Raw genomic sequence first — 72,089 nt, 5'->3', positions numbered from 1 at the left:
CTGTTACAAATGTGCACCATGTGCTACAAGCAATTGACCTGAAATATTTTGGGGCTTTTGCACTGCTTAACAGTCCCAGAAATACTCAGGAATCTACCTTGTCCCATTGCAGCACAAAAATCATAGAACAGCCCAAGCTGGAAGGTATCCAACAAGGATCAGAGAGCTTAGCTCCTGCCCAGGACATCCCCAAGAATCACACCGTGTGACTGAGAGCACTGTCCAAACACTTCTTGAACTTGAATGATGCCTTTCTTGACACAAGATAACCTTAGACTGCCAGTAATGAAAACACTGCAAGACAAATCGCGAGCACACGCAACACAGCAGCCAGCTAATTATCACGGCATCGGCTCTCCAGTATGATCCGGAAAGCACAGTCTTACGCTAGGAGGTATTGGGCAAACGGGTAATCAGAACCCAAGTGAGGTCCACGGACCTATTCGAGCCTCAAATTACAGCTCACATACTTCATGTTTAAATGTGAGCCTGAGTGCGACTCAGCCCCCTTTGTAGGTTTCCATCTGTTGTACACGCTCTTTCCTTTGCAGCCACCCCAGTCCCCCGGGGCGCGGTTCCGACCCGAGCCCGGTGCGGGGCGGGACAGGACAGGACAGGACGGGACATCCCGCACTGTCCCCGCTCCGCGGCCACCGCTCCAAACCGCTCCGCCCGGAAGGCAACAGGTTCCTCACAGATTCCCGAGCATCGCCCGGCTCCGTGCCCTCCGCAGCGAGGGGAGCGGGCGAGGGATGCTCATCGCACCCCATTTCGTGAGCTTTGGGGCACCACCGAGGCGCTTCCCTCGGCGGGAAAGAGGAGCCGGCGGCACCGCCGCTGCCGCACGCCCCCGCAGCCGCTCACCTCCGTCTCCATGGGCTCCACCTCTATCCCCTTCCATAGCTCCAGCAAGTGGGCGATCGGCATGCTGGGCGATTCCTGCCTGAGGACGGGATGAAGCAGAAGGAGCGCGCGTCGGCCGCCGGCCGAGAGAGGAGAAAGGAAGGCGTCGGAGGGGGACGGGACACGGAGCGGGACCCTCCACCCACCCGCTCGGCAAAATGGCTCCGCGCTGCCCCGGGGGAGCCGCGGGAGGGGGCGCGGGCGCTCCGCAGCCGCGGGGGCACGACAAGGCAGCGGCCGCCGCTCCGCAGCCGCCGACGGACCCCGGCCGCCCGTCCCGTCCCGTCCCTCTGGGCCGCCGCGACCGCCTCGGCTCCGCTTTTAATCCGGGGGGAAAGTTGCTGCGGAGGATTGCTGCGGCGGCGGCGGGCGCTGCTATGGCAACGGCAGCGCGGCCCCCCCGCAGCGCCCCGGGACCCGCGGGGCCCGGCCGGGCCGGAGAGGCGACGGGAAAATAATCCGCTTGGAGCCACTACGGGTAGGCTGGAATCGTGACGAGCGCAGCTCACAGAAGGAGGTCTAAGGTTTACAAAGCCCAACATTATTCCAGTCTTAAAAAGAATTAACTATCACTTCCTTTACTATTCTATCTCTGTACTACGAAGCCTGTAGTCTGTTTATTCACATGCTCTTTCCCTCATCTTCACATCTCAAAAGCTATTACAACCTTACTATAGCAAGCATGACAACACACACCGTGTGCCCATCTGCCAGAGACCATGGTTTATGCAGATATTGATTTTGAATCTCCTCTAATTAGGACAAAACTGCATTTTAACTGTTTGAGCAATTTCATTAGATGTCAAAAAGTTTAGTGTTAAATAAATCACTCCTTTTCAAAGAACCATTTTGGAAAAAAGAGGTAATATGCCAGAGTGCATTTTGCTTCTGTTCCATGCTCAAAATGCCATAGTTTGATTCCCATATAAGCAGAGCTGCACAAATTCAGCACAAGTTTTCTGTTAACAAGAAAATTCTGCCAGTCTACAAAGGAACATTTGAGAAATGTTCCTCCTCCAGTCCCATCTCAGCTTCCCCAAACTCTATTTAACATGAATAAGCTCCCCTGTGAGTCCAATGCTAAACACATTAGGAAAAATCAAGTTCAATAACCATAATAAAGAAAAAAAAAATTAGAACTCACCAGAGCCACAAACAGAGCCATGTATTCAGATACTGCTGCAAGAACTCGGTCTTTTAATTGTGTTAGAATGCAAACACTTTTCTTGACATCTATGACAACACTTAAGTAACAACTTGTAACACCAATTATGCGGCTTCATCTGCTTTACAGATTGAGCAATTAAATATCTAGATTACTGCCTTTACTCACTGCTCACCAAAGAAGTGTAGTGGGAGGGATGTTAACCACATAACAGGCAATGGAACTGAGGTCAGGAGCTGCAGCACCTGGCTGTAACACACTCCCTGGCTCTGGTGTCCTGTCCCTAGCAACACAGGAGGGATGGAGTTCCTATCTATGAGCTGGCACACAGGCACTCCTAAACAGCCTCACAGCACAATGACTGTGAGGCCAAGCCAGGACCAAACACAACAAATTCAGAGCACAAATCACTCTTGTTATAAAAACCCAGGGACCTTTATCAACCAGACATATATCCTGAGAAGACTGTACATGATTATATCAGATGCCATCTTGATTTTTAAAAATTGTTTAGCTCTAATTTACAGGATTGTATTTTAGCCTTTGAGATAAAAATCTTGGATGGTACAGGCCTAAGAGCAAAGGGTCTGTGACAACGGGGAACTGGGGAGGTCCAGATAATCCCAGGGAAGGCAAATCCAAGGCTTGGGGTCATGTGCACTGTAGTCAAGTTACACATATGTCCATGCTGATCTAATGTTTTTATACTTTTCCGTGAACTTCACTTCATTCTTGAGACATATAGTTACATGCTTCCTTAAGTATTATTCTGTTATCAAATTGGAGCATCAAAACTCAGAAGTTTATTCCAGACCACTTTGGTCAGTCTAAACATACATAAAATAAAAGCAGGGAAAAACAAGTGATAAGATCTTGTTATTGCTTTGACATATATACTTCTGTTATAAGCATGATACATGTACTGTGCAGTAGACTGTCTACATTCTTTCAGCACCAAGATGACTTGGACCCAAATTACACATTCAAAATAACTGGACTAACTTTCCATACTCCATTTCTTATCCCTACCTAACAAAGTGCAGAAATCTTTAACCTCAGCTCAAATGAAACATGGGTTTGTGTAATTTTCCCCCTGCCCTTTTATTTGCAGCATCACAAAATCAGAAGTAGTTCACTCCCAAAAATCCCCTCTTTAGGAGCACAATAAAGAATAGAAGGGAAGAGGGGGATGGACCATAGAGGCAACAAAAAAACCACACAAAAGAGCAGACAGAAATTCAAATAAATTGGTCTCTGAGGACACACAAGAAATCTGGTCAGAGCAAGAGGTAGTTACAGATTTTTTCCTAAGAAAAAAATATTAGTTAACTACACTTGGAATTTAGCAGAAGTAATATTTGCAGATATGACTAGCTAGGCTGAGAATTGCAGATTAGTTCATCTTGCATCAAGAGAATAAAAGCATTTTTATGGTCCTGTGTAAAGAAGCACTGGGACTACTCTCATGGGGATTTTTCATCTATTTTTACCTGTCCCCTGAGTGGTAGCAAATAGTTGCTGCCAGATGCAGAGTGGAGGATTAGACACAGCAATATCCTGCTGGGTTATGGTAACTCCTACACTAGTAGGAGATACACTAGTGCAGAAGAAAATTTCTTAAGAGCATTGTGTACAGATCACATTAAGATACTTCAATAAACTTACATGTCTGCTGCTTCCCCATTTGATGCACAAAAGGAAAGAAGCACAGAGAAATATTATTCTCTGCCACTAGTTCACCACCCTTCCAAGTTCACAACTTCAGTGTTTCAGCTGAATGGAATAATTCTCATGCCAAAACACATGCATTCATCCTGCATGCAGCTTGAGCTCAAAGCTCATCGAGTTAACTTTCTGCCTGTCCAACAACCAAACTGCTCTGGCTGACCATAAAATGCAGCCTTATGGCAGGGAAGTAGAAGCATGGTGTTTGAGGCTCATATGGGACTTTTGCTACACCATCCCAAGTGTGAACAAAACATGCTGTGCATGACCGGTTTCCTATGATCTGTACAGTCAAGCTCGTGTGGATGGAATCTGTGGCAAATGGGTTAAGTGTTAAATGCTAGAATAACTAGCAAAAGTAGGACAGGTTTAAACAGGATCTATGCATCATTCTTTGATGGAGGGACAGTCTAAATTGCCTATACTTTTTTGGTTTTATACTGAAGTTACCAAAAGCTACTCTTCCTGGTTGAAAGCAAATAGACAAAATCCCTTGCACTACTTTTCCTCCATGAGAGCAGGTGTTGAAATGCTTTAAGTTCATTCCTAACAAGATGAATACATTTCTCTTCAGCTTATTTGTTCAGCGTCTCAGCATTAGTACTTCAAGCTCAGCACCGGATAGCCTACCGAGGTGCAGAACCTGAGAGAAGCACAAAACAGTATCTACACGCTGCTAATTGTGGCCAGACAAGGGGGAAATAGAGTTCACTACAATAGGAGAGGCATCCCTCGTGTTGCTAAAGGCAATGTACTATTGTTGAAATACATGCCACGAAACACAAGAGGAAACAATTGGCAAGATAAGGCATTCAGTATCAGTGTGCATCTGCCCCCTGCAAAGCTCATAACTTAACCTTGTCAAATTAAAATCATGTCTGCTGAGTCCTCTGAAATAAGAGATGCTCAAACTGCAGAGAAAGTCAGCTTAATCCTAACCTTTGCAATGGTCTGGCTTCACCATTTGTATTTAATGAGAAGGTCTAGACTGAACATTAAAATCAATATGCTTAGAGAGCAACAAGAGTAAATAGACTCCTTGAGTTTAAAGGGGGCAACAGACAGCTATTACAAGCCAGCCTGGTGCCTCTGCAAAACAGGGATGAGGGCTATTAGCAGCTGCAGAAAAACAAACACTTTTCACATCTGTTTGTTATCTGCATTAAGACTGCAGCTACTTAGCCTACATTTATCAGTCCTTAATATTACTGAATAGTTAAATACTGGAAGAATTAACTGGGAAAATAGAAAACCTAGTTCAGATATCTGCAGTAGACCAGCTTCCTCCAGTACAGACATGGCTTTGCTGATGTCCCCAGTAGAGATAATTGGCTAGGACGGCAGAGACCCCACTCTGTTCCTGCACTGAACCATCAGTTTAGTTGAGGTACAATGCTGGGTCTGGCTTCGATAGCCTGAGTGCCTTGGAGCTGGCGAGCCAGTGCAGAATACTGGAAGCAGCACCAAGTGGCATCAGATGGCATCAGCCAAGCTCCACAATCCACCCAGTGCCACCTACACTAAACCAGGTAGGTGGTGACTGCTTTTTCCACAAGCCATTTGGGTACCTGTATGCTTGTACTGCAAGCCTGCACATCAAGAAAGCCTGAGCTGATTTGCTGACAGCTTGCCCAAAATCTAAAGCCTGTTAGTCCCCTTACCCTCAAGGCATTAACCACTCTCAGAGATGAGCTACCAAACACAAGGTAGCCTGCCAAACACAAGGTAACCTGCTACATCCTGTACCTAATAATAAAAATTTGAAAGGACTCCTGTGACAAAGATGCTGACCCTCAGAAACATTTATTCAAGGCATCTCCTACACAGCAATTCCCTATGAAAACTTCTGGGATATTCTTCATTAAAGCTGTAATTCCCCCATAACACACTGGTAAACACCAGTTAAAGATGTTCAACAAAAAAGCTGTAGCAAAAGCTTTCCTGCTACACAATATAACACTAAGTTTTGTGACTTCATGTTTTCATCTTACAAGCACAGAAGAGACTGCTTTCCCCAAAATGCACTGTGTATAGCTCTTCAAGGAGCAGCTCACAATGCCCTACAGCAGATTTCCAAGGACACATTCCCATCTCTGCCTGCTCCTACTGTAGCAGCAGTACCTTGGCTGAACAAAGAGGATTCCACTTGCCTGCTGCACACAGCCTTTTCTGTCAGAGGTTGGAGAACTGAGCACAAACAGCTCCAGTCAGGCTGGATCAAGGCTTCTCAGCAGCTGCAGCACAGCTTGAACACTTACTGCAGCCAAAATTAGGGGATGGGAAGCAAAAAGGACAGTCACACTGCCTTCAACTCAGGGCTAGAAAAACTGATTTGGAGGCAAAAAAAAGCAGTTCAGGATGATGGGAGAGAATGTTTGACACTTCACTTACTCTATCTGCCACGCTCACTGCATCCAGAGATAATACCACCCCAATGTACCCTCCCTCCCCAAAAACAAAGGGAAAAACTTCCCTGTCACCTCAATGCCATTGGAGTTGGGCACACAGCAAAAGGATGGTGGCTGCAACCTAGTCTCTCCAACTGCTTAAACACTTCCTCACTAAAAGGAGCAAGAACAGCGTTGGTACCTCAGTTGGACTATGCAGAAGCAGCAGAAACACAAGCAGGAAAGTGTAACAGGGCTGCACTGCTACTAGAATCTCACTGGGGTGGATGTGGCTGCACTGAACAGGGTAAGAGCATGTGTCCTACTCCAGCCTACACAGGGGGAATTGTCCTCAAGAAATAAATCTAAGTTGTCTTTAACTTTCATTGACAAAACCAGACTACTTTCATACAGGTCACTGTTTCTGTCAATATTTATATTTAGAAGCCCAAGCAAATTGTCAACTTACATATATAACGACATCATCATTTTAGATGTACAACAACGTTCTGGTGACAGAATGCTCGCGAACTTTTTTTTTTTGTATAAACTTTCTGAATTAGGACCTACAGTCTAGAGGCTAATAAAATCTACTTAAAATAAACAGCACAAATCCTCCATTATTACAGGAGCTTTGCAACATCAAGTGTCTTTAGTATCAGGGAATTATTACCTCTCAAATGGTACAATCAAATGAATAAAGGTCTCAGAAAGCATACACACAAGTTAAAACAAAAATCAAGAATTTCTAATCCAAAACCAAAGAGTCAGTACAATTTCTTCCCCTTCAACCACGCTGCATTTGTCTTTTTAAAGATGACTTTAGCTTGAAGAGGAGAAAGAAAAGCAGAGTTATTAAACTCTGCATGTGCTTTATATCCAATCCTAATAAAAAAACCAAAACATACCCCAAACTGAGTTAATTTCTCCAGTGTTTTGAATTTTAAGCAGACAGAAGTAACAGTGCTTTAGGTTTGCTATTTTAAGCATGTGACATGTTGTATTTTCATTGCTTTTTCCAAATGAATACCACAGGAGCGCCTTATTTTTATAGACAAGTATGAGATAACTGAGATTCAGACTTGAATATCTGAGCTCAAGAAATGAAGTATATTACGGGTGATGATTAAAGGTTTTTTGGTTGTTGCCCAGACAGCATCTATCAACTGCGCAATTCCAGGAAGAATTCCCCTTCATCATGGTAGTTGCCATTAGCAAAGTCAAGGACAGAGGGGAGAGCTGGGGGCAGAAAGCAATAGACCAGAGATAAAATCCTCAAATGCTGTGAGACTGAACAGAGAGCCAGGCTAGACAGCACAGCTGTATACCACCCCCACATAACTCACATTTCCTATCACTTTGGCAAAGACTTTTAAAAAGCCAAAAGAAGAAGTTTGATGGGCAAGTTAAAATCATGCTGCACAAGGAACTAAATAATTTAACACTTCCAGTGCCCACTGTCTTTCTAGCAGAGAGACACCAGCTGTAACATAGCAACTCTTTCCAAAACAGACATTAGAGGTGAAGCAAGTGCTTTTCACAGCAACACCACTGAGATGAGTTACATACACAAACCAGAATTCCTACCTACTGGTGGGGTAGAAACCCACAAGACTGGGATGGGATGTCCAGAGGTGAGCCTGTTATGCCACATGGCCAGGCACTCACGGCACAAGGGGCAGCAGGAGGGCCCAGACAGAAACAACAAGCCTACCTGTACATTTTCTATGCCATTTACCACTTTTAGAGATGAATAAGTCAGAAAAATACGTGCTAGCAGCCTATCTCTAGGTGCCCTCATTCCCCCTCCTGAGAAACAAAAAGGAAATGGTGCTACTTGAAGCCACTTTCCCACCTCCATAGGTCAAGGTGCAGCAATACCACAGCCCCAGGAGTCCATGAGGATGGTGTACTTCCAATACTCACCATCCAGGTAATGTTGCTTCCCTGAAGTACTGCAATAGCAGCACAGACACCACAGCCACAAAGGCAGAGAAGGCTTCTGCCTCCCCAGCCTGCAGTAATTCAAAGCCCCTCCTTCCTGTAACAAGGATCATCTGGGCAAGGGCCACCTGGAGGAGAGCCGCCTGCTCCTGGGCTCCAGAGGGAAAGAACAGCACTCCTGGTGCTAAGTGCTGGGGGCACTTTCCTGGAAGGGCTTTTGGCAAGAAGGGAACAGTCGCTGGTTTTGGTCTCTTGTTGTGGGCTGGACAGGCATCCTGCCCTGAGCAAGGGCAGAGAGTGTTTGTAGAGGAGGAAATGCAGAGAGCTGTGCTGTCTCACATCTGACCCATGGGGCTGTCAGTCAGATGAGCACTGGCTGATTGATATTTTGATTCAGATGCGTATTAAATTGTAGTAGCTTATTTACAGTGAGGTTTTTGTTGCAAGCAAGAATGATTGAGGAAAGAGGGTACAACAAAATTAATCCCAGCTAGTCAAAACCCCTGATGTTTTAACATATGGATTTCCTGGGTCTTCTTTTATCATCCATTTGCTATCTTTCCATCAAGAGAGTTTGAAAAGCTCCAGAACACATATATAGTATATAATTTTTTCCAAAATCAATGTTTTTCTTGTCTGTAAATAAAATTAAGCCTGCAGTGGTATTTTACATTTCATTTATATTTGATGTTCACTTATGTTATTTTCTGTGTTCACCTTCAAGAACCATTACATCCCCTAACTCGCTTCTGTATTTCTCAAAACAATTTAATGTCTAATTTGTGAAGCAAAGCATGAAAAGCAAAAGCTTGGCAAACTTGGTGTATGAGTACTGATCAATAAAGGCTTACTTGTATTAGAAAGGAAATGCAGTTGTTCTGCAAGAATAGCAGAATTTATTATCATGAGTTACTTCTAAAGCAGCTTCAGAAGAAGTTTCAAGGCCTCACACACAGGTGGCCAAATGACCCTGACCACCAGCTGGCCAGAGACTTAAAAAGTGACAAAAATCAGACCAGGTTGCAGCTGTTCCACAGCAGTACTCCACCAGAGAATGCAGGCCAATGGTGACCAGAGGCAAATCGGTCTTAGCTTGTGCAAATGAAGCACAATTTTGCTTGGAAAGAGAATTATGCAAGAGCATCATGCTGCTAGATTTCAAAACAAAGTTCCCCTGGCCTCATTAGAGCCTTTCAAACAGGCTCCCAGCTCCTGTTACCATCTGCAATTTGCTTTTCAAATTTTAGGAGATTTGTATAAAACTGAGGTAATGGCAGAAAGAATAATAGAAATACGTTCAAGTTTAGCTGGATTGAACAGTCTCTTAAGACAATTCAAACCTGGAACAGGGTGGTAAAAGTCCCTCACAAGCCTTTTCATCCATACTCAATAAGCAATAAACAAATGGAAGGGATAATTCCTCCCTCATTTCCCAACTTCACTTGACATATCCATACTCTTGTTCATTCTCTCAGAGGTCTAGTATTTCTCCACTCTCTAGCTTCATTATGCCTATCTGGGTCTTCAGGGTTCAATTAACTACACAGAAGGATTGCCTTCAGCTGATTTACAGAGGCTGGAGTTGGGAATTAATCCTAAATGTTCATCTGTTCAGCTAACCTGGACCATCTCATGAGTGTCACTGGTAAGCACCTTTAGAGCCTTTATAATGTTGACAAAAGTTCTGTCCCCTTCCTTGCAGGAACTCCATGTTCAATCAACTCTTCTCCACAGGGAATATCCCCTTGCCTTCTCCAATAGCTGACTGAGCTGATCTCTTTGGGATACAGCCTTTGACTGGAGTGAGCTCCGACTTTCCACCTCTAAGGTCTGTGCACATTGAACTGGCACCTCAAAGGATACTACATCAACCTGCTGTCACCCTCCTGCTTCCCAGGTGGCTGCCAGGTGTGGGCAGGTCTGAGACCTCGTGTGACAAGTGCACAGTGCCCAGGCCATGCAGCCCACTGCTATGGAAGTTTCAATAAATGCACTGAATTTCTTCCCATCCTCTCAACTAGAAAGCATTTAAAGTTTTTTCTGGAGGCAATTATCGAGGTCAATGAAGAGGAACTGGATTCTAAATTATTTGCATTGCAGAATGACATCCCTTGTAAGATTAAAAAAACCAAAACAACCAACAAGCACACAGGAAGATACAAAACTCGTGTTCACCTATAACGAAATAATTACAAATGATAAGCATCCAGATTAATTGACATGTACTTCTTACTGTATCTACAGAGCTTACCCCCAGTACTTTTTTACCCCATACTGCATTTATATTAAAATGTTTTCTAGAAGTAAACAGACAAGTGCATTGCAGAAATAGCATTTCCTTTTCAGTGCTGAAAATTCACTGCTACCTTTTTGCCCTAGAGACACTTCAACTCATACTTTCTACTCTCCACACCACGTGTCCTTAATTGTTATTTTCTGGATGGAGAATTACCTCAGTCTTGCTGAAAAGCTGCCTAGCCTTTTGTGAAACATCTGAAATTTCACCAAGACGAAGAGAAGAGGCAATTAATGACTGTGTTTAGTGTCTTAAAAGTTCAGCAGATGGATAGGAGTCCCTAGACCAGTCTTGTCAGCAGAACACTGATTTGTGCTAAGGGGAAGAGCTACAAACAGTTGAGGCAAACCAAACCAGACTCTTCTGCCACGTTAGGGACTTTCAAGCGTAGTGGGAAATGTGAATCCTCTTGGGCAAAAAATGGAGCTAAATAAAGGATCCCTACATTCCATGTCAATGTTTAACCCATTAGGTAAAACAAAGTGTCATCTCAAAGGGGATTTTCTAGTATTTGTGTTGCTTTTTTTTTTTTCACAGTTGCCTTATATTCAACTTTGTAAGGGTATGTGTACTTTTTTTAAGCCAGTGGGATCCTATGCTTTCACTCAGCATCAGCTGGAGTATTTTTCCATCTCTCTGCAAAGGTGTTACTCTGTCTCACTTTTTCAGACTTCTTACCAAAGTTGTCACAATTTGTCCGTTTAACATCCCTAAATAATCTGACAGAACACAGTATTCCATAACAGTAAATGCTGGTTTAGATCCCATCTATCTTGGCTTTGAAATGAGCTTTAAGTCCAAGAAGATCATTAGGATCAGAGTATATTACAACTAGGAGGTTGTAAAATGAAGTTAACTACCAGAAGCAAGCAGGAATTTCTGTCAAGTAAAGAAGGACTCTTCAATCTACTGTTCAATCCCATCAAGTGAAACTGCTATGTAAATCATCTTAATCCAGCCTGAAATTGGTGTCCAGTTAGGATTGGGACTGGTTTTACACAAGCTCAACCTTTCCTAGGCTTTCCTAATATCATAAAGATACAACAAAGGAAATTATGCTTATGGATCCTCAAAAGTTTTAAGCTATAATTACTTGCCAGAGGATTCCACAAACACGATTGAAACTGAGGGTCAGAAATACCTTTGTCACATGATCTAGATTTTCAGTGTCAAATAAAGCAATGAAAATGCATTTTAATGATTTGCATGACTTCATACAGACACACTGCAATCAGAAATCTTTATATTTTCTTTTCTTCGTAGATGAGTCTACATTATGCAAAGATTTCCTCAAATGCTGCAATATATTAGCATAAATCAGATTTGTTAAAAAGATCTTTTTACACTCCCGAAGTTATCAAATCAGGAATAGAGACTTATGTATGTGCTGGAGAGTGTTCTGATGTATGAATCACTGCTTCTAGAAATCCATCTAGGTACAGATTCATAATGTCTTAATGATCTTTCTTGAAAAAGAAGCTCTGCTAATGCAATGAGAAGCTCATGTTCTACTCCCTTCCTGTGGTACCTGATACCCTGTGCCAACCATTATAAAAACAGGAAACCTTTGTTCTTGGTGAGATGATTCAAGGATTACTTTTGCCAAGATAATCATTAGCCCTTTGTGGTAACCTCCTGCATACAGTGGACTCATGAAGTGACCTCAGGAATTGCTTGTACAACCTGAGCTGGTTTCACTCCTCACATTTAGGAGTGGAAAAAATTTTAGAAGTCAAAGCTCGCTAGTAAACAAGTCCTGTATGTAAAGATTTGTAGCTTTGCTTGAGCAGGGCTGGTCAAACAACCTTCAAATATTTCAGCAGTTCACTTCTATGAAACCAAATCTGAAATAACATTGATAAAAAATTCTGCTAGCAACCAGTATCTGTCACATATACCATTTCTAGCCCATAAACCTGAAGAGAAGACAGTTTCACAGGGACCAAAATTACATTGCCTATGCATAGACCCAATTATGAAATTCCTGGATACATTTTGTTCTGCTTAGTTTAGTTAATTGCATTGATACACTGAAGAATGAAATCCAGCCCTTTTACTTTTCTAATAAGGGCACAACCAGTTTTTCAGAAATTGAGTTTATCTTATTTCCCCAGTCATTAAAAAGTATTTCACTTAATGCTTTTGTTGAGGGTTTTTGCTTGAGGTTTTTTTTTCATGACAGTTAGCTATCTATGTGCATGTCATTTTGCAATGTTTTCCACAATTATTATGCAATGCTTAGTATTAGGATACATGTTCTTAGGCACTTTGTTCAATAAAGTAGACACACATAGAGTTATTAAGTATCTCTATTTATTCGTTGATTTTAATATCATAATGATTGTTGATCTGTGTGTTGTGTAATGTGGATGAATAATATTTGCTGTAGCTACCTTAATTGTGAATTTGCATTATCTCAGCTTTTAAATTGTTAAAAATTAGTTTTATCTTAAAATTTTGCTGTTTTCAAAATCCCTAAGTTCTATCTCATATTTAAAACCTGTTGTTTTAAATATTTCCTTTTACTGCTTCTACTGGAAATAATTATAAATATGTTTCTACTGCTTAAGTATTTGATGGCTCAAATGTTCTAGAAAAAAAAATAATACATTTATCATTTCTATAGGTCACCAATAATCCTGTACACAGCTCTGAATCATCATTCAGTTCAGCTAATTGGGGTTTGAGAAATGTTATTTTCTCATGTCAGGATATTCTGACCTGAGCAATTACTGGTACAATTCTACTCTAATATCACAAACCCCATTATGAGCAATAATACAGCTCCACAGTATACTGCTGAAGAAAAATATTATTCGTGTTGAGCAGTATATGAGATAGTATTATTTTCAAACAGTCTTAGTCACCTGTTACCACTGGAGAGGCAAAGGCTTATTTGAATAATTATGATTTCTCAGTATCATTAAAACCAGAAAATGTTGTTCATGACATCCTGAGTAATTTGCATAACATTCTTTCAAGCTTTGCTGCAATTTGCCTTGAGACATTACTGTGACACGGTTGACTAGAAGTTTTCCTACATAAAGCAATTTAAACTACTTCTGTGAGTGTATTATTTTGCCATATAATGTGACCAAGCAGTTAAGTCAATGGCTAAAAACAATCCCCAGCAAACAGCTGCCCTGACTTAGATGTATATCCAATTACTAGACCTCTCAGACAGCACTCTCCAAACAGCTTTAACAGAGACAATTTTCCTCCTTTGTCTCCTGTTCTGCTTGGTTCCAGCCAGAGAATTCTGTTCCTGACCAATAGATACAAATTCTACCATAGATCACCAGTGGAATCAATTAACTACTTTATGTTTGGCCCAGCCTATTCATTGCAGTCATGCCTATTTCACAAAATAAGCAAATCGCTATTAAAAATTTCTACAGTTTGTCTACTTCTTTCTCTCCCTTTCTCTCCAGATGTTATTGACTGGATAAATCCCTGTGAGTCTGCCCCCTGTTTTCAAGTCTCTGACCCAGAGACCTGGAATTAGGAGTAAAACATCCACCAAGAAGAACAGTCCCTCCAAGTCTCAAAGTACTGCCTCACAGTAGCTCTCAAACTGCAGAATTTATTTCGAAGAAAGTCTCGCACCTCTAACAAAGCTTTAGGGGAAAAGGCCCACACGTGCATCAGGCTTTGCAGACAGAGGCTGCAGGGAGGATCTTAGTCTCTGGGAGAACTTAATAAAAAAAGATTATTTTGCGTGCTGAGTAGGAAAACCTGTGAAGTAGGGAAGTTTTCTAAGGGGCCAGTTGTCCTTAGTTGGTGGGTACTTCACAGAAAGAAGCCCTTTGGGATAACAGGCAGCACCGCTTTCCACCAGCTCCAGCGTACAAGGTTTTTGAGGACAGCAATGATTCATTTCCACATGGGCAAGGCAAGTTGTCTGGGGGAATTGGAAGTCTTTTAAGAAGGGTTTCAAAATGCATGCTGACTTGCCTTGTTATAAATAATACATTTTGAAAGCAGATGCATGACATTATTTTCAGACTCTGTTTCTCCTGCAGTCATTTTATTTGTGAAACAGCACCTGTAGGAACAAAACATTGTTATTTATAATTCTGCTCTCTGTCACATAAACAATCCTCTGCCAAATGCCTCACAATACCGTGCAACAAACAGAAAAAATAATGCTGCAAATCTAATTTAAGCTAATACAGGCAGGCCCTAAATGAGGTTCTGGTCATGGCTGATTTTACTTCTCGGTAATCTGCAGCGAGTCACTTGGTCCTTTGGTTTCTCTCCCTCTTCTGTAAATCCAGAATAGGAAGGCTAATGTAAACAAGGTATAAATTCAGATTAGAAATACAAGCACTCTCAGAATTTCAGAACTGAATTGTCTGAAATGCTAATGTTTTGATCCAGCTACAACAGAACAAAGCACAGCTCTGCACTGTGATATCTTGGACATGCCAATATATTGGCGCATTAGGAATATTTTCTGGTGGTTGCTGAAGTCTAGAAACAGGCTCACTGGGAATAAAATTCAGACCTGTAGAAAATGGTTGGCTTGAAAAGTTGTTCTCCCAGGACAGAAATCCAGCCAATGACCACAGTGTGGACGACTGAGATTCAGAATGTTCAGGATTGGATCCTGGAAAAACTCAGCTTGTTGGCCAGCCTGGACACATCCAGTATGTCAGCGGATTAATAGTCATCTCTTCTAACCAAATCCCACTTTTCACTTCACAAACTGGAGAAGATTCTCAAAGTAAAATTTCCCAAAAGTCACAACTAGCAGAATCTGGAACTGTTTATTGTCTCATATAAATAACACCAACTGTACAATTTTCTCTTTTTTATAAACTTTTTTATAAACCTGAATACTTCTGAGAGCAGTCACAGGGTAGCTAATTCCAGAAAAATAAAAAGTCTGGAATAAAATTTGGTAATAAACTGTCTGGTTCAGGTCAGGCTGCATCATGACATGCTGTCTATCTCAGAGTCTTTACATCTAATTCTCTGTGTGGAATAATAAAAATAAAGACAAAACTTCTTATGGAAACATAATTACTTTCCTAAGGCAAAACTACTTCATTAAGATGGTTTTCTTGGCAAACCTTTCTGCTCTGTTACTTGAATGGAAATTCCATTTGTCTTGTAATATCAATGTCCTTTAATGAAACTGAAGTTGACTGTGACATTTCAAGAAATGTTCATGTAAATTATATCTTCACAAAGAGTGGACTACAAAACACAACCCTTCAGCCTAAACTTGAATAATGTCAAATAACCTAGAAGAGAAATACGCTGCTACTGAAAGCAGGGATACAAAACAGGAGCTTTATGTCACTCATTTTTAATGATGCAAAGGCAAGGGACAAACAGTCTTTCTCTGATTTGTTCAACTGATAATAAAAATTTGCCTTAATGCAATAGGATCCCCCAAGTGCTATAGGTGAGCCAATAGCATTGGCTCCTGTGTTGTAAAGAAATTGAGGGGGGGAAAAGATGTTAAGCAAGTTTCTGAAAAACAGCCTCAGCCTGGTTTCTTTCTCTGAACCTAGTCACAATGCTACTTAATATTTAATCTCAAATCCTTGGATAAATGGAAATAACTTTATTCCAGTTCCTCTGCTACAAGTATTAGTATTACCCCAATATTGGTAATTGGCTTTTGGCAGCTTTATTACAGCTTAGTCTATCTTGTAAAAAGATAAATATAGTACAAAGCTTACAAAGATGGGTGGCATTAAAATCATTAGAAGTTTCAATATAAATAATTAAATATCTGTATTGTGTATTTAACTAAGTGGCCTTTGAATTACTTACGTTACTGAGCTCTAAATACTGGAAAATTCCCAACATTTTCTAACTTAAGCAAACATGATGAACTAAGCATATAAAATCTCACTATTTTTTTTTCTGAGTTGTTGTTGTTTTGTTTATTTGGTTGTTTGGTTTTGTTCGTCCAGTGTACTGGAAGTCACTGGCTTCTGAATCAGTTCCTATTGCACTATCTAAAGTAAAGCTTTGTCTCCTTCTAGCCATCACAATTGCAAAATCTTAAAATAAATTGCTAAGAAATTGCCAGTGTGATATACTTGTCATGCTCACTTTCTAATTTCATAATGACCTATGATGACATGGTGCAGTCAGATTACCAGAAAATGTTAGGCTTGGAACAGGAGCTCATTAGAAGCTCTTGATAAAGCAGGCAGTACTTTTACAGAATAACAAAGCAACAGCTTTTTCTTTCAAAATAGCTAATAAAATTTTCTTCTGAGAAACTGTGATAAATATCTGCAATTTAAGTTTGTGTAATTCTCCCTGATTGACTGTAATGAGTCTCAATTTGTCTTGTAAACCGAATACTTAATTGCTGTGTTCAAAATGACATCAGGTTATTACAGTGTTCAGTACGTCTAAACCAAAAAGTTATTAACTGCCTGATTTGCAAGCCTAAAGGGACTTCAGCATCTCTATTAGATAATACATTATTTATAATTTAGGGTTATGGAATTAGCTCTGTCTGGCTCCCTGTGGCTTATAAAATAAGCTGCCAGTAATTAAAATTTCCACCACTGACCACTAGCGGCTTCCAGCAAAATTCAGCTGGAGAAAGGAAAATGCACAGAACACTGCTAAGCAAATTTCAAGAGATGGATGAGAAAAAGCACGTCTGCTTCTTGTGAAATCTGCAGGAATTTAGGAATGAAAAGCATAAAATCTCATTTTATGAAACTCTGCTTCACCTGGCACCTTGTTCTGCGTGTCTTGTTCTGACATTCCCTGCACACTTGGATATGTGCTGCTAAGGCTCATCCATCTGGGTGAGGAGGAGTTTCAGTACCCAATGCACTCCTTCATCACCATGTACGTTATTCCTTCACTATCAGTTTTTGGGGCAGCTTCCTGAGAGTCCATGTCACTTGTCCCAACATGATAAAATTCCATGCAAAAGACATCACCCATTGTGTCTAACCTACAGCTGAAAGTGCTGGAGCTGTTTGCAGGAGCCAGCAAGTGAAGCAGTGAGAGGAAGTCCCTTGCACTCTCCCTCTGGTAGGGTCAAACAGGGACAAGGACTTCTTTCTCCCCTCTGAGCATCCAAACCATCAGACTGAGGGCTTTTTTTCTGCACAGGCCTCCTCCAAGTCTCTCCTTGTGAAGCTGTGATGAAAACTAGCTAGGTTGCCTGAAGTGGGGAGAAGCCCTTGGTTCTCATCTCTGCTACAAAACCTGCTTCTGCAATTTCTGCAGAGGCCTTGTGTACCAGCAGAAACCTCTCTGGGGTGACTGGAAGAGTGTGACTGTGCTACATGACTAAGCAGTGCTTATTTACACTAACCAGTGCTGTCTGCTCTCCTGCCAGGAAGGCCATACCTGTTTTATCTCAAAAGGCTTAGGAAGGGCTGCATCAGAACAGCAAGACATTCCTCCCTGCCACCATGGGAAGAAGCTGGATTTAAGACTCAGTCCAACTATTGCATGAAGCATCTCTCTGCAATGCCACTTATTTCATGTAAGCAGAAGGAGCTCAGCTGCTTAAACCAGGGGTTTGACCACTGTAGGGACCACATGTTCTATTACCTCCAAAAGCCATGATATTTTTAAGCATTAAGACTTCAATTACTTATCCAGAGCTAGGGAGGATGAAATGGTCCTCCTCTGCACACAGCAAATACATGGAAGTCTTATTTAATTTGTGAGACTTAAAACTGTCATCACATTTCAAGCTGAGTTTCACTTGCACGGGGGATAGTGGCAGAGCCAAGTAAGAAAACATACCCCAATTTCCCTTTTCTCCCATCTGCCCAGACAGACCAGGCTAGTCATGCCATATTTCTGTTTAAGTAAGTGTGGAGGCCCCAGACTGTTAGCTCATTTAATAAATATCCATTTCCCCCACCTTTTTAAATTAGTTTTTGAGATATTGTTCTTGGGCAGTTGTAAGTGTGACAGCAAGTCTGTTAATCAGCCAGGCTGGCCAAAAACCGGATGTCAAACACAATAAATGAAGGATTAAAAGCTACCCATCAATACATCTACCTTCTTTCAGACCTGCAGGGTTCCTTGCAGTCAGAATCCTTCACAGTCATAGAGAGGGAAAAATGGGGAGAAAAACCGTGTGTTTGAGACTGTTTCGTCCATAAGATTTAAGGGATTTTTCTCTCCTACAATATCTGTGCCTTCAGTTACTTTGAGAGATCAAAAGCATGGTCCATTCATCCCTAAAGTCACTGGAGATAATGAAGGGAATCAAAATGAAAACAACACCAGAGCTATTTTATTACAGTGATTATCCTGCAGTAGGCTTCAGAAATGACAAGCTGCTCACTAAATCCCACAGAAACCATGAGCCTGAAATCTCTGAAGGTATCTAGGGGCTGAAGGATAAGAAATAAGTCAGGGCCAGCTGTTACGTATAAAACAACAGCATCAGTAGGATACAAGTATTCTAAGCCTCAAACATCTCGGAGTCTGGGAGACAGGGAAGTGGTTCCCACTTCACACATCAGTCAACCAGCCTCCTGGCTAATAAACCTAGACAAATGCATACCCCAGCAATTTAGAAAATATCTGCAAATTAGGGTTCGGGAAGAGGGGCAGTCCCTTCCCAATGTTCTTTGGAACACAAACCCACAACAGCTGGCACTGGGAATTGTCAGCACAAGTCATCTGAGCATGTGCAGCCTTCATAACCTAACCTACGAAATCTCAGTAAGGGAGATGGATCTGAGGAAGGCTGATGGGCTAAAATCACAGCAGTCAGTTGACATGACAGCTCTTTCAACCTCCGCTAGAATTACACACAGCTTCTCCACCCTCAGCCGAGCACTTTGGATAGAGAGAAGTCCCTCCAAGTCTGACAGCAGCAAGTTTTATTCAATATTAAGCAGCAGTAAGGGATGTAATGGCAGGTACCTGCTGGGATGCATCGTGCTTGTTTACAGAGATTGTAATTGTTACAAGGTAACTGCTGTGCTTTTAATTCTTGCTAATTTTGTTTTGGCTCATCTCTCCTGATTTGCATGCAGAGCACAGGTCTCTAACACGAACAATTGTGTGAGTTAAAGAAAAAAACGCTAAGCAAACAGCCTCTTTTCTGGTAAATGAGCTGTATTCAGAAAAGTATTTCCTCCAAAACAGCACTATGATATTCTCCAGCTTGCTTAAGAATTTTATAACACCTTAGAATTCTTATCAAATATGGTCATTTTTACTTCCTTTGTTTTACAAAAGATTACTGAAATATCAGTCCTTTAGAATGAGCATTGCAAATGAATATCCGCGCTCTGATTTTCATGCTGAATTAACTGATGTACTGATTTACACCACCAATCTGTGGGCATGGCTGGGTTTGGCTGCCCCTGAGGTCTATTAAATTCTCCTTTGGTCTGTGATGTTCCAGTGTACTTTGAGGTAAGGAATAATGAAGATCACAGCACAAACAGTAAATAATCTGCCTATCTCCCACATCAGGTCTCACTTAGCCTGTATACAAAACCTCTTTTTCTTCAAAGCATGAGACATTTAACCCTTTCTAAAATTAATTATTTGCATCAACTCTGGGTGATCTATGGGAACTTCGTGGAACAGCGAATATTTACAGGAACGGAAGGCATGCAGTGACCCCTGTGAACGAAGCTGCTATATCAGCATGAGTCTGAATTTACAGTAAGTACAACATTCCTCATCGATTGCTCCATTCCTGGGAAAGCAGCTTGCAAAGTCCTGACAATTTCTCTTTGCATCAGGCATCAATAACACTGTTAGCAGCACCATTAACCTTCTATGGCCTTGGCTTAAGGGTGCTCGGTGCCAGACCCAGAGCACAGCTGACCAAAGCAGAACCACACCAGAACTGAGGTGCCCAAACTCCAGAACCCATTTTGGTAAAAAATCCCCTTCCCAACCTGCTGCTTTGCAGCTGTAGATACCTAGCCTGTTGCCCTTGGTGGAACTTGATTTGCAGAGCATTGACATGCTGTGTGGACACTGCAGTCCTGCCCCAACTTCTTCTCCTTCCAGTCAGCAGAGGCTGGGGCAGTAGCACAGCCCAGCACTCTCCAGCCTGTGAGGGTGCAGAGCAGAGACACAGGCCTGTGCCACCTCCATTCAAGCCTGCAGAGGAGGCTTTGCCCATCCCTTGGGCAACTGCAACCAGTTGCTGCCGCCACTAAGAACAAGAGTGATGGGGACAGGTTCCCTCTGCTTCTCCCATCTCCTGTTGTGGTTGGCAGCGGCAGATCAGCTGTCTGCTGGTAGGGAGAGACAGATGTGCCCTTAAGCACAGGATACATGCATCTCATGAAACCAAGAAGAAGCTTCGTTTCCCAATCTCCTATTCTGCCCCACCACAGACTTGGCTCAACCTGGGCTCCTGTGCAGCTGAGAAGGGCTCAGGGCAGGCCATGAAGAGAGAGAAAAAACAATAGAGGGAAAAGAACTTGCCCATGCTCCAGGAAAAGGGACCATCCTTGGAAAAGGGACACACATCCACACTCTAACCTACATGCCAGGGGATGCGTAAGCATTTTGCACAAGAGAGCACACGGACTAAAGGTATAAACAAGCTAAGTTCCTTTGTGGAGTCGAGCAGTGTTTTAAACCACCAAGCCTGCACACACAACATCTCTGCCGGAATTTACTTAATTTATTCAATGATGCAGAAAAGAATATAGGACCCATCATCCCCAGGCTGTGCTGAATTTTCAAGGTTGACAGAATTTATACTGCACAAGGAAGTGCGTGACGCTTTTCAGAACTGAAGTGAATTTTATGGCTCCCAATATACCTTTGTTTACTTCTTTTATTTAAACTGCCTTAATCCAACTCTTGAAATTATATACATGCTGATGGAAAGCAACTGACAAGGCTCACAACTGGCTGTGAGCCATTGCTAGAGAGAACACAAAGGGCTGGACACAATCTTTGGTCTGAAGTGGTCACAGCATTTATTCAGTTGCTTTCCTGGCTGCCCAGATACAGAGACTTTAAAACATCCCTTAAATATATCACTTAAAACTTCATAATGTCTTGGCACATCTCTGTATAGCAATCAGTAGGGAGCTTTTAAAAGACATTTGTATCTTCCCAAAAGTTTGGCAGGTGGGTTTGCCAAAACTCAAGCAACAGCAGTCATATACATAGTGTTTTAATGCTACTACTCAAAAGTTCACCATAAATAATTTAAATATTTATTCTGTAATAAAAAGGAGGTGGATGTGGGGTTTTTAAGGCAAACACAGTAGTTTAGGTGTGGCCCTTTAAATGGGACTTCAGAGTATGCAGCAGTCTATCTGTATAACAGGCCATTCTGATGCATCAGCCAAACTGATTGTGAGTAATATTATCAAACCACCTGTGGTTTTGTTGTTAGAGCTCCCAGGAATTCATCAAGGTTACTGACAAAACAACAGAATCAAAAATAAAAAGAGAGCCTGAGAAAATGTCTGCAAAAAATGTAAACCCTAGATAGGGGAAGCACAATGTGATGATGGACGCTTGAACAACTGGATGTCCTGAAAGATGCGTGCCCACATGGACCATAGACCTAGACCCTGTATCTGTCATGTAATGTAAGCAATAAATGCCTTCTGTTGGAATCATATTGGTTCTGTTATTCAGTGACCCATCTCCCCCTGTAAGAGTACATGAGGTTGTTTTAGCCAAGGTTTACTTTTTCTCAGTCAATTTTTGCTCAGTTGCTGGCATGTTATCTTCCTCACTCATTCTGGATTATGTTATTTTCTCCTCAAAGTCTTAAAACTTATCAGCTCCTTCGCATTTCTTGCATTTGAAAATGAGCCTGAAAAATCCATGGAATCCATACTATCTACGCTGCTGTGGAGTTTGGTCATTTGTGGCTCATGTGTGTATCTGCTGACTCCTTTTGGCAACAGTCAGCTTTACCTTTGACTGACGAACAGGACTGAGGATTTAAAGCAACTGCAGAAAAACAGACAAACTCAACAATCGCTCATTTGACAGACCATAATTATTTCTTGGCTGTTAAAATAAATAAATAGCTGAGTTTCAAGAAAGGCCAAAAAAACTGACAGCATTCTGGAATGGAAAGGTAACAAAGCACTGAATGAAAGGTGGCAGAGAAACAGGGACAGTCAAAAATGAGAGCAAATAGTTTCTAATCACCTCAAAATAACAAATTTGCTTCTAATACTGCATTTCATGTTTTTACAGTAATAGTATTCTAACAAACAGATGGTTCCTTGAGACATAATTCTTTTTTTGAGACATAATTCTTTTTTTGAAACACAATTTTAGACACACAGATCAACACAGCACAGTGGGGAAGATGTCATCAAAACTTGGTTCCCTTTGGAAACATCCAACTTTGTGGCATGTTACTCATTACGGGGTAAAGATGCACTATGGCAAACATCTGTACTTTTTACTGAAAGTCCTGCAGTATTTATTGTTTCATCTATAAAAAGATGTTTCTTGGAACAAAATGATTATGTGACAATCTTTTTTTTATATAGAAGTGCAGGCACTCAGAAGTAGTAATGTTGAATGCTCAAATACAACTAAAAATTAGTAACAATATATTTCTAGGGCCTAACATTCTCCTTACTAACATGTAAGCTCTAGCATTGGTTGTTTCTCAAGACTGCATGGAGCTACTGCCACAAAAATAATCAAAGAACAGATAAGGCTACAAATACTGTCTCCCTGGGATGTTTTAGGTAGAAGAAACCAAACTTGCATAAAGTTATTACTTCACTAAGAAATTATGCAGAAGTCATCTTCAGTCCACTGTGATCCCTGAGTGAGAGAAGGTTCAGCTAAGAGGACATGATCTCTGTTCTGCACTTCTGGAGCGCAATGATGCAAGGCAGTGGCTGTCACATTGGGAAAGGACCTCCAAACACGTCTCAGAGTTTTTTGTTTGCAGTGTTTTCTTCTCAAGGAAGTGTCACCTCATCTCAGAGGGACAATCATCCTTTCAATACAAAAAATTACCTAATTTCCCTGATTCACTGGTAAAAAACCAAAAAGTGGCTGAAGTGGCAGACTTAATTGGATATCAAACTGAGAAGTCACAGTTCTCTTCTGAACATTGATTCAAATCATAAGCAAGCCAAAAAGTCCAGACCAAGCAGTAGATCAGATGCTGATCCCATCATGTGGACCACTCTCCTTTAATAGCAAAAGAACTATGTTTTCCAGCAGAAATCTTTACTATAGGCCTGTGATATAGACAGGGGCCTGTAGCATTACATGAGTTTGGGTTGTGTTGCTGTTCAAAAAGTTTTTCAAACTCTTATGGCTTCATTTGTGATCTTGGACTTCTGAAGGATAATAGGTTGGAAGAGTATCATTGCAGACTGACAGCTCTGAAGTTCCAAGCTTGAAGTGAGCCTGCACTGGGTTGGATTCACCCTCCAGTTCCACGCAGTTTACCAGTTGCAGCTCTTTGGTGAAGCAAATTTCAATCTGGCCAATTGTTTGTGCTTCTTCACCCTAGAAACATGAAGGTTAAGATCAGCCTCAGGGGAAGAAGAAAATAAATCTTCAGCTACATTGCTGTATCTATAGAATAGCATTTTTTTTTGTGTATTTACCAGATGAAAAATGCAAAGAAAAGAAAAGAGCCATCCACTCTGAACAGTTTATAGTACATACTCTTACTCAGTACCAATCTAGGACTTGTTTAACTAGTTATGAAATGCTGTGACACATTATCCTGGCCTTCACGCATCTGCACAGAACAGAAGCTGTTCACCTCAATGATGAGCTCTGGCTGAACTCCATGATTATTGAAGGATACATGTGACCAGAAAGACACTTTTCACTAACCCTTCACAGCAGGACAGGAATTCAGGCAAATAAAATCCTCCCTAATAAGAACAGAAACTAAATTTTGTAATAGCTTTTACACAAAAGAATACAGAATTAACCTGTCAGAAGGAGCAGAAGTGTGATTTTAGGACTACAGGACAAGCAAGGTAGAAAAATATTGATCACAAATAAAGCAGGCAGGCATGCAGGCCTTTCATGTGGCAAAAAGATTACAGGAAAATTTCCCCAAATGCTCAAGTCTAAAAATGTGTTTTGAAAAAAAAAAAAAGAATTGGTTTTGAAACAAGCAGGACAAAAAGATATGTACAAAACAAAAGTAACTGTGGTGAGAGATTTCTTTGTCTGTAATTTATGTTGTTGGAGGGTTTGTTTTGGGGGATTTTTTTAAGAAACAAGAACACAGAGTGTGTCTACTCCATTTTCAAACATCAACACCTCCATCATGCACTTTGGGCACAGACAAGTCTAGAACACTGAAAGAAGCCTATCTTCAAATAACTGAGATGTACTTTTTCATTTCTATTACCTAATACCTTCAGCTGTTAAGTACAGGAGACCCAAGCTGAACATTACTTTCATGTAATTGAAGCAGTATCCTAAGTGTACTAAAAGCAGTGGCAGAACTACAGTGAACAGAGCTAGAAACTGGGGTTTGTGTTAGCTCTGTATTTCTTTAATGTCAAAAGGTGGATGAGTGTACAACTCTCATTCAACTAATATTCCTTTGTTCCTTAAAGTAACTTATAAAAAAATGTTAAAAACATTGTAACCTATATTTTTTCCATGTTAAAAAACATATGAGTACAAAAACCTCAGAGCATTACTAAAGCAAGAGCTGACAATGCACTCCAATAGCAACTGTATCTTAGCAAGTTTTCATAAATTGTTGCCTGTGTATGGGCAGTAACTCTGCCAAGAGTTTTGCAGTAAATCACCTTTAACAAGCTGAGATAAGAAGGAACCGCTTATAAAAGTGGAAGCTAACCTTGTGGGTTTTGTCTTTTTGCTTTATTTTTTTGTAAGAGCAGAGTAACCTTGCTGAAAAAAAGGAAAGAAAGAGCTCTACAACCTACAGATGTAGCTGTTCAGAATACTGTTTTGTTCCTTCAAAGGCACTTTTTGGTTCAGATACAGTGACCTATGATTTACAGAACACTGTCTCTGTGTACCACCTCCTTTACTGCATCACGATGCACAGCACAATCATTGCAAGGGAAAGTAAAAAGACATGAAATTTTGAGACATGTTCAGCTCAAAAAGAATGACTAAAGTGACCCTGAACCACAGGGAAGCTCAAAACACCTTTTTGTACCTCTTTAGGCATGGGCTTTCTGGCACAATAAAGCTCCTGAGCTGCTTTATTTCAGAAGGATTCTGTTCACTGAGTAACTTCTTCATGCAGAGCACAAGAGGCATGCCCAGTGGAGGGCAGGCTGCTGCTGACAGCAGTACCCTCACCAAGGCTGGCAGTCACTTGCTCCATTCAGCTCACTCTTGCTGGTTTTAGTAATCTGCCATGCAGCAATTAAACTTTAGCAGGCATGGTGGGAAGTGCCCAGCTACAGCAATACCTCCAGCATGGTGACTACAGCATTCATGCAAGAGATGCAGGTTTAAATCTTTTAAGACAAAGAGACCTTTAAAACCCAAGTTCAAGAATCAAACAATAGCTACATGCAAATAGCTGTATACACAAAGAACACCTAGACCTAAGTTTGATCATACTGAAAATTTTTGACTCTATTTTTTGCTGTATTTTTGATAAAAAGTGCTCCTGAAAGAAAAGAAGTTATTTTTTTTTTCCTATTTGGGAAGTTAGGGGAGTTTTTACCTCTTCTGGAGGAAGGCATTGGATCTTTGGTGTTACACCATAAAATCCTCTAAGAGCTTCCTTTATAGCAGTCATCTGAAAAAATTAAAAAGCTTATAGAGATTAATAGGTCACAAGAACATCTTCCAACAGCTGCCACACTGGTTAAGCCCTAAAAAACTTTTATAAAAAGCACAGCCTTAAAGAACTATACAATTTTTAAAAAATCATTTGTTCCACAGAATTAGTTGACTCCTACCGAAAAAAAAAGTCCATGCACAGAATTTTGTTTTATAGAAGATTGCCTCTTACCTTGTAATATGAACTGCTTGGCTTTATCCCAGCTTTCAAGAGATGACTGAAACAAAGATAAAACATTTTTCCGTGTTTCCTATATGCAAACATACTTTCATAATCATTAGGTGAAAGAGAGAATCTTAAGAACCTGTCAAGCATTACAGTGATGGGAGCAAGGGCAACTTGTCTTTCATTCTTTGCCAGCCTAGGAAAGGCCGTTTTCTGAAAGGACACATCCCATCTAACTTGGCAGGGTCAGGAAGAACTTTTTCCCACACTTTCATCTGAGAAACTAGGATAGTTCAGTCTTCAGACACAGCTAGGGGGAGTTTCAGAGTGCTCTGCTCAGTGTCAGGTAAGGCATGCAGTTTAACTGCTTCCCTTCTCCTGCTTTGAGCCATTCCCCTGTGCTCCTGCCACTGTGAAAGGCAAAGGGGCAGACTTGTGAGGGTGTTCTAGGCACCCTCATATTCCAACACAGGATAGGCTTCCTATAATGGGAGACACACAGCACACTAGGAGAAGGATACAGCATGTCAATCAGGATCAGTGTTACTGTCAGAGCAAAAACTATTCCCAGTAAGTATGTTTTTGAAGAGGCAGAGCTGGTCACACGAGAGAAATGAGGCAGTGCTCAAGAACCCATAGCCTGTGTACCCCTTCCTTTAGGTTCAGTCCTGGGAGGAGTCCACATTTCCAAGCTGACAAGACTCAGGACCTAACATGTGTGAGTCCATGAGTCCCAGCTTCTTCTGTAAGAAGTGGGAATGGTCAATTATCTTGCAGGATTTAATCCATAAATGCTGATAATGCTCAACCCTTCCTTTCCAAGGTCAGTTTTGGCACAAGGAAGATTTTACCTAGGTGACTAAAGGACAAGCTGTTTTTCTCTGTCATTTTACATTGGATATAAGGAGACTGACAAAATAGATGATGTTCTGTTAATTCTTACAGGAGGCTGCACGATGTCCTCTTTTTATTAATTTGCTTTTTGAAAACAATTTTTTTTAATCACTGACATTTTTTCTCATTCAAGTAAAAATTATATACAATGAGAACATTTTCAGTCTTTTTCTCTCTTCGGTAAAGATAATTAATTAATATCTATTTCACAATAGATAATAGCTTTGAGCAATTAATTTCAACATGCTTCAGTCTCTATTCTATTACAGATTTGCACATGCTGATACAGAGTCACATCATCGGTCACTGTGCCATCTGTAAATGTTTTAGTCACACCATCACAGCTACTTAGGCAATGGATTAGACATCGTTAATTTTAACAATACATATGACATGCTCAAACTGTGTGTAGAAAAATCTGCTACAGTTTTAAAAGACATCTACATAACCAAGGTGGAAGGGAAGACTTATTTCCTTTGTGCATATGCAAAATATGCAAAATAAATGAGACTTTGTCTACAAGATTGGCTGGACAGGATATTGGCAGAGCATAAACAGGATGAGCTAGTTTGGAGTTCCTCTGGGGTCATTTTATTGAGGCTTTTTAAAGGTCTGTCTCTTTGTATGAAAATATTTCCTCTCTCAGATACTGTCCTCTTATGGTCAACAAATCTAAGTCAAACATCTCTCACCCACACCAGGCACTGATCACGAAAGGACTGTAACCTTCTGGCATTCACCTACAGCCAGAACACATGCATACAGCACCTGGACAAGTCACAACAGTCTCATCAAGACTTTGAATCTGGAATGGCCAGTGCTTTGGAACCATAATGAGAAATCAGCCCCTAGGACAAAGCAAGAGTGTCATTGGGGTTGTCAGAAAGGACAGCAGAGGACTGCCTGCAGTAACTGAACCCTTCATAACCTCCTCTCTTGCTCTCAACCTTTTCCCAGGACGTCCTGCATGACTCTGTCTGCATCTTGTCCTTTCCCCTGAGCAGAGCACTGTCCTACAAACAAGTGTTTGGGGCTCACATGACTCCGAAGTTTGGGTGGGCAGGGGTTGTCACTTGATTTAGAACTTTTACAGGTACCATAGATTTTGGTATCAAGACACAGCCTGTAAAAATTCTCAAAAATTTACTGGCTCATGCTGTCCAGAACAATGCTGCTAAGGATGCTGCTGGCTTATCTGACTGAAGTGACCAGAGACTGATTCTCAGGGTAGCAACTCTTCCTCTCAGCTTCAGTACTAAAAATAATTTAGTCTAATTCTCATTTCCTCTCTACCATCAGATTTTTAGACTTCAATTTGAGGCTAGGTTTGAAACTTCTAGTAACTGTTTGAAATAAAAGCCAGATCACCGAGTTCATTTACATACCCATTGAGGTCAATATGCTGGTAGAGTTCTAAGGCTTTACCAAAGTATTTTTTCTGAGAATTAAGGACCTCAATTGTGGCTGCACAAGTGCCATGTTTGTCCCACTCATGTTTCCTATAGGAGAAAAGCAAAAAGTTTTACAACACTTTATTTGCAGATATATGTGCTGTACAAGCTAGCCATTATACTTAAATCAAGTATCCAAAAGGCTACACATGTGGAGTAGGACACTACATTCAAATTTATCACACATCTAAAAAGTCAACCCAAGCAAGATCATTCCCACCATTTCAATTACAGCAACATTTATGTAGTCATGAAGTAAATATGCATCATGCTCTTATGATACAATGCCCTCTCAGTGTATTCACACAAAGATGTTTGGAGGTCAGAATGCAAAGAATTTGCCTAGAAAACTACCATCTCTAAGCTTTTTGTAAGTTTTAGTGGAAACTTTTGTGTTAAATGCACTTTCAAAACACAATTTTTTTTTCCTGAACTTAAAGGATTAAGCCTTATTTTGCATCAAACAATGTAATTGCACAAGTTGCTAAGACATTAGCATCAGTATTTATGCTGGCCTGTGGCAGAATTTTCATAGGCCTTCTCTCAAGTTTTGCCTCTAGTCAACTATCCATTCTCCTAAGAGCAAGGAACAGAGAGCAAAAGAAATGCTTGCAGTGTACAGCAGACAAACTCAAACAGGACAAAAACTGGGAAAAAGACAAAAATGTTTCTATCAATTCTAAACTCCACTGAAAGACTAAGCAGTACAATCTTTCGTGACACTGCCTGTGGATGTCTTTTCTTTTTAAATAATTTTCAAATTTTCATGATCCACTTGTACTATATAGGTATCAGTTCAGCAGATGTACACAAAGATTATCTAATCACAAACTCCTGCCATTGTCACAGCATCCTGTGACCTTATGATGCTTTAAGTACATAATCAAAAAGCAGAGAAAAACAGGCTTGAAAGCCTACCTTGGAATTGTCCACTCATAATTAAAAACTTTAGATTCTTTTAAGGAATTAAATTAATTTTTTTAAGGAATTAAAATACCTTAAAATAAATTATATTTGGATCTAGAGAAATAGTGCACTACTTCTGAACAGAGAATTAATAAAGCAACTGTGGTGTCAGGAGATTAGAGGCATGGAAGAAGATGCTTTACTGTAAGATTTTCACTGTATCTTCTCAATTTAGCCTTGTAGAGAGTTCTCATCTTGGCTGTAATATTCAACACAACTGCATGTCAAATGAATTGTTTACTGCCTGGAAGAGTCCAGTTTCCGTGGGCAGATTTCTCCACAAGGGATTTTAAATTACCAATGAGAAAAGACACCATAGTTTTAAAGTACACAGAAGCTCTCTTAGGGGTAAACTTAGCAAGAGATATAGTTAGGTTGGATCAGAAGCAGACAATAGTCAGATCCAAAGGGCTACTGAAAGAGCAACAAGCTGGAGGCAAGGCCTTGCATGTAGGATGACGATTTTAATTCAGAGAATGTACACATGCATGTGTGTAAAACTAATGGTGAAGTGCTTATCCTTTCAAGACTTTCAGTAGTACTTGTATTTAAGTGTCCTGCCCTTTCTAACAAGAAGGCAGAAACAGAGAACCAAAGATCTGTTTGCATTCAAAAAGCCTATTATTGTTCCCATGGAGTAGTTTGGTGCAGTCTGCACTGAGTGCCCGTAGACCACCATCTGCAGCAAGCCAAGAATGCACCAGGCCCAAGTGTTTTTATCAGTCCTGTGAGCTTCCAGAATGAACAGAGACTTCAGTCTCCACAAAATATTTTTATCAAGACTTTAAGATTACACTCTTCACAGTGTTACTTTGTTTTGCAGCACAGCCATGGCAAAGGAAAAAAAAAAAGGATACTGGAAACAACTGCCAGTGTTTGTGAATCCTTCTGCACATCTTGCACCCTCGAGCTTGTTGGTAGCACAGAGCTGCTGTCAGTAAGTTCACTGAACAGAGAAGTGGCTACCATGGCACAGGGCATTCTATTTTTCTATTTCCTCTTCTCTGAGGAAGCCCAAAAGGAAGGCTCTCTCAAGGCCAGCAACACAGTGAAACTAGCTAGGGAAAGTGATCTAGAAACTGCTTTTGCAGCTAGCTGTGACATCCCAGGGGTGCTACTTAATGTGTCAACAGCAGCTGTTTCTCCTCCCTGGGTACAAAGATAGGAATCATCCTCTCACTAAGTTTCACTTCTCTGAAACTTCTGCCCTTGCCCTCTCTTCAACAGCTGTATTTTACAAGAAAACAGATCTATACTATAAATGAGACTGGCAAGACACACTCCTTCAGTGGCCTCCTGGACACCTCCTCTCATGTACAACATCTCACCTGAAGAACTACTCAGATGGATTTTTTAAGAAAATAATATCCAAAATGCTTTTTAGAGCTTTTTTGTACTCACCAGAACTGGGTGCGATTCTGAGATGAGTGAAGCACATCAGGCCAGTAGTGTCTCATGTCTAAGATAAGATCCTAAAAATGCCACAATTAATAAACACACCTAACAGCATTGAAAAGCTTTTTCTTATACCATCTACATATATTGATACATTTTCTACAACTGAAGCCTCATCTTTCAGTGTCCCTAACTGAAACATTTAGCTGAAGGAAAAAAAAAAAAGTCTTTTTTCCCATATTCTGAAAATGCTGTTGTTGGAGGTAACAGGTACACCTACCAAAATATCTGAACATACTAATACTGACACACTGCCTCAAAGCAAAACCTTCCTTCAACTATCCCTGCAAAAGCTGTTCAACATGCAGTGTTTCACATTTGTTGGCTCAAGTCCTTTATTCCTGTTTATAACACATAAATGAATTTTGTTGAATTAAATACGTTGGCTTTTTTTAAGTAGAAAAAGAACAAAAAAAAGGACTAATGGCCTAGCAGAAAATACATAGAAAACAGTAATCTGAAGTCTTACTTTCTTTGTTCTGATTTTGCAATAGAAAATGTGAAGAGAGAACAACCAACTGACTGAATCTTTTTCTTTTCACAGTTACTTTTTGCCACTGCAGATCCATCACCAGTGTGGTGGTAGACCTCTAGATTTTATTCAGGAAGATGTGGCCAAATGAGCCAAACTCTATGTTCACAAAATCAAGCAGGTACAGCTGCTAATGACCACAGGGATGACAACTTCAAATAGTACGAGAAGCACTTAAAGAATTTCTAGAGTCATTAACAAAACCATACCTCTCAGTAAATATTAAGAGTGATACTATAAAATGTAGATTTTGCATTATAGACTGTGCAAAAGTAATTGCACGTAGTCTTTTTTTGCTTTAAATACCTTGATCTCAGTGACATTGAAATGCCATGTCCTGTTACAGTCTTCAGCTCTGTCAGGCCTAGGGAAGTAAAATAAAATTGTTAAGAAGACGTCTCCTAATCACTACTGGTAACTAACATATCATTGGCCTGAATTTTAAATATGCAGGATTATAGCTGGAGATTTTACTTAAAAATGCAAGTAAACCATCACAATCTACAGTAGTTTAGAAGTAAAACCTTCAAGACATGAATTATGGCTAAAAGATTTCGCATGAAGATTCAAAAGACGGCCAAACAATTTTGTGGTGATTTCCTTGTTTTGCCCTTTGGTCCCTTTCATTGTATATAAAAGTCATTTGGGTGTGCCAATGACTTGGAAGGGTCTTGCACATGATGTCACTCATGTCACAAATGGCAGTGACCTCCTAAATTGCTGCCCCATCTGGTGTTTCTGCAAGTAGCTCAAGTAGTCTGCAAGACATTCTCAGGGAATCAGTACAAAATGCTGTCCACTTTTCCAGGAGGCATGTAAACTCCTGTACTTACTTTAACCTGTATTTGTCTGGAAAATTTTTAAATTGCTGCCACTGGCATCAACTCCAGTGAGTTGATTCCTTTGAAGCAAATTATTTTCTCCTATACTTTTGCAATATTTGTGTGGAGATAAGATACTTAAAGCCACAAGCAGTCATAAGATTGTAACAAATTCTTTTTACTCAGAGAAACAAAAAAAGAAGGGGAACAATAGTTCCCTTTGTGCTTGAGACTATTTCTGATCTTATGAGGAGATGTATAAATAAAATGCTTATGTGGCCAGAGGATTTCAATGATTCATGCTATACAGAAGTGTATTTCAGTTTAATGTTCAAATCGTAAGGTTTTAATTTTATTTCAAGGAATCATAAGAACAGACAGATTAGGATCTCCAAAAAAAACCTCCACGAAAACCAGCAAAAACCCCACAAAAACCAACAAGACAAACAAAACAAAAAACAACCCCCCACCCAACAAAACCAAATCACTAAACATCCTGGTACAAAATTTGATTTTCCCTTTCCAGGCTGAAATAAAAACACTCTACAATCATACCATAATCCATGGATTGTCCAGTACATTGGTGGGTCATGGCAATCATTAGCATCCATCTGTAGGAAACAAAACCAGAGAGTATTTGCTGCAGGTATCCAGGAATAAAGTTTTAAAGGCAAAAGTAAAACCTCATTCAGTGGTGGACCGAGGTTCTGTAGTGATATGCTAACTTTTACTTGCCAAATCAGGAACTGGTGAACTCCAGTTACTTGAAGCTGTCATGGATTATGACACTTAGGGACCTACTGGCACTAAAATTTTGAAGCAGATTAGTGAAATCTGAACAGATAGTGTAAAGAGAAAACAGAAGGAACGGGTTCTGAGGTAACAGGAAGTAGCCTGATCCACACTAAATGAACAGAGCTTTATCTGCATTTATAATATTCCAGGTGGCAGCGCTCTGTATTTTTCTCACTGCCACACCTTTTCAAGGAGTGCAGAGCCATTAAAATAAAAACATGCAAAATGAACTGTAATACTGGACAAGCACAAAACCCTCTTTTTCAGCATTCAGGACTAACTTTATCATTGTATTAAAAGGGAAAAATACAAAGAAGAGATTAAATATATTGCTTATTCCAAGTAAAACAGACTTCTGCTTTAAGGATTTTGACTTGAGGGACAGGGGAATGGAGAGAAAAAGGAAGACTGAATACCTTCCTACAAAAACAGAAAAACAGAGCCTCCAATAAAAACTGTTGATAACACAGGAGAAACAGCCTACACTTTAATTACTGTTTAGAGCAGAGACATATCCCTGGAAAGAACAAACAAAAAAAATCCATGTCACACATCACAGAATACCATTACTGTATACTTAGCAATTACAGCTCTTTCAAACAAACACTTTTTGCCATTAACTAACAACCTCCTCAGACGTTCTTTTCCCATAATAATAGCTTTCCTTTTTGGCTCTGCATTCTGTCTTAATTACGCCACAATGCCTTTTATGTGATGCCAGAGCAAAGGCAGAGTGTAGAGAAGAGCAGAGACAGGCCTGTAATCTCACTAATTGCCTACCACACGCCACAGGCCAGTGGCAGCCCATCTGTAAGTTCTGCAAGACTTTCTTGTTCTGTGTCCATTTCCTTCCTCTCCTCTCTTGCCACCAACAATACAAGCAATTACACACATCAACAGCTTTTTTCCCTGAAAGGAGTCTTTTGAACAAACACACAAAAGCCTAAACAATATTGCTCTGTCATGACACAAGCTCTGTGGAGCTGAAGGGGTTTGGCTATCTGGCCCAAAGTACAGCAAATTAATAGTCAACAGCTCGCTCAACTGAGGTGGCAACAAAAACAGTGCAATTGTGCTCCTTATTCAATCTTCAACTGCAGTTATCAGACATGCTAATGGAACACCCAGAGCATTTCAGATTTGAAATCACGGCACTCACCTTCCTAGCAGTTTCTTCTATCTGCTTCATCAGACTCTTGGTACTACCCTGTGTGCTGGCAGAACTGCGAGGTCAATGCAACCTACAGCACACTAGTTCACACTCCGCATGCTTTGGCCAGCTTCATTCAACCTCCTTTTTTATTCTAGCCTTAGTATCTCTCCAATGTTCATTTAAAATCAATACCATAAAAAATGCAAAGGCTGGTCTACAAAGCTGGGTACCCCTACCTGTTTGTACAAAATCACTTCTTGTCAGCCTTCCTGTTTACCACAGACTGATTGCTGGAGGATTAATTCAACCTCAAGCAACCACTAACTTGAAACAGAAGTAAAAATATTTATTTGTGAGTGGGCACTGGACCCCAGAAAGTCCTATATACCTAGATTAATTAAAAAAAGAAGCAGTGTTTTTTCCCGTTTTAAAGCAATCTGATAATCAAACCAACCCAAATGAACCACACATGACCTATAAAACTGAACGAAGTGCTAGTGAAGCTGTAGAGCACTCACCATACTGAGAGAAAACACTACAGCAGAGGGATTAGCCTACTTGTAACAGCCAGCCATTGCACAAACAGCATGTGCCAGAAGCATGGAAGCTTTCATCATCTCTGAAATGCCAAAAAGTGAAATACCACTGATGTGTCGCAGAAGTGCTACCCGTTCAGCTGCCCAAGTTACAAATCTCTTGGTACAGCAGCTGGTAAATGCAACAGTAGTGCTACTGGATCACGTACAGATTGAAAACAAAACAAAACAAAAAAACCCCACACCAAATCAAAATAAAAAATCGTCTTTTGGTAAGTGAAATATTTGACCCTGTTCTCCCTTCCAACCATCCTGCCTAAGCAGACCATCTCTTTAATTAAGATAAATTATAAGTTATTTTGTAATAAAACAGGGCAACTGCTAAGAAAAATCCTTGCTTTTCAAACCATGGAGAGAGTTCACCTCTTTGAGACATTAATTTTGAAGAATTATAGACTTTAGTTAAACTAGATATTGCTGAGGTACGATAGATAAACTTCCCTTTGTTAACAGAAGCCAAATTTAAGGAACTGATAAATCAGGACACCTGTCAACTTATGTTTGTGTTTTCTAACTAATCAATTGACTCCAAAAATACAATGTAATCGTAAATCAGACAGTCTTGAGAAAACAGGATTCAGGTGTCACCAACACTGAAACGTTAAAAAGTCGAAGCAAAGAAGACCCATCTTACTTCATCATTTTGAGACCTCACCCCATAAGAAGGACCACTGACCCATTTCAAAGAACAAACTACGCATGCTTAATTGCTTTTTGGCTGATTACCATATGAAGTGGGGAATGGGATGGACCAGAGTTATGAATATGCATTTGTGTTTTGGGTATTCAACACTCTTGTACATAAAAAGACCCTGTGAGCATCTGTAAATTGCACGTGTGTATTTGGGAGCTATCCCGCACTCTGCCCGGCATCGTAATAAACATACACTTTCTAACTTCAAACTGTTAGAGTCTTTGTCCGTCATAGTTGGATATCAGTATTAGATCAATATCCATATTTTTAATAAATCATCTTCAACTTCTTCCCCTCAAACAGCGTGCAATTACTTCCCTTCCTCCTTCTCCCCACCCCTTGGGGGAAAAACACATGAATAAATGAACAAATTTACAGGGCTGCTGAAAAAAAATTGGGAGGCAAATAAAACGCTTTCTTCTTACTGAAAACCTCTCTAACAGGAGATGATAGGCTAAAATCTTTCACGAATATAAAGACCCACAAAACTATCTAAATCAGACCTCATTCTCCAAAAACTTGTAGACATTGATTAAGAGTTACCTTATGAGTTGCATAGACATTGGGAAAAGCATTTATTTTGTTCCAGAACAGCTTATGGCAAGAGCTGAAATGGCTTTGACACACCTGACCTTAAACACAAATAAATATATGTAAGGAACTTTTTGATCTTATGCTAGATCACAATAGTGTATAGCCATCACTTTACTCACTTTAACTTTGCCTGTATTATGTGACTACCTCTATTTTTATTAAAAAAGAAGGAAAAATAGTGTTTCTATTCTTTATTTAAGTCTCTGCTATAAAATTATTACCAAAGCCTGGACTTAGAAAAAATTTTTATCTCATATTAAAAAAATAAAACTAAAAATAAAAAAATCAACTGTTCCTTGACACAACATTCAAACTTGAATTCAGGCTGTTCTGCTCATTATTCTATTGTCCTTTTTTTTACTTTTTCCCTTGATCAGCACATATGTGCAATAAAAGGCAGACGACAGCAGGTACCATTTCTTTATTGTCCTTCCCATTCCTAACAAAGAAGGAACTGAATAACTCACAAACTTGCAGTGGATCTTCCACATTTCCCACATACACACACAAAAAGCCAACCACACAGAAAATTTCATCTTTGTGCAACCTCCAGGATGCAAAAGCTGAGATAATAGTTCTCTTTTTAAGTTCTGGAATAAAAGACCTTCACGACTCAATAAAAAGGGATTAGGAAAGTCCCTCTTCTTGCCCTTGAGTTGTTCTTAAATCACACTGATTTGTTACTGAAAAGTGTGGCATGAATTAGCCACAGGCACAATTTTTTAAGGGAACATGAAATTCACAATCACTTGATGTCTGTGACTCTAGCTTAGGTATCTTTGCATAAGATATGGTCACCTCGGGTCAATCATATGGTACTGGAATTTCTAATCACATTACAAGGAAAACATCTCTCTTCCTCCTTCACCCTTTTCACTGTAGTAGTCCGGAACTAGGTCCTGGGGTTATCACTGTTCCATGATACCACTTTATTTTAATGGGCTGGTTTGGAAGATACGATTACAGAACACTTTGCAATTTAATTGTGCCAATCACATTCAGTATCAAAAAGCACCAGCTGAACACTTATTTTTTAAAGCCTAGGAAGAGCTGGGAGAGATGCCTTCCCAAATTTCTGGCATGCTGATCTGTGCCCTCTAAATTTTAAAGAAGGCCTTTTGGGCCTTCAATCATTAAAAAACTTTTCAAGCACAGATTTTCAAAACAGGAGCTAAGATGCAGCTCATCCACGCACCCCAAGAACATGCTATGTATGAAAGAGTCTGTAACCAGATTCCTTTATACAGAAGGCATAAACTAAGAAATAATTTCAGAAATAAACCATCTCGCAGCTTTTTGCCATAAATGATATAATGACTTTTGTTGTTTCTTTCACACCTTTTCCTTTCAACATCATGGTAACAGTTTTGTAAACTGAATGTTAGCCATTAAAAATATTTACAGCCTAAAAAACATCAGTTATCATATATAAATACACTGAACATGCAAAAGAACCTACCTACTTAAAAATACTTAAATTAATTCCTGAATTTAGGAACTCCTCTTATGTAAAACAAGAAAGCTGTTATAGGAGCACAGTTGAGGTCTTATTTCTTCATATGACCCAATGATGAGAAACTAGGAAAAAAAAGTCATGTAATATGATTTTAATATCCCTTTTTCTGCACTTCTTTGAACACTTCTGTCCACTCTTACTACAGAATATCATAAGAAATCAACAAAGTGCAAAGATGCCTACATTTTCTGATGCTCAATACTTTAATCATTCACTACAACTTCACTAGAAGGTTAAATTATTTGTCTATTTATCAACTGCACTACCCTGGAATTCAGAGGAGTAATCAGCACAAATACACAGTAGGAAAACTGGGGTAGGGGGTTGGTTTTTAATTTCAGGTTATTTCATTTTTCTTTTTTTTTTACCCTAATTGTTGTCATCTCATTCATGTAAGCAAGGGTTTGCAGTGCTATTGTCTCTTAACACTGATGCCAGGCACTACAAACTCCTCAACATCAACACCTCTGCTTCAAGTCACTAACAGTGATGTTTAATTAACAGAAAATCAGACACAAATTGCATCAAATCTTTCCTTATTTCCACTCAAAACCAGGCAAACAAAAAACAAAACCATGGTGTCCGTCTTTGGTCTCAGTCAGTCACACACATCTGACTTTTGTTATTGATACTGCCCTCCACATTGTAAGTAATGTAAAGTACATCTACTTTTCCTCAGATATTTAGGCAGTACGTGACTTTTGTTGCTAATGTTTTTTTATCTATTTCCAGAAAAAGGAATGAGAAATAAAATAGTACCTAAAACACAAAAAGTAAGATTCTAACGTTGTTAAAAAAACCCCAAAACCTAAGAAACCTTTCTTGCTGCAGAGACATTTGGCTGAACCTGAAGCTACTTTATTATCCACAAGGTTCTTCAACCTCGTGTCAGTTAATCTGATCATATTCTTAATTTAACTGAAAGGAAAGACACCTCTGATACTCACAGTACTCAAATAGGAAAAGTGTTCTATTTATTCACACAGTAGCAGATAATTACTAGCAATAGTACCCCTCTTAGCTGTGCTTTGACAGATGTATGTTGGAAGGCTGGGTTCATATCCCTCAAACACAGCAAAAAAATGCAGAAATACTCAGAGACACCTGTCATAACACCTTTATAGTTCTCTTTCCTGACTGAATCAGTATTTGATGCCATCAGAAATACCAGAGCCAACATTACAAAGCTAAAAATCTTACTGTGCAGCAGATGGTTCAAATACTGATCTGTCATCAGTCCAACAAGGCAGGCAAGTCTTCCTACAGAGTCTGATGAAAGTCTATGATTAAGTTTATAACTAATAAGATGTCACAAATTCTGCAACAAGCTTAGTGTACAGTACACCCTACACTACTCTGTAACACAACACACTCTCTTCTGTTATGGGTGCTCTGCATTGCAGGGGAAGTAGCAAAGTTCCATCAAGGATCAGGAAAAGCCTTTATAAAGGCATAACCAAGATAAAATACTTAATGGGCTTTATTCAATCTGTTTTCACACATTTATTATACATTTATTGCTACCTTTTTTAGGATAAAAGAAAAACACAAAAATCTCACCTTACATACAGTCACTGGCCAATGATGAGCAAAATACAGCTTATTCCAATGACGAGGGCGGATGTCACTGAGAGAGACAGACAAATTTATTTTCCTTCAAGCATTTTAAAAAGAGGAACACCTTCAGGGACACACTCCAAACTAACAAGTTGGAGAGAAGCAACATATTTGGAAACCTGCTAATATGCCCATTGTTAAACAAATTTTCCTTCTGGCACCCTATCTCCTTATTTACTTTCCATTTCTTCAGTATGGAAAAAACACGTTGTTCTGTTTTATATTTAGGACAGCACTTACTGGCATGTTTTTAAAATTATATTTTTTTAAAAAAAGGTGTCTTTGTTTAAGATGTTAAGAATCTTCTAATTCTTCTTGATAGGTATATTATTGGGGGAAAAAAAAACACACACACAAAACAAAAGCAAAAAAAAAACAAAACAAAAAAACCAAAACAAAAACAAACAAAAAAAACCCCAAAAAACCAAAACAAAAAAACAAAAAAACAAAAAAACAAAAAAAACACCAAAAAAAACCCCACCAAAAAAACCCCATACAACCTTCTCAGAACTGTAACTACTCTCCTAAAAAAAGAAAGACCACAATCATTCACAAACTGTGTAGTTTACACTACAGGACATGCAACTGGAACTTGCAGGTGTCTCCAAACTTTTTGATTAAAAAAAATTCAGAATAAAAAGTAAAGTACAAACTACAAATCTCAAAACTTCTGACTTTCTCAGTTTGTAGGCATTTAATTCAAACAGTACATTTTTAAATTATTATTAAAAAAATAAGTAATTTTTAAACATTTAAAAAGTGATCGAACTATGACAAGCCTTAAGGTTATCTATGGAAGAATTTAAGGTGTATTCCGTATTTTACAAGAACATCTCTGTTTCAAAGCCTCTAAGAATAAGAGATTTATAACTCACAGACCCATCAGTAGTATGCAAAGGGGAAAAAAAAACCCTCAAAATTTACTCAAGAAGTGTTACAAACATGTCTCACATAATTTCTATAGAGGCCTTTTCCAACAGTTTGGAGCAGACCTAATCTGGTTAAAGTAGAAGTAAATAAAAAATCCGTTGCATCAGACACTACAGCAGATATATTTAGTTATTAATCAACCAAACAAAGTAATTAAATAGAAGAGAAAATGGGAAAAAATAAACAGAATTGTAAATTATTTAAGCTGACAGCATTACATGCAGAACTGTCAAAATAAATTGTTATTCTCTGGAAGCTAATAGCCACTTGTCAGTCATTAGTTCTTGCTAGATGATATATTATCAAAAGAAAAAAGAAGAAAAAAAGGAATAAAAGACAAAGCTAATTCTTCTCAACCTGAGGACAGACTAGAGATGCTTCTGTGTTATATCACACCTCAGTTTTTACTCTAGTTTTTCTACTTTGCAATAGCCACATTTTCTCTTAAGCATTCATATGTATCCACGGTTTTCTGTATAATTTAGAATAATAGCTCTGGAACTTACTAGGCACAGCCACAATGAAAACTATTAACAACTTTTATAGGGGTCATTACTGCTGCTGTAGAAACCTGAATAGAGGAATTGCCCTATATTGCAGAGCAGTTGATTTCCTTGGTTTTAAAATGTCCTCGGTTAGAAATGATCTTTCATTAGATCTTTCATCTGTATTTGAAATAGTGGCTGAACTTCTCACTGTCAATCATGCCAAAAAAGAATTCTCCTAGAACACACTTCTTGGGTAAGCATAGGTCAGAAAACTGTATTTATTAAACAGAGCAAGTCAGGCTCACAACTGAAATCCAAGGAAAGCCATTTTCAATACCCATGCAGCTTCGGAGATATCCCCCCTTCTCTGGACCCGAGTTAGCCTGCTCTGTGCAGCTCAGGAATGTGCCTCCAGAGCTGACTCTTTGCCAAGATGGCCAGAGCCAAAATCCTGGGGATTGAAGAAACATCAGCACAGTGTCTGAGCTACCCAGCAGCTGCAACGTAGGCACTGAAAGATGTTCAGCACTGAACTGAGCACCCCTAACCATTCTCTTGCAAAAGCACTAAAAGGAAGCAGAAAAGTTTATTTCCTCATATAATGCAACAGGAATTTCAGCTGTGACCACAGAAAGGTGTGATTTGGGGTGTGGTTTCTCCCATGGTCCACTGGTATTAAAGCTCAGATTTTGCCAAGGGGCAACCACCACCAAAAGGCAGTGTAGCAATCTGATACAGCCTCAGTTGGGATACCACATGAAAAAGAATTTTATATTGTCAGAACTGAGAAAATAGCAAGGGGAGAAAAGGATAAATAGAAAAGTAAACAATGCAACAGTTAGTACTATTCATGCCACAGGGTGATTTTTTGCTATAAGCATGAAAATAATTTTCAGTTTTTATCATTACTACATCACAATTCCAAATTATTTATCTACTGCAAGATTAGAAAAGTTTTAAGAGCAACAAATGGAATTTAAGTTTTCTCTCTTTCTTCATGCTGACACATGTAAAGGTTTCCTCAGGCATGATCCTTGCTCCTCCAATTAATGCAGATGCCTTACTATAAATCACCTAAGGGAAGAACAATACATCAAAAATAGTACATAACAACAAATTTACATTAGAAGTTAAACCATTCTGATCTGCACTTAAGAATGAGGTGCCAAACGTTTCATTTTAAAGCACAACTTACCTCTGAGTAAATGCATTTGAAGTACACCAACAACATAGTGCCATGGAAAACCATCCCAGAATCCAATAGTGCAGCTCTGCAGGTTTCATTTTGTTAGCTGTAAAAGGTGTCAAAAGAAGAAATCTGTTACTTATCTAACACACTTAAACTTTAAAACGCAAAAAAACCACTACTACATCAAAAATAGCAGGTAATGGTAACTCCAGATTAGATTTACATCCATGAGTAAAATGGGGAACTCTTTCAGGGCTGTGCCTGATTTCCCAGCTTGTGTGGTAATTTTCATAAACAAATGCCATCAAGGGTGAGATCACCATTTCCTGTTTTTTACTTACTGGCACACTGTTGCAAGAGAGCCATCTTCCAATTAACAGAAAAACATAAATCCTCTACACAACTATACTTTAAGTAATTGAAGACTCTCCTTGTAGTCAGCTCAAATGCCCAAAGTGATTGATTAAAGAACTTTGAATTTAACATTGAATATTTGTGTTGGATTGGCCAAGGCTTGTCGCCATTGCACATTACAATGGCACAAAGACTCCGACTTCAGAAGGCTGAAAAGGTGACTCTTATTTTTGGAAAATGTCTTCTCTTTTACATCATTCTACACAGACCAATTTGATTGGTGACAAGAAGACAAACTTCTTCAATCACATTGGTCAGACTAGAGGGACATCAAGAAGAAGCCCCTCCCAGGGGAAATATGTAAACATTTTTGCTGTTACAGAAACATGTTTCTTGTTTACAAAAAATTCCCTGGGAAAGGAATGTCAGAAACCAACATATGCCAGGCACGAACCAGGTCTACAAAAGGCTGATATTAGAAACTCACAGGAACTGACTATGATGTCCAAAGACGAAATTCTGCCTAAATGCAGTTGACTACTAAACTAGTATTAAAAAAAAAAAAAAAAAAAAAGCTGCTAAAACCACATGAGTTTCTGTTCTTGTTATAAACCTGAGATAGCCTCTGAAACCATGCACAATTTGCCTAATACTTCATGGACCTTAGAAGTCAGTGGATGAAAAACCAAATCAACCTTCAAAAACAGGACTTTCACTTGGACCAGGTCAAAAATTCCAACTGTCTCTCAAACCTGCCAACCATTTCACAGCATTTAAAATTCTCCCTTCTTGAAAGGGGCGTACATGCACATATTTACATGCAAATCACTAAAGCCTCAAGAAACCTACTTCCCAACTTTCTCAAAATGACAACCCTACACCCCAAAGACACTGTGCGTAACCTAAGATCATTCCCTACGCAAGTCGTACTCTTTTTTTTCTATGAAAATTTTTTTAAAATTCATCCCTGCAACAGTCAAGTAAAGCCTGTTTTGGCACCAGTAAAAACATGGCTGATTCAACCACTACACTGACAAAACTCAGTGTAATCCATACTCACAGCTCATTATAGAGAAGAGCCCGCTTTCCCACAGCTGTTATGTGGCTCTGGACCCAGTCTGCAGAACCTTTCAGTTCTGCAAATGCTGTGCCAGAGCTGAAGTGAAAAGGAGGGAGCTCCCAGCTTGCAAAATGTGTGGGGATTTCAAAACTCAGAGGGGCTTGGGCAACAACACTAACCGTTAGCCAGCTGAATTTATCACAAGGTCTTACTAAATTGTGAGGAAGCTAACACCTTCAAGACAATCTTCTACTTCATACATTAATGCCTCTGTAATTTGTCATTATCAAGGTACTTGGCCTGACAGAAGGTATAGTAAGATAAATGAGTCATCGACTGTTAATTTCCTGATCTAGTTTCTTAAAAAAACACTGGAAGGAATTTCACTCACCAGGTAAAAAAGGAAAATAGTAATAATAATTATAAAAAATCATTTGGAGAGTGCTAGTTGTATAGAAAAGCTAACAATAATGTAGATCTTTAGAAAAAGCTAGCTAAAGCAAGACATAAATGCTGTATTAAAGAAACTGATACAGCCATACAGTATAAAAAAAGTCACAAATAAGCAATTAACTGCTGGATAGCAAATTTCCCCAAGAGTTCTGCACCTTAAGTCATCTCCAATCTCGTCATTTTAATAACAGGAATTAATGATGTGAGATTCTGCCTTACAGACCTGCTTAATGATTTCATCTTCTACTATTTTCAACTGAAAACCAACCAAGCAAGACTACATTGTCTCATTGTCTGCATGAAAAAGTATCTACTGAAGACAAAACACTGAGAGATTTAAGAAGTGGAAGATTCCTGTAAAATTCTGTCCTACCTATAAAAAGCAGGAAGTATCACTTAAAAGATAGTAATGTCACACATCTCCAAAAAAAAAAAAAAAAAAAAAGGCTGCACTCTACAAAGGTGTGGAAGAAACACTTTAAGGAAGTAGATTATGAAAGAAAAAATAACCCTGCAAGCATTATAGTTTTTGGTTTTTTTGATATAAGTTAGTAGGCAAAAATAGCTTTTTTCTTCAGTGATAATTTGCAAAAAAAGCATAAAGGTGATTATCTCCTTTCTCACTGGACTCTTATGTTTGATCAAATAACAACCAGGAACGCAGGAGGCTTCAAAAAACGCTGCTATCAGAGCAGCAGAAGGTGCTGATTTATTCTACACATTGTTCTGAACCGTGGAACCAGAACACAGGGCAACAAAGACAGTGAGCAGGTTTGACGTACCAAAAGCCCCCAATCTGTAACTTTCACTTTTTTCCACTGATAAACAATACATAAAATCTTCCTAAGGATTTAGCTCCTTAAGGATTGCAGCTACCACAACACTATCATGACAGACTGAGTGATTTATTCAAGCTGACTTTTCATTTGTCTGTGACACTGATGGTGGCGGGTGAAAAGTGCATCATTCTCACCTTAAAGGCACCTGGACGATGCACATTTGAGGAAATACATGCATCCAAATGAAAACTGTATTAACAACTAAGATGCATAAATCACATCCATTTTTAATAAAAATTGCTTCTGTTTACTAAAAATTACACTACATTACTAATTTCACAAATACAAGAAAGAATGGATTTAACAAGTCTTACATCAACTCTTCTCTAATAAGAAACAGAGATTTCATATTATGAAAGTTAGTTACAAAAAACGGTCATGATGTTCCAAAAGACTTCATAACGTAGAAAACTTCAAACTTAAACGTGAAACCTGCACAGAACATAAAATTATTACTTGAAACTAGGCTATCAACTCCTTTTCACTATGGATAAAATTCCAAAGTGCAGGAACAGCTTTTGGATGACTCTTGGTTTACTGTATCTATAAACACACGTGTTTCTGGGTGTGTGTCAGTAACCCGTCAGGGCAAGGTCACTTTCAGTTATGTTAGCATTGTTCCACACTGTTTTCAAAATCACCTGCCCAGGGTTATCAAAGACTAAGCGGGAACTTGTAATAAACACTGAGGAAATCCTCCTTTAACACATTCACTATAGTTTGAATTCTAATACCATCTTGAGGGGACTGCTCATTTAGCACTTGCTTCTTTTGGACACTAGCAATTAGTCACCTCCTATTTTACTCCCGTACTTTCTTTTTGTTTTGCTTTTAACAATTACCTTGACTAGCAAACCCCTCATTAATGTAAAACTTCATGCTCTACAGTTTAGTTCAGCATGTAAAATCAGAAGAGAAGATGCTGCAGAAGAGCGCTCAAGCATCAGCAGGAGATACCCATTGTTATAACATCGCATGCACGCAGATAAATGCTGGCAACAACGTCCGGAGATAAGATTTAGGACAGTGAGTCTGGCATCTAAAGCCACAAAAATTAACTCCCAAGGCTTTGGTAGCATCCCAAACAAGTCAGCATACACAGCATCTGCCACAACGAGTTAGACAAGGCAAGTCACAACACCGTGTGCCAGAAGCAGTAATTTAGTTTACAACAACGCTCTTAGCTCCGGCAACTTTTGCCTCCACTGTCCAGTCCCAGCTAACCATGCATCTCAAGCCCAGTAACTGCAAAAAGCTCTTTGTGAAGCCTTTTCAGAGGCAATACTCACGCCCACCGCCACGGCACGATTTCAGCAGGGCCCCTCGCAGCGTTCGGTGCCCTGCAGGGCTCTGGCCGCCGAGGCTGAGCGGCGCCGGGCGCAGGGACAGCCCCGCCGGCAGCTTCCTGGGCAAGCGCCGAGCCCGGCGGCACCGAGCCCTCCCAGCACAACAACCAACACACGGCCCTGCCCCAGCACCGATGGAACCCGGACAGCAGAAAGCCTTTACTCCAGACCAACAATCATTACAGAGGCGTCCGCACGAACTGTAAACAATGCAAATCACCCAAGCACCGGAAGCGGGAGACCTCCAAGCGACAGCAGGATGTCAAAGCTGATGTAAAGCGTGAAAAAAAAAAAAAAAACCAAAACAAAACAAAACCAACAACTAAAGAAAAACTATTAACAGTTTCCCGCCACCGGGAAATGCTGCCATTTGTTTGGCTGACTTTCGATTTCCTACGCACGTCATTTAAAGCATAAGAAGTGAAAGCCAACACAACCTGAGTCCGTCCCAGGCCTGCAAGTCCCACCTTTGCAATCCGTGCAGCTGAGAATCTCAGTGGCAGAGAGCCGCTCTCCCAGGCAGAAAAGCCTACTCAGGAACACCTCGGACGGGCCGAACCGCAGCTCCCCCGTGGCCGCCTGCGCCACTGCGGGCAGGGGGCAGGAAGACGGAGCCGAGGGAGGCCGAGGGAGCAGGGACACCCTCAAATCCGACCTCCGCTGCCTCGGCTTTAGACCTCAGCACACCTTTGCACGCTGCGCACCCCCCAGCCCGCGTTACCTGCGGCCCGCTGCTGCCCCAGGAGCTGCCCCGCGCCCGCCCCGCTCCCCAGGCCCGCGCACGCCCCGCCCCGGAGGGCGGCACCGCTCCGCGGCCTCCCGGGCGCTGGGCGCCGATGGGCCGGCGCAGAGTACGGGGGCAGCTGCCCGGCCATATCCCCGCTCCTCCTTACAGCGTTCCCGGAGCATCCCCGCGGCCAGCCGGGCGCCGCGGGAGCAGGCCCTTGTCAGCGCGGGCAAGAAAGGAGCGCTAGGCTGCGGAGGAAGTAATTGATGTGGATGGTTTGGGTCGTCCTGCTGTTTTGGTCGTTTCTTCTTTAGCATATTCAAGGATTTAGTTATGTTGGTTTCATACTGAGCATTTGCGCGGCACAGAGGTCTTCGAGAGTGCGATGGGGACTCTAAAATAGGAGACTGCTGACTAATGCAAGCCCAGGAGCGGACACAGGCGTCTGTGGCGCGCTTCTCCAAATAGAGAAGTTTGAAATGGTAACAACTCGTGTTTGGAAGCAGTAGGAAGTTTCTGAGGAAGGAGCCCAAAGGGATGAGTCAGGACTTGGTTCAGTATTTTCTCAGCGGTATGTTAAACTATGAAACATATTCTGATCCCTCTTTCTCTGCCGATGCATGAGTCATAAATACAAAGTGTGATCATTAATTACTACTACAATAGTTTTGAACTACGGGGGGTATGTTACAACCATCCTACATTAATGCACTTAAGAAATATGTGGGCAGATCTGCTTCCACAAGCAAAACAACATTTGTTTTGAACAGATGAATTACAGTTTTTCTAATAAGGTCTTTGTTCAGTTTTATTAACTGGTAAAAAATTAATAATGTTTATGTATTTACATGGTAGGAAGGAGGATGAGGCAAAACTAATCCCTTTGCCTACTTTTCTGTGGAAAGGTGAAAATGTGCTAGATGGAATGAGTGATCCATCTGTTGTTGTCTAAGAGGTATCAAAAGTTGCAGAAATTTTCTCGAAGAGTTAAAAATAGTGAGGATGTCCATATCTTTGTAAGCAGTGCGGCTCGGCTCGTCCTGCCGCTGAGGACATCAGGGCTCCGTATGACACTGAAGTCTTTGTCGCTGCCCATTAAATCAGTAGATAAGCACACCGAGTTGTTCTCTCAGTCTGATTTTATCTTTGCTGACTAGTGGTGAAAACACTGGGCTGTCCTGCCTGCAGGGTCATGTGCTCCAGTGCTGCTCTTGTCTGAGGTGCAGCAGGGGAGGTGCTCTCGGAGGGTGCCCAATTACCGCTTTGCAATTTGTGAAAACTAAGCCGAATGACACGTTTCCCGTTGGGGTGGTTACAAAGATATCCAAAGCTACTAAGAAATAGTGTAGGCCTTTAATATATTAAGACAAAGAAGCTACATTTTTATGTTAATATCGTAAAACAGTGCATGTTAATGGAGGCTGTTATTAAAAAGAATGTTTTTGTGAAATAACGCAGATAGACAATGGAGAACTACATTGGCTAACATCTCTTTAAGACTGTTTAGTTTTTATCTGTCTACTATGATCTTTTGTTTCTCTATTGTCTTTTATCTCCTGATCACTGCCTATTAGCACTCATGATGCTATGAAAAAATGAGGAAATGTCAGAATATTTGAAAAGTTTCTTTTGAATGTCATGAAAACTATATTCTCCTCAAAAAATTCTGAGCAAATGTTGTACTACACTAGATTTCTATATGTTTATATGCTGAAATGTGTAGCCTGAAAAAAACTCAACCCAAAATGGGTTGAAACACTTCAGAAGAATACATTTTTTCCAGCTTTCTGCAGTTTACTTTAGGATTTAAGGATCAAATAGAGACTTTAAAATACTGCTTTGCTTTGATTATTCCCATTGCACTGATAGAACAAACAAATCCAGCTAAACTTTATTCCTAAAAGTGTGGTAAGGAAGTATTTACAATACTCTGAGCAGATGTACACAATTTGGAATATATGTATATTCTCATGTCCTAATTTTAAGTCAGTAGACTTGGTCCATGGATTATTTTGAAAGCTTAAATTTGATTTAAAGTGTGTTTATAGCCTGTAGCTATGTTTCTATGATTTCAGAATTGACTTGTGAAATTACAAAACAGAGTTGACTTGGGAATTACATACATTCAAAATGGAAACATCTCCTTTGAACGTGAGATAGTTTGAGGTGGTGCATTGCAGTAGGACACTGGACTGCGTTTTGCTGCCCTCAAGCTGATGGATATTTAGCTATATAATAGTCTGCTGTTTTGCAGAGCTCAGAAAAGGTCATCTCTAGAATGGATTCAAACTATTCTACATGTATTTGAAAGCTGGAAGGCACTGTTTGTGAAATGATGAATGAATCTTACAAATTATAAACTATCTTCTAAGTGTACTGATCTGTCTTCCTCTGGCCTATCTTTATCAATTATTTTGTCAAGTGGGTTTTGTCTTTTCACTAAGTTGAGATCTAGTGAACAAATAAAAATAACTGTAGTACCAGACATTATGTTTCTCCATTTACTATTCGTTTCTGACACGGTTTTGAAAAACTAAATGGAAAGAATTGTTGTCTTAAGTGCTTAAGTACAGTGTTCTGGATTTACTTTAGCACAAGTTTGTAATGAAATGAAACACTGCTAATGTTTCTGAACTTCAGGATTTCAAAATGCAATTCTTTGGGCAGCTGAGAGAATGGGCGTAGGGCTCCAGCAGTACCTCCCGTGTGTTTTCAGAAGTGCGATGGAGTGCTGGACACCTGTCCTCACAGGCTTGGCCAAGTCTTTGGAGCATGCCTGAGCAATCGGTACACGTGTTTTAGAGCCAGCCTTCCGCAGTGCCCTGCTTCGCCCGGGACCTGTACGTGCTCCTTTCCCTTAGAGCATTCTTAGCTTATGAAATTATTTGTCATATACTTGGCTTCAAGAAAAATTATAAGCTGTTCAGCGTGGAAAAAATGCCACATGTAGAGCTGCAGAGAAAGCTTTAAAATTTACAAAGCTTTATACTTTTTGTTTTAAGGAGCAACAACGAACATGCTTGTTAGGAAACAAGGGCTCCAGAAGCCCCTTTTGGTGCTGTTCAGCGTCAGGTGCCCTTGTGGGTATCAGAGCAGGCGGGTGAGGCCTTGCCCGGAGCCCACTGCTGCGGCCAGAAGCTGCTGAAGCGAGGGCTGTCTCCCCCTTCAGCCCGGACACGGAGCAGCTGCCAGGGGTGGGACTGGCCTTGTCCAAGCGCTTCTTGAACTTGGATCGGCTCGGTGCTGTGACCACTTCCCTGGGGCGCCTGCTCCAGTGCCCACTCTCTGTATGAAAATATTTTCCTAATATCTAGCCTAAGCGACTCAGCTTCATGCCATTCCTTCGGGTCCTGTCACTGATCACCACAGGGAGATCGCTGCGTGCCACTCTGCTTCCCCTCAGGAGAACTTGTAGACTGTGTTGAGCTCTCCCCTCAGTCTCCTCCAGGCTGAACAGACCAAATGAGCCCAGCCGCTCCTCGCCCGGTCGCTCGGGTTGGAGCGCGGCGGGAGGGAGTGGGCACACCGGGCGGCTCTGAGGGGCCGCTTGCGGGCGGCCGCGCACTTGAGCCGTTACCGCCGGCGCTTTGAACTTCCCGCCCGCCGCCCGCGCTGCCCGTTCGCCGCCGCAGTTTCCAGGCTCAGGGGGCGGCAAAAGCGCCTGGTGGCAGCGGCCTCTCTGCGTCCCCTCTCGGGGCGGTGCTGAGGGCGGCCACCGGCCCGGTCCGCCCCGTTCCCTCGGGTCCGCCCTGGGCTGGTTCCTCCGGCGGCGGCGAATCTGCCGGGCGGGTCCCGGCGCTAGCGCGGTTTGGGCGGTTGTCAGGGAGAAGCAAGATGGCGGCCGCGGCGGCGGAGGAGGACACGGAGCTGCGGGACCTGCTGGTGCAGACGCTGGAGAGCAGCGGGGTGCTCAATAAGATTAAGGTGGGCGAAGAGGAGCCTCCCGCCGCGGGGAGCGTTGGCTGGCGCTGGCGGCGCTTCGCGGCCTTGCGGAGTGTGGGAGGACCGAGTCTTCCCGGGCTTCGTCCCCTCTCAGTCCGGTGTTCCCGGCTGGAGCGCTCCCGCGGCGTCGCGGCCTGGCGGCGGCGCCTGCTTTGCCCGCCGTGTTCCCCGGCCGCTCGTGGTGCGGCTGGTGCCAGGGCCCGGGGCCTGCCCGTGGCACGGCGCTGCCCCGCGGCCGCGGGAATTCGGCATCCCCGGGCGGGCAGAGCGAGGGGAGCCCGGCCCCGGCCGTGCGCCTTCGCTCTCAGCACCGTGTGCCCGCAGGAGCTGCCTCGCTGCCGCCAAACTGGAGGGAAGCAGTGGGCAGCAGCGTGGTGCCGGGGTGGGTGAAATTAATCCTTGCTTCAATATGGAAATCCTTTACTGAGAATTTCAAACGGGAGTTGTTGTGGGTCTCGTATTTAAGTACTTGTTCTTCTTGAGTGTGGGTTGCTACAGTTGTGCCTTGGAGGCTTGCTAGGTCTGGAAACTCTCTGGGGATGCTGCCCGCTTACAGGGAACAAATAAAGCTATATTAACAAAATAAACAGGAGATAGTGGAGTGCGCGCTTCTACTGAGTCTGTAGTGCAGCCTGAGCTTGTGTCAGAAAGGGTAAGAAAATTGGTTCCATGGGTTCTTGCTCAAATTCAAAGCTTCCAGCAATGATTATTGTGTATAATATAGAGCAGCGCAGGTATGGAAGCCTAAAAGTAAGTGGGTTTCCTTAGAGGCTGGAGGAGAAATGAAGTGTAGCTTTTAGATCAGGGGTGGTGGTGTTTATCCACAGTTTTAAGTCTCCAGAGGTCGTTGCTGATATTTCAAGAACAGTTCAATAGATGAAGTGGTTAATGGAAGTGAGAGCATCTTTGTGTATGTACTTTCAAGTTACTGTGTTTTGAACTAGTCATACTTTTCTGCAAAATAATATTCAAAACCATGTTGTTCGTCCCTTTCAAATCCCTAAGGTTCTGTAAGTGAATGAAGATTCTAGCTCAAGTAACTGTGTTCTGAGTAATGAGACTTTTCTAACAAATGACACATAGGCCTTTTGGGCCACCTGTTAACCACTCACATACTGTTAAACAATGCAAGTGTGGTGATAGTAAAATTGTAATTAAAAAGAGCATGGCAAGGCAATTGGGTCAGATTGAGCTCATGAACTGTAGTTTCTTAATTCCCATCTTTGTGTAGTATGTAAATTTTCATACTATGGTTGCCAGCCCATTGAGTTTTAGGTGAAGAAACTTACTGTAGTTCATTATTCTGTAATGCTTAAACTGTGCAGTATCCAGTGCTGTGTAAGGTGCCGTTATGGCAAATTAGCAAATGACTCAGAAAAATACCAAATGCAGCCTCCTTGCCAGATTATGTCTCTCTTTAGTACAAGGCATTACTGTTTAATAACTGGTATGCTTATGGCTAAGACTAGAAGAACTCACAGTGGTTTTCTTCTTAGCTGTAAATCTTAATTGGCATGTGAGTTTGATGAGTGTTGATTGGCAGTGTTAATGACTGCAGATCTTTTTCTACTATTGCCTGACAAAAAGCCCATTGCTGGAAGAATTAAGCTTTTACAAGGCTTCTTAAACTGTCATCTTTTAATTGAAATTAGATTATACCATCCATTAAAAAAGTTGCAGTCATCCTTTTATTAAAATTAATTACATTTAGTTTTATTCAGTAGTGTTTATCTGTTATGCATCAATTTATTTTTTTTTTTATTATGTGGTAGAACTGAACATTTATGCATTATCAAAACTGATGCTTATTTCATACTTTGGAATAACAACTGACCATTTTTCAAGGTGGATGAGGCTAGAAAGCTACGTTAAAGTATTTGTGATTTATTGAAGTAGCAACATTAAGGAAAAAAATATGTGGTCAATGTATAGCTGCATTGGTATGAAATACTGGAAGGATTAGAATTCAAGGGGAATTTTTTCAGTGAATGGAATGTATCAGTGTCATGCATTTTATAACATAAGGAGAGTAATTTTTAGAAAGAAACCTATTGTCATAATTTAGTTTTCTACTAAAACAGGATTTTATAATGGCTTGCAGTTTATTAGTTTATTCTTGAGATTAATTTCTTGGGTGCATTGGTGTTGATACAAATTATTTAGCTGAAAATATATTACTTACGTGACATTTTAAAAATTTGTTCTTGAGTTTTGTATTTGTCCTAAAGTTTGAGCAGTGGAGTAATTAATAAAATAATATTGTGAAAACTGGAAGTTGTACAAAGATATTTGCTGCATTCAGTTGAGAATGTCTTGTATTTCCTGTATTCTCTGGACTGCAATATGTGTGTATATATGTATACACACATAAATATGTGTATAGTACAGATGTATACTATATATAGTTTGTTCATCATTGGAATTAGTCTGATGAATAAATCAGCTTTCTAATGAATTCTGTAAACACACAATACAACTGTAGATATTTGTATTTCAGTGAAAATTGTCACCATTTCTGTGGGATAGTGTACAAATAGGGATGTTCTGTCTTGAAGAGAATGTGATCTTTCTCCTAGGAAAGCTGTCATCATCTGGGCAAAAAGAGCCATTATGCTTCTTGTATGTTTCTTTGTTATCTTATTTTGGTTTGGTTTATATCTTTTAATTACTTGCTTTGGAATAATTTAGGTTTATATTACATGAATTTTGCATCTTCTCTGGAACTTGCTGTTGCTACAGTTACTTGAGGGGGATTAGCATCGCTAATGTTCATATGCCTAGTAAAGCTTTTGGCCAGGTGGTGCTGATAATTTCTTACTAATTTGCTTCCGAACCTGGACAGCTGAGGTATGGGCAAGTGGTATGATGTTAGAGATGATAAAAGTAGTATTTTTTCATATGAGCCTGTGCACAGGTCAGTTAAAATTGTCCTGTTTGTATTTGCATCTTCAGTCCATGTATGGTAATGAAAAGTGCTTTTAAATGCCTTAGAATTATTAAGGGTCATGCTGAGCATGCTGTGCACTGCAGTGTGACCTCCTGTTTTCTGCATGTTGGGATGCATTGTTTGTTTTGAAGCAGTTCATACCAGACAATCAACTTAATTCTTAGATTCAAGGAAAAAAAAATTTAATGTAACTTCTATCTCTTTTTAGTTTTATAGATTAAAAAAAAAAAAAATTGGGCACTAAAGTAAATAAAGGTGAACCAGCTATTCATGGGGAATGGCAACATCTGAGAGAAAATGACCATGTGTCATTAAATAAATAGTAATAATAAGAAAAACACCCCTGTTAGTAATTAAAAGCCATTGCATTGGACCTAGAGGAGTGGACTAGGCAAGCAATCCCAGTTAATTGGAAAAAAAAAAAAAAAAAAAAAGTGACAGTTTGATATTGTTCCAGAATCTCAAAACAGGTCAGACTCTGGATTAGCTGCTGTACTGGCAACTACTTTCAGACAACTTTATCCTCCAGTCCCGTGATCAGACTCTTAGAGGGGTTTACCCCTATCCACATGCATTGACTGATGTGTTTTATTTTGAACAGTTGTAGCAGCCATGTTTTGTTATTTTTATTATCCTCTTATGTAATATATTTGGTTTCTGTAGCCTAAGTGAAAAAGAAAGCCTTTCAACTGTTCCAGGTTTATCTTAGTGAGGTAAGACTAAATAAACAAGTTATTGGCTGTTGGTTGCAAAGTTGAATGAAAACTGATTTTCTAAGAATAATATTTAAGTTAATGGGGTGTGTAAAAGGTCTCACCAGTTAACAACTGTACCCCAACACTTGAAAAATAGGTAACAATAATAAGTAAATTAATTGCTTATAAGAGGATTTTCTGATTGAATGCTGTATCCCAGCAACTGAAAAATGTGATTGCAGTGTCAGTATGATCATTGCATGGAATTGTTTGTAAGGGTTTTACTCTTCTTTTGTTGAGAAATTCTTTTCGGGTTTTTGCATTATTTTTTGTCATTCAATAAGGTGTCCAAAGGGGAGTTTCCTTAAAAAGAAGTGTTTGTTTCTCCCATGAAGGGTTTTTGGGTTTGGAATTTTTTGTTTGGTTGGTTTTGATTTTTTTTTGCTTTGTTGGGTTTCTTATGGGTAGGCATTTGCTTTTGGTTTTATTTTTTGGTGGAAGAGACCAGTTACTTCATGTTTCATTACCTCTTGTAATATATATGAAAGACATTCTTCATATTGGTTTTATTCTTAGTTGTGGAAATAAATTTTTCTTTTCAATTCTGCGCTTTTTTGCTGTTGAGAAAACGTTATTATGCTGTCTTTTTTAATTACTGCAGTGTTATCTACTGGATAACTTCAAAATGTGAGACTAACAGTTGATTAAAGTGGCAAACTAATTCATCAAATGAATGTTATCCATTTGGCAGATTCAGTGAAAGTAGAAAAACTATAGTGCTTACAAAAATTATTTAAAACTAGGCAAGGCTTAAGCTTCAATATTCAAAGTAGTCCTTAAAAGAATTCTGATTCTTTATAACAACATATTTATAGAGTCAGGTAGGTAAACCATTACTACCAGGAGTATTTGAATGACTGTGATCATGTTCTTTTCCTTGAGAAGTTCTGGGGCTTTGAGTGTAATCTGACAAGAAATCATAGCAATTTGTATACCTTAATGTCTAGTTTTTGATGGGTTGTTGCAGCCTATTTGTTCATGTTTCCTGGAGGAATTGTAAATGAAGGGTAGGTGTTTTGGAGCTGCCTGAAAGAGATGGATGTTTAACTCTCAGAAGAAACTAATAGGAGATAATTTAGGTACTTTGGAATCTTTTTATGTACAAAGAAATAATTTAGGAAGTCTTGTATCAAATTATGGTGCCCCCTGCCTTGTTCTCAGACTGGGAACTATTATTTCTCTGCCTCAAGTAACATTGCCTGTAATCTTAAGTGTTTTAATTGCACTGATATAGATTACAGTCCATGCCAATTTGCTTGAGGAGAAACAAATAGCTGTAAAGCTACATGCTAGCTCTTTGCATCCTATTTGCTTAGGAAAAAGGTGCTTTTAGAAATGCTGTTTTTTTGGTTTTTATTTGACAGGCAGAGTTACGAGCAGCTGTGTTTTTGGCATTAGAAGAACAAGAGAAAGTAGAGGTAAGAGAACCTTAAAAAATAAATCAGAAAGAAAAAAACATCATTTGTGTAGTATTAAATATAATAGCTTTAATACTTTCTATTTGTGAAGTGTAACAAGGTAAAAAGATATATTTCTACATAAGATGTATAAAGAACACAAAACAGGACTATCAGGGTGTTTCTTGATGTTTAAAAATGGGAATTGTTAAATAGCCTTTTGAAATTACAATTTGAAGTGTCTGTCTCTACTGGGTTTGTATGGCTTCTGTCCAGTTGACCAGAATAGCTAAATATTTTCTCCATCAAATGCATCTTTTAAAAAAGATACCTACTTGACTGATCAAGATTTTATGAAGTTGGAATAATGTCTTTTGAAGTTGAAAATATTATACTGGGGTGTTTTGACAAGTAAATTTTGAAAGCAGTTAAGTCCAGTAAGATGTCAAGTATGCTAATGGTTATGGTATTTCCCATAAGGTTGTTGTAGGCTTGCTTCCGTATAATTTGCTTTAACACTTTTAAGGATGAATTCTTAATAAAGCGATGGACTGTACTGGTACTTCAGCAATATATTAATATTAAGGGAATTAGATAATAATTCCTGATTGCATACTGCTGTGGTATACAGATATCAGTTTTGTGACCTCTTCTACTGGTAACTTGGCTTCATTTTCTCTGTCTTTCCATTTTCTAGAACTGGGGAGTAGAGAGTGCTGTATGTCCAGCCTCTCTGATTCAGAAGGAGAGGAATGAAAAACTCTTCTATTCCTCTACTGGTTAGATGGCTGTGCTCTTTCTGGAAAAATGCTTGACTGAAACAGACAATATTGGCATGTTAGTAAGGACAAGAAGTAGTTATTTTGTGATACGAGATTCCATATTCCAGAAATCTAACGTGAGATAGCTGAAAAAGGTGTGGTGGAAGAGTGATATGGAAGAACAGTGCCATCTCTTTATGGGAAGCTTCAGGATATTCTAGAGCACCCAGAGAACAACTTCCCACGCTGCCTGGAGAATAATAGCAATAGTTCAAGTGAGGTGAAGAGAGATTTGCTACAGTACATTTCAGCTCACCATTTTTCAAAAAGCTTACATGTGTAATAGTATTTTAAATTTCCACTAGTAACACTTACCACTACTCTTAATTCTTAAATATTAAGCAAGATTTCTATTTTCCAGGTAGCACTTTCTTGTGTGTTAGCATTTGCAGCTGTAGTGATAAATACCTATAACTGATCTTTTTCTTGCCCAGGATATCCATTCTGTCTCAGGAATGGCATTTAAAATTTGTTTTGAAAAATCCCAGAATGGTTTTGACAAACCCAGACATAGCATATTGATTTATTTCTGTTTAAAAATTAAAGAGGGCAAATCTAACAAGGGAGAAAAAAACATTTTTCATAATATCTTTGAAGGTGTTTTAATGAATAGAAGATTAGTATTGATTTGTGTTCTAATAATTAGCACGCTCCACGCTTTGTCTGGAAGATTTGTAAATTTCCATTTTTAAAAGGTTGGCTGAATTGCCTTAAATTTTGCACTATATTAAAGGAGCAACTTGGAAAGTTACCTGCTTTGCTTATCTCTTCAGTCATTAGATAAATAAAAATCAGTATGTTACTAAGAATTTTGGTGAAATTTCTTTAGCTCCAAGACAAATTTAATTTGCCTAAATAAATTTATTGGTACACAGCTTTTACTTCTAGTTGTAGAATTCATCCAAAGGTAGATTTTTAAGAAGTGAATTGCATGGGCAGGGCATCATTGTGCAGCAGAGTACACCCAAGCATGAGGTTGCTGTGGTTTTCAGTTTCTTGCTAGCATGTAAATGACATTAATTGCTGTTTGGTTTTTGCTTTTTGACAGAACAAAGCACCTCTGGTAAATGAAAGCTTGAAAAGTTTTTTAGGTACAAAGGATGGTAAGTTCTTTGTTTGGTATATACTTCTCAAGATAATAAAAATAGGAGACAAAGGATTAAATCTTTGCATCTTATTAGCAGTGCAGTCTTTATTACATTAAGTATGCTTTTGTTCCTTTCAGATGTCCTAATTACTACTCATTCAGAATAGAATTAAACCTGTAATTTTTAAAGTTAATATTGCTGAAGTCATATTTTTAATTAAAGTGATTAAGGCATTGAGGTTAATATTTCATGATGCCTTATGGTTGTGCTAACTCAGACATTGTAGACCAATAGGAACAGTAACCAGTGAAAGCTAAGAGTAGAGGTACAGGAGTGAATGTACATATATGACAAATGTCAAAATGATGATATTAAAACAGCTGAATAGTTAAAAAATGCTGCACATGAACTTTGTAAGCAGTCTGTAATGCTCTTGTGGTATTGCTGGCTTAAATGATTTTGATATGATGGCCAAGTTCAAAATTAGGGAGTTGGTACACAAACTTGCTATGAGCTGGTAGTTTGCTGAATGTCTAAACTATACTGAGGCCATGTGTGCTGGTGTTAATGTTAAATCTTTGAAATAAGATTTGTTTCTGTCTGATGTGTTTTAACTCTTCTCATTTTCCTTTTAGGTCGCTTGGTAGCAGGTCTTGTTGCAGAATTTCTACGGTTTTTCAATCTTGATTTTACTTTAGCTGTTTTTCAGCCGGAATCAAGCACAGTAAGATACCCTGGTTTTGTTTATGTGCAATGCTCATGATTTGAAGCGCATGGCAATGAACACAGAAGCTATGGCAGATTTGTTTAAACCACTTACTTGTTTTTATTAAAAAATACTTTTTATGTTTTGTCTGTAATAGGTACTTAGTGTCATGAAATACATTTTTCAGGAAAGTGGGCTAATATGAATGTTTCTCTTTATCAAAATCAATGCTAGATAATAATTTAATTTTGTATTAACAAGCTGATAATTTTTGTGGAGTCATATAATAATATATGAATCCTGCATACCCCTGCAATATTTTTTGCCACAAACTTTACTATGTCATAATATTAAGTTAGTATTGTTACATGAAAATCAAAATAATGTCAGTCATGTACTCTGAGAGAAATTTCAGTGACACAAAGGGCTTTGTGCAGATATACTTGACAAAAAGTGATTTAGTAGAATAGTTCAGTTGGGAGGGACCTACAGTGATATGTGGCCCAACTGATTGCTTTAAGGCTTTAGGTACTGAATTAGAGGGTTTTTATCATCTTTTCCCTTTGTCTCTTTTTATGGTATAAAGGTTATAATAGTAATTTTGGGTTTGAAGCAGTTTCATTTCTCTACAGAATTTGTCATTTTATCTCAAGTACTTTTTTGTTCTTGAAGTCAGTTTAAATAGTTAATATATTAAAAAAACAAAATTTTCAAATCAATCAATTAGTTGAGTTCTGTTTCTCAGAACCTCATGTTTCTTTTTAAGGGCTTATTCAAAGAAAATCTCATACATCTTTGTTCTTTGCTAAATATCCTCAGCCAAATTAGTTGCTACTTTATTACTAGAACACATCTGTACAAATATTCATGTTCATGCTACCAAAAATAAACAAATAAAACCAGCCACATTTTGTGTTGTGTTGCCACTCGCTCTTGGGAGCAGTTCTTCATTTGCCTTGTAAAGCATCTTGTGCTCTTTATAACGCCCCCTTCTGTTTTCCAATAAATGTGTCCGTTTCACCTATTGCAGAGCATAAAGGAAATTTGGCCAAAGTTAAGTGAGCTGTGTATGGTGCTGCTGTGACTGCTGTTTATAGTGCTGAGAGATTTGACTTTGTCTGTCTCTGCTGGCCTCTGCCTCTGAGCAGTTGCTTGTACTGTGTCTTTATGTGGTGTGCTTGACTCAGTGTGGTGGCTCACTTCAGTATTGCTTACCTGTGTTCTGATAGGAAGTGTCATGATATGATCATAAGAGATCAAGATGAACTACTGCCCTTTGCAGTGTTGCCATCTGGGGTTGTGCTAAACAGCCTGGGTTTGCTGTAGCATTCTGCTTCTGCTGTAGTGTGAAGTTCAGTTTGAAAAATGTTGTTGGGGTTTTTTTGTGTGTTTTTTTTTGATGATGCCAAATTGCTTTCATCCCTTTTTCTGTCCAAACCCATGTGGTTTTTTAATATGAAACAGACTGAAAGCAAGTGCTAACCTATGCAAGCGTAGTTCTGTATGTACAGGAATGGCAACTCCCCATCATCCATGAATTTGCTGAGACCACTGGCTGGGTATCCTTTGCTCCACTTTTAAATGGGATAGGCTGAAGTAATTTGGCCATATGAATTCTTAAATCCCAAGGCATCCTAATGGTGTCTTCTTGCATATTTAAAATAATTTTGCATGATCTGTGACAAGTTCAGGTACAGATCAGAAGTAAACTATGCAATGGATGCTATGTAAAAGAGATGTAGATATGGCGCTTAGAGGCATGATGTAGTGGTGGACCTGATGATCAAAAGGGTCTTTTCCAACCTGAGTGATTTTATGATTTTATTACTTTAGCCCACAGGCAGCAAGACAACATGAATAATCACTGTTTAGTCCAGGTAGAGCTGTGTTAAATAAGACTTTTTTACATTACAAAATTTATCTTTTGTTTTCTGACAGTTGTTTTCATGTTGTGATTTTTTTTTTCTGTTGTCCCCCCAGCTAAATGGCCTCGATGGTCGAGAAAACTTAGCTCGAGATTTGGGAATCACGGAAGCAGAAAGTACTGTGGGTGGTCCCCTGTTGCTGGAGGTTGTTAGGAAGTGTCAGCAGAAAAAGACTTCAGGTGGTGGAGAAGTAAGTAATACTAACTTGAAATTTCTTACTTTATAATTCTTTATTCATTTTTTTTTCAATGATGAAAAATAAACTGAAATTATGAACACTTGGCTATTGTTGTACTATTATACTGTTTCAGGTCTTGATTATATTATGCCTTCTACTTATCAGAGAGATAAGTTATAAACTTTATGACTGTTACTTTTAATACCACCCTAGGGCTCTTTATTAATATTCTACTATGACACAGCAGCATGGAGTGAATCTAGATAAATGATACAAAACACTGTGTCACTTATTTCCTAGTTTCTGGTGTGGTTTGATAACACTTTTATCTGTACCTGTTTTCCCTGGCATACATATAATTTTAATATGACCTGAAAAGCCTCAAATAAGTTTTGTCAAAAGCTTTAAAGCGCTACTGAAAACATACGTACTTTAAATACATCAAAGTATTGAACTACTTGAAGGCAATGACAGTAGTATTCGAATGGAATAGATAATTAATATGTTGATTAAGTGAGTTAAACCCAACCAATAGCATTTAATTGTGGCTTGAAAGAAGGCTCTCTACAGCCAGGATGCAGTGTCCCAAAGAAAGCTTAAATTCAGGAGTAGTTGTCATAGACTTCTTAACATAGCAATTTTCTGTCACATGAAAGGGTTTTCTTGTGTTTGACCAGTCTGGGGAATGCCCCAGGAAAGCCGAGAGCCTTGTGCCTAGCCAGTCTGTCCATGTCGTGTTATGGGGACTCCACTGCAGTCCACTGTGCTGGAGGGTGTTTAACTGAGTTGCTGAGAGAGATGTGCCAGCAGTGTATTGGAGTCAAAACCCCTAGTGCAATTTAGAAGGGAGAGCTCCTCCTGGATCTCCTCACTGATTTCCATACTGTGTGTGACTACAACTTCCCAGTTTTCTCTAGATCTACCCTCAGGTGTCTTCCTAGTGTCATGTTTGCATACTATGCATCCAAGTGAGGATGGTAGCCTTGTTTCTAGTTGAATGCAATTATCATTGGATCAGAGAATCATCGAGATTGAAAGAAACTTTTAAGATCATCCAGTTCAAGCATCAGCAGAGCACCATCACTGTAACCCCTAACCCACAGCACTCAGCACCATCTCCAGATGCCTCTTGAACACCTCCAAAGATGGTGAGACTCTGCCACCCCTCTGGACAACCTGTTCCAGTTATGCTGTTATGACCATCATAACAGCAAAACATTTTTTCTGCTATGAAACTGGATCCACCCTATCTCATCTTAAGGCCATTTCCTGTAGACCTCTCACTGCGGGCATGGTAGAAGGGACTTACCCCGGAGCCTCCTCTTGTCTAGACCAGCTGCCTCAACCATTCCTCTTAGGACATGCTTTCTAGATCCTTCAGGAGTCTTGTTGCCTTTCTCTGGACATGCTCCAGCACCTCAATATATTTTCTAATGTGAGGGGCCCAAAACTGAATGCAGTAGTCCAGATGCGACCTCACCAGTGCCAGTTATTGCAAAATTAAATATGTTTTAGTAAGTGCTTATCTGAAACTTCTTAGGTGCCTCCAGTTCTAACTGACAGCCAGGGCCCCACATCAAAATCGTCTGATGGATGGTCAAGTGCACACTCTATACCAAATAAGGTAAGAGTATATATAATAAAAGCTTTGTAAAAATATGAGATGAGTAAAAGGAAGAACTCCTTTGGGACTGCAGGTATGACAGCATTTACTTAAATGATCCGCAGTCTGAAGATATTTATTCTACTCAACAAAAACTTTCATGAATGAACTGTTGTGCTTATACTTTTCTGGCATGATGTAGTACAGCGCCCAGAACAGAAAAGTAGCTGTAGCTTCCCTTGTATTGTAGCCAGGCTATCATTAAGCTCTTAATTTTCAAAAACAATTCTGTTCCTCTAGGATAGGAAATCAAAATATTTTTATTACTACCACTTATGGGTTTAAGTGCTTTTTCCTGCCCTAGAAAAAGTGTGCTACTGCCAGCAATTGAATGTGATTCTGTGACTGAGATAAAACAGCCTTGGTATGAAAAAGACACACCAAGGTAATTTTAACTTTCATGGCCTTTAGTATGAAAATTTGGCTTCAGCCTTCTGAAAGAAAGTTAATGACTGATAAAAAAATACTTCAGATGGTACAACCTACATACATATTGGCTGTCTGGATTAAATAATTCTTTTTGGTTTGTTTCAAAACTGTGCTGCTGTTAGTTTGTAGAAAGGAAGCTAATGTCATAAATCTTTTACTGGCGCAATTTCGGTAAGTCTAAGAGAAAGTAAAAATAGCAGTACTCCTTGCTAGGTAATAATATAAAAACATTTTTCTTTTCCAACACCTTGATTATCTAGGTAAATTAGAATATTGTTGTTTGGGCCACAAAGCCATGCTAAGTTACAGCTTGAGTTGTATGAGTTGATATTAAAGGTTGCCCATGGAAATTGTCCTTACATTCTAGGCTGTAGGTCTGAGCCATAAGCATGAGAAGAAGACTGAAAGTTAGGTATCTTACAAGTCTCACTTTTGTCATTTTTGGTTTTAGTATTTGAGAGAATGTGTCAGTAACTCGAGTTTTCTTGTGCTTATTACTTTGAAACCTATATTGCAGAGATTACCATTTAGTATGGATCTTAGAGTGGGATTACACTGATTTCTTCTGAAGACAGTGGCTATAACTAAGAACCTTTGTAGAGATGTTGCAAAATAACATGCATAAAGCATAAGAATCAGTCTGTAGATTTCTTTATTTGATAACCAAGATATTATAAAATGGTTTGCTTTTATAATAGAAATGTAGATAGCATGGCAATGCACAGGATGGAACAAAAGATTTTAATGGCAGCAACAATAAAGAACACTTTCTAAAGTGATAAAACAACTTTTTGCTGGTGTAATTCTTCATGATGCTGATAAACTTACTAGTACTTTTCAGGAACTTCAAGTAGTATTTTAAAAAGTGGTGCTAGGTATATGTTACATGTTGTGCATTTATATATACACTTAAGGGTATTATGTGACATTAATACTTACTCCTGTCTATCTTTCAAGGCTGCTGAAAACACTCAGAGTGATACAAGTGTCTCATCAGGGGAAGCAAGCAAAAGAAGTATTCATTTTCTGCCTAATGAAACAAAACTAGATCCTCAACTAGAAAACAAAGATTTGAATACCAAAGAAAAAAATGATCCAGTTTTGGATGAAGACGATGTGGAGGGAGATTCTTTCTTTGATGACCCTGTACCCAAACCAGAAAGAACTTATGGCTGGTAGGTAACATGGATGTTCTTCTTCATACATGGTTTGTTTTGTCTTCTGTATGCTTTGCAGACCTTTGAGAGATCCTAGTTACTTGATTATTTGCTTTTGTAAGTGTTCAGATCTGTAACATTTTGTCTTCAAAATATTCATGTCTCTGATTTTGTTCTATTCCATGATTCTATTCTCTGCACAGTGTCTCTTGGGTCTCTTGGATGTACTATGAGTGGAAAAAGCTGTATCACTTTAAGGTGCATCAGTATCTAGTGTCCCCAGCCTGTTTCTTTGGTGGAATGACCATGTACGAGGCACAGACATCAACCAGTGTTTCTTTTTGCAACAGAGCTGCAGTGGTGATCTGTCCTAAAGGAAGTGGACAGTGACAGGGACTGTGCATTAAATATTTGTAATACAAAAAACACTCTAAACTGGCTCCACAGACTGAAATAATAAGAAAAGTTTTCTTACAGCTGAGGATTTTCTCTTCAACACCTTTTGTGTTTTGCAATACCTTTTGTGTTTTTAGTGAAGTTTTGTTACTTTTATATGCCAATTTTGCAGATGCATCCAAGGCGTGTTTCCTATTGTTCATCTGTGGAGTCTGATAACTGAAAAATGCCATTTGAAACAAGAACTAGTGACTGAGCTATACAGCAGCTTTGTTATAAAACTGAAAAACCTATCTTTGTGTTATCATGTTGAGTTATCTTGAAGCTTAGCTTAGATACCACTGTATTGAGCAATGCTGCACGATCATTTCGTGATTGTCTTTTCCTGTGCTCAAGTAGTCAGAAAACTGCTTCAGCTTTAGCAAACATTCAGAAGAGGTTGCAGAATCGTTTGTTACTTGGTCTGGCAGTTGGCCTTTCCCCCCAGCTATGCTGATAGTGGGCAGAGCAGCAGAAGTTTTTTTGTATTACTGATACATTAGATGCTTAGTCTTAGAGTGGGATCCTTCTGGTAGAGCACAAAGTAATGCCAGGTAAACCAAGTCTCTCTCTAGTAAATTAATGGACTCTTTCTGAAAGATTATTTATCATACAGCTTTTGTTGGATGTTTTTTGTTGGAGTGGACTTTTTTCCCTCAAAGAGCAGTGATTGTACTCTGGAAAGTATCGTGTGTTACAACTAGTCCTACTATAGTATTTCTTTTCTCCTTTTCTAATTGTTAATATCAAGATTAAAACTGCATCTGAGTGCATTAACTCCTCCTTACCTGAGAGCTCGTTTAACTAGCCTTTAACAAAAGCAACCATTGTAGCAGGTAGTCTAAATGTTAAGTTGGGTAAATTAGAAAAGTCTGTTAAAACTTTTGCATAATAATAATAACGTTTACTAATTTCTTATTTTTTTGATCATTTTCATATGACAGCAAGGAAAATTTTCTTGGAAACTGGGTAAACTAGATTTCTGCTAAAAGACAATCCAAAACCAGACTAATTATTTAGTAAAGTAAGGATTTTTTTATCCTAGTAGAGAACCCCCCTACAGAAAAAATTGCTTCTGGATTATGGGTGTCTGTAGTAGAGTCACAGTCCATAAGTAGTATTTTGTAGCACGTAATGTTATTGTGATGCAGCTATTCTAGTAACATCCCATAATAAGGTTTGCTGAATGTTTTACCTACAAATGAGCTAGAAGCTATTTGTAGCTGAGCTCTGTGTGCTGAATTGCTCATTTTTATCTTCCTGAGAACTATCCTAAAGAGGGGAAAAAATCCCCCATATTCTTCAGGTAGAATCCCCTTTGTGGTACTTTTGTGCTGGTGTGCTCGAGTCCCAGGGGGTAAATAAGTAGGACAGCTGCCAGCATTGCTTTCTTTGCAAAAAGGTAATTTTCTTATGGAAATCTTGCCCATTCATTTAAGATGGGTTCAGAGAAGCAGTTGCTAATGAGAGTGTGAGAGGTGATCCAGGCACTCATTATCTCCAGGTCTCTGACTCATTGTTCAAATTTTGAAGCATTTTAATGCATGATGTTGCACATGATGTTTTGGTGATATAGATATAATGAAGATTCAAATGATGCCCATTATTAATAGGAATGGAATCAAAGCAGCAAATAGTTCAGACAGTACTAAATGTGAAAATCTTGGTCTCTTTTAATTTGTGTTTCTTCATCCTTTACTTGCAAGTAGAATTTGAACTAGGTAGTAGACAAATGAACTTTAACATGTGGTGAGATCTGTCTTCCTATAACCAAGAGGTTTTCATTCTGTGAGTTGACTGCTCTTAGAATTAGTAGCTTCAGACGTAATCTGTTTAAACTGTAAAACAAACTGAACTACTGATCTGTATCTGGATCATTTTTCTTTTGGCTGCATTTACATGTGGGGATGATGAAAGGTCCCTAGACATAAATAGTGACGCTGATGAAGGTGCTGTGTCTGGGAGAGAAGACAAGCAGAAGTCTTTGCGTGGGTGAGAAAGTGCCATTCTCAGTGTTGTGGGTGACCTTGTGCCTGTGAGCTGCCTACTGCTTTTACGGTTGCGGAGTGAATAGTCTTTTCCCCTTGCTGTTTTTTTGCTGTAGTTTTGCTGTTCTAGTTTTATGATAATTTAATAACAGAAAAGAAAGTAATGATGCATATTTTACAGCTCGGTGGAGTACTTACTTGCTTGGTTTTTTTACAGGAAAACTGATTCTAATAAAGCAGGCGGTCTGGCATCCCTTTCTGATGCACCGGCTCTAAAAAGTGGATTAAGCTCCCTAACTGGTGCACCTTTGCTAAAGGAGACTGATAGTAAGTTTTTGTGTATTTTTGTGTTTTGATGATTGTAGAAGTTATTTCTGTAATGAAACGAATGGGCGACACGTTCAGATGGAAGAATGATAGAGTATGTGGCCCCCTTCTGGTTGTAATGTAGTGCTTTCTTAGTGAGTGATGGCATTCTGATTTGGATATATTGTGGTACCACTGGGCCATTTTATGCTTTGGAGCATGAAGTCATTATCTACATCCTTTTTTTTAATGTGTGTATAAAACAATGTATGTAAAGGAGTATATAATTAATAGTAATTCTGCTGCTCAGTTTTAAACTGAAATTGACTTATTCCTTTGTATTATCTTAAATTCTTTGTACCATCTCTTTAGAAGTATTTGCTTTCATGTTGCAAATCCCTGAGTAGTAGGAGATTATTTCTGTTTACTCCATAAGTTTTTCAATGTTATCAGAGTTCAACTGTAATAATATAATGTGATATTGCCCTACTATACTATAAAACTACATATGGTTGATATAAAATAGCAGTAGTTATAAATGGTTGGTTTGTATGTGCAAATGGGATCTTACTGATGAGTGACAAATCCGGTTTCTGATACAAGTGCTTTTGTTTACAGATTTGGATAGAAACTCTGTTTTAAAAGACCTGCGGTTGGTGAATGCAAAGCTGGGATCACTAGAATTAGGCAAGTAATTGCTAAACTTGAGGAAGCTCTGGTATTTTTGATTGGCCATAACTGATAAATTCTGGCCCAACTTCTTAAAGGAATCTGAGAAACTCAGATATATATATATGGAACTAAAATCTTCAGCTTTTACTTACATTTTTCTATTAGCATAGATTGTGAAGCTTAATGTAGTTAAAACCAAGATATGATCTTAAGGAATACAGAAAAATGAAATCTGGTGTCTTGTTGGTTAGTATTTTACACACGGAGCAAAAATTTGATTCAGTCTGTGCATGCATTTACTAATACCAAGTGATGAATGTTGTTGTTGAGGTTTATACAAAAAGAGCAGGTTTATATTTTTGGTAAAAGATATCCTGGTAAGTATAACTGCTTTTCAGTGGCATATTTTGTTGCCCTCCAACCTTTCAAAGTTGCCTTTCTTTTGGTGCAGTAGGTGTGATGAAAGAATTCTGTCAAAATAGAGCTGTCAAGTATTTAAGTTTCGTATTCAGCAATGCAGCTAACTTCCTGGAAATGTATGTTCAGGTTTGAAAGAGTTTATGTTAATACTGAGATTAAATAATGACAAACATAGCTCATCTTTCTAATCAGTTTAAGTAATTTAATATACTCCCACTTTTGCTGGTCATCAAACCATGTATTTTGGTGCAGGAGTAGATTGGAGTTTTTTGTGCTTCTTGAAGAGAAAACTTGTTTGATTAACGGCTTTTGAATCTTATTTAGGAAATGGAGATGATGATGAATATGCCGATGACTTCAACAGGTAAGAGAAGGATCATGCCTCAGTAGGGTAGTACTTTATGCGGCATAAGCATATGCACTAGCATATTTGAATTATTTCATAATATGACACATAATCACTGTCACTGGGATCTGTCAGTACTTCTGAACTGCTTTAAACTTTCGTTTGCTATTTTAATAGATTGAATTACAAGTTTAAAAACAACTAAACCATATCTCTCTTTGTATAGGGATAATGAGTTCCTTAAAAACCTGCTGCTAACTTCAGCATGATACTATGTTGGGTTTTTGTGGAAGGGGTTTGTGGTTTGTTTTTTTTTTCCTGAATCATACATTTAATAATGTTTTAGTACTTACTGCAATTAGTCAATAATTATGTTGTAAGCTGAATTATTCAATTGGAAAATAAAATGTCATGAGTAGTCAGTAATAAATATTTAACAACCTCATGCCTTTGATAGGAAGGTATTGGAGTTTGTAAATTGCATGATCGAGGCCTGAGTATTTCTCAGTATTTATTATGGCTTAATTTAGGTAGAAAACCTTTAGTTGTTACGGAGTTTTAAGTAACTTCACATCTAACTTCCTAGGAAGTGCAATTCCAATCAAATGTCAGATATAAAGTAAATGTCACACCTGGATGTTTGATAAGGAAGTCTTACTTCTGTGCTTACGGTTTTCTTTCTCTTCAGTACGAGTCATCGCTCAGAAAAAAGTGACATCAGTATTGGCGAAGAAATAGACGAAATTTCTGTGGGAACAGAAGAGTCCAATGCCAGTGATAAAGTATGATTATTTTGAAATTGTTCTTTATATTCTTCTGATCTTATCTTCACTTCGTTTCTGACCTTCTGTGAACTACCATGCTGTTATCCTTAGCTCCTAGGTTGCATATTAATGTTCTGTGATTTGTTACATTCCGGTTTTTACACCTAGTATCCTTCCTAAGTTAGATGCTATACTGATTAACAAAGCCCAACAAAACAAAAACCCTGCAACAGTCGTTCAATAGAACAACTCATTATGCCTTTCTAGGTTTGTAAAATGTATTTGAAGCTATTTCAGTGACCAACATAGAAGGGTTTACCCCAGTATCTCAAGAGCTGTCTGACTACCTCCTAAAGGACTGTGTAATCTCACTGAAGGAGCTTGAGGCCAAAAGATAGATGGAAGCATATGAAGGAATATGACATAATACTTACTGGTTTTGTGATTTCTGAGTTTGCAATTTTATTTCTTTTCTAGCTGGAAAGCATCACACAAGACCTTACCATTTCTCAGTTAAGCGACGTTGCAGATTATCTAGAAGATGTGGCATAGAATTGGACAGGAAAAATCTTTCATTGTGCTGGACTAGAAGACTGTGGTGGACTGTTAATTTCAGACAATCACCTTTTGCTGGAATGTCCGCTCCCTATTTGTGCCTTGTGTTTCAAAAAGACTGTAGGTGAAGAAGATTTTTAAATATTCTTAACAAGAACTAAATGAAATAGCATGTTCCCACTTGAGTCTGATACCAGAATTACTTTCTTCATTTGGTTCAGCCAAACCTTTCACAGCAGGAGGTGAATTTTCCAAGCAGAATGTCCATTGCTGGCAGTGGACATAATAAAAACCAGTTGGTAAGAGAACATCAAGAAAGAGGCTTGTGGCTTTATAGTGAACTTGCACTGTTATTTTAACAGTCAGATTTTTTTTTTTTAAAGATAACCAAAGCAAGAACCTTCAAAGATAGTGGTTCAGCTCACACTTCTTTTAACACAATCTTGTCAAGTCTGCATGTAGTACGTATTTATGGTAACTCTGGCCACAGTACCTAATTACTCCAGGCTTACTTGAAACCGCTCTTTTACAGACGCTTCTGAAAGTTGGACTTCACCTTTTTTAAAGGCATATTAAACTGAGAGTATCTTGACTCTTAAACCTAAATTTAGCTGTATTTAGGAGCTAAATTTAGCACTAGTCTTAACTCAGAATATTCTTGTTTAAATGTGTTTGTCAGACCATTGATGTTAAGACCTAAGGTGTTTTTTTATATGATAATTTCATCAATGTTATCTGTTAAATCACGAAAGGTAATTTTGTAAGAATTCACAAATCAGTAACTAAATCTAATGGGGTACGTTTTTAACATTGTGTAATGCTTAGTGGAGCTTTCTTTTTTGAGGGTTCTTTGTGTGCTGTAAGATCACTTTCATTCTTAAAAATATTTAAAATAAAAATGAGCGCCAAAAAGTGAAGCTACTAAATTTCTGCTTTTTACATTCTGACTGCTGTACAAAGGTCAATGCAAATACTTAAAAATACCATACTGAATAGGTTATGGACACTAAGTTCTGGCTAAGAGCAATTTCATGTATTTTCTTGATGCTCTTGCAGAACAGGTTCAGTCATGGCAAAGTTGACAGTTCTTCATTGATACTGTTGCAAGTGGCGCTGCTATAATGTGTAGGTCATGGACATTTGTAATACTGAAATAAGACTTCAAAACGTGCACTTTCTGAACACATCTGGAAAATAGACATGTAAGTGAATATAAATAATTTTATTTTAACTTTTTTTCTTTTTTTAGGATTTGTAATTTCCATTTTCAGGAACACTGTTGGCCTGTCATGAGTAGTCACTACAGTGAAAGTAGCATGCTAAACTAAAGCCATTGGTTAAGCATATAAAGCTGCTACTAGCACTGGAAGCTGACTTAAATATTTTTTTGCACTGGGCCAGCTGGCCTGGAGCAGTGCTGGGAAGGTAGGCTTGTACATTACAAAAATGAGTTGAGAGAAGACAGCAAAAGTGTGCCTTTTATTTATGTGCACCCCAAAAATAGCCAGCAAAAAAGCATCAGAGTATTTAGTCAGGGTGTTAACTTTTGACTTTGTGCCATATTGTAGCAGCTGAACGCAGAGGAGATTTTTTTTCACCCCAAAAAGTCAATGTGCCATAACTCCAAATAGCAACAATGTTGTAACATATGATATAGCCTGGGTAAAAAAATCATTTAAGGGTAGGGCAACCTGTGCCTCGAGATACTGTGTATGGAAAAGTTTGGATTGGACTTTTTTCCCCTGTTTTCCTTTCTTTCTTTCCTTGAGAGGAGCATCAGCATGTCTGAAGGAAATAAAATTCCATGTGAACGGTTGTTTTCTGGCGTTCATTTTTAAGCCGTATGGAATAATACAGAGGCAGTATTGTTTGCTATGTTTCATGCCTTGGGATAATATGTTGTTCCATTACCTGTTAGCTGTAGGATATGTGGCAATTTATCATACCAAAAGGAGCCAAAAGTTCATAAAAATATTTCTAATTACCTTTAAAGATGTGGCCTTTTCATTAACTAATTAGGTATTTTAAGTGTTAACATGACTTGTGTTAACAGCCAAGTATTGTTCTCTTACCTTGGGAGTTAATTGGAGACTTTGCACCTTGGCTCTAATTGAAGGAAATACCAAAAAGTGCTAAGTCTCCATGCTGTTCCTCCTGTGAGCTTTTACTGAATTGTGTATAATAATTGAAACTGTAAAATAAAGCTATTGTGCTGGCTAAATCGTGTTTTGAGACTTGTTGAATCAGCAGTCTTGAAATTTAGATAAATTAAGGAAGCTCTGTGGGATTTGAGAGGGCTTTTGGGGGGGGGGGCGGGGAATAAAAGTATTTTGTAGTCCAGTCTGCAGTTGAGAATCTTGAGAATCCTTTTAAGCCCAAAAGTTCTTGCAATTCCTGATGATGAATCTGGTCTGGTTAAGACTTGGCAGAATTGCATTAGTGGTATCAGCCCAAGTTGTCAGATGGTTTATGATTCAATAAAGGAAAGAAATCCAACAATCTTGATTGGCAAAATTTTGTCTCGTTTACCATTGTTTGAAGTATTTAAAAATAAATTACAAGTAAAGCTTTCTTGAATGCCTGTTTCACTATATATTTCAAACCATATTGGTTAGTATTTCACATAGGCTTCTCCCAGAACGACTAATATGGTTGGGTACCCCACCTCAGATTTTAGAATTGACAATCAGGGCCCTGCCATAAAAGATGGGAACATTTCTGTGAGCAGAGAAGCAAGTGTTGGAGAGGGACACTGATGACTGCTCCGTGCAGTTCTGTATCAACTACATCTGGTTAGAAATATG

General features: G+C 39.3%; 2 protein-coding genes across 3 annotated transcripts; one reads left to right on the top strand and one right to left on the bottom strand.

The window, feature by feature from the left end:
* Positions 1 to 21,312: 21,312 nt before the first annotated feature.
* RNASET2 (ribonuclease T2) lies at positions 21,313 to 46,725 on the bottom strand. The gene is made up of 10 exons (XM_066315835.1): positions 46,532 to 46,725; positions 42,019 to 42,115; positions 39,349 to 39,415; positions 32,996 to 33,051; positions 31,926 to 31,983; positions 31,034 to 31,104; positions 28,601 to 28,714; positions 26,328 to 26,373; positions 26,037 to 26,111; positions 21,313 to 23,866 (listed from the first exon to the last, which is right to left on the bottom strand). Exons 2-10 carry the CDS (start codon positions 42,105 to 42,107, stop codon positions 23,675 to 23,677), a joined length of 768 nt encoding a protein of 255 aa, XP_066171932.1. The 5' UTR covers positions 42,108 to 42,115; positions 46,532 to 46,725; the 3' UTR covers positions 21,313 to 23,674.
* Positions 46,726 to 50,480: 3,755 nt separating this feature from the next.
* CEP43 (centrosomal protein 43) lies at positions 50,481 to 71,587 on the top strand. Of its 2 annotated transcripts, XM_066315831.1 has the most exons (12): positions 50,488 to 50,715; positions 55,800 to 55,853; positions 57,702 to 57,756; positions 58,377 to 58,465; positions 60,428 to 60,562; positions 62,091 to 62,174; positions 63,600 to 63,817; positions 66,440 to 66,549; positions 67,147 to 67,215; positions 67,945 to 67,984; positions 68,655 to 68,748; positions 69,208 to 71,587. In XM_066315831.1, the coding sequence occupies exons 1-12, from the start codon at positions 50,626 to 50,628 to the stop codon at positions 69,280 to 69,282; spliced, it is 1,113 nt and encodes a 370-aa protein (XP_066171928.1). In that variant the 5' UTR covers positions 50,488 to 50,625; the 3' UTR covers positions 69,283 to 71,587. The 2 variants fall into 2 exon arrangements, with proteins under 2 accessions (XP_066171929.1, XP_066171928.1); XM_066315832.1 differs by lacking the exon at positions 62,091 to 62,174 and having other exon boundaries at positions 50,481 to 50,715.
* Positions 71,588 to 72,089: the final 502 nt, after the last annotated feature.

Source organism: Sylvia atricapilla, chromosome 3 (genome assembly GCF_009819655.1).
Source record: "Sylvia atricapilla isolate bSylAtr1 chromosome 3, bSylAtr1.pri, whole genome shotgun sequence".
NCBI classification, from domain to species: Eukaryota; Metazoa; Chordata; class Aves; order Passeriformes; family Sylviidae; genus Sylvia; species Sylvia atricapilla.
The sequence above is the reverse complement of the archived record's forward strand: the minus strand, read 5'-3'. Positions and strand labels throughout refer to the sequence as shown.

Bases quoted from the DNA above. Each gene is read 5' to 3' on its own strand.
- RNASET2 (XM_066315835.1), bottom strand. From the start codon at position 42,107: ATGAAACCTGCAGAGCTGCACTATTGGATTCTGGGATGGTTTTCCATG. The intron at 26,374-28,600 runs GTATGTAAATGA...TCTTTGTTTCAG, and splicing joins CAGCATATTGACCTCAATGG to TCATCTCTTGAAAGCTGGGA. The intron at 23,867-26,036 runs GTAAAAACTCCC...TCATGTTTCTAG, and splicing joins AATGCCTTCCTCCAGAAGAG to GGTGAAGAAGCACAAACAAT.
- CEP43 (XM_066315831.1), top strand. From the start codon at position 50,626: ATGGCGGCCGCGGCGGCGGAGGAGGACACGGAGCTGCGGGACCTGCTG. The intron at 60,563-62,090 runs GTAAGTAATACT...GAAACTTCTTAG, and splicing joins AGACTTCAGGTGGTGGAGAA to GTGCCTCCAGTTCTAACTGA. The intron at 63,818-66,439 runs GTAGGTAACATG...GTTTTTTTACAG, and splicing joins CCAGAAAGAACTTATGGCTG to GAAAACTGATTCTAATAAAG.